Below are 72,089 nucleotides of genomic sequence, written 5' to 3' on the forward strand. Positions count from 1 at the left end.
GTCAGTTCTCTAAATGGTGCTGTAATGGACTGAACAATTAGTTGAAACAGTTGGCCATTTAAACTTCATTTTTTTCAGGATGAAACTACTTGCTGAGTTTCACCCCACTTTTCTGTCAGATCAAACATAACCATTGATTTTGGCAGTTTGCTTATTTGGTTGCCCACCAATTGACACAATTCATAAACCAGCAGGATTCTGCCTTTCTCAGTTTTTTTGGTTTTTTTGTTTTTTTAAATCCTGCCTGAGCTATACTTTAACATTTTGGATGCAGGTTTAGCAAGCCTGTGAAAGCTCTTTCCATGAAATGGGGATTTTCAGTTGTAAGTCCTAAGTGTCATAAAACCACAGCTAGCAAATAAAACAGGATAAGCAAATCATCCCTTCTCTAAGTCCCTGTGACATTGCTGGCACGTTTTTCTTATCTGTCTGTTCTTGTAACCTTTGTCCTTCTAAACTTTATACTACAAATTTCTTAAATCACTGGAAAAACCCACCTGCAATAAAACATATGGGAAAATTTGCTATTTCCTAAAGGACATGGAGCTAAATAAGAACATTTTCCTCCTTACCCTGCCAAATGTCAATGTATTCCCTCCTCTGTAGATATGCTAGGCCACTGTCACCCCTCCTTCACTTGCTTCCTTATATCCAGTTTGATTCTCTCATACACAGAGATGCCTAAACCGGTCATACAGGTTCAAGCAATTTCAGTCACAGAATTCACTGCCAGTAAATCTAATTATTTCTAACTTGACCTTAATCAGAAGGCCACTCTGAACCCCTCCCAGCAATTCAGCATTATCAGCAACATGGCCTGTGAAAGTAGAAAATGTTCAGTCTGTTCCAGTGGCATACAAGGAGCACATGCTTCCTCCTGCTCCTCTGCGTCTCTCTCTCCCCTAAGGTGAAACTCCCACACCCCCTCCCCTGGTTTCAGGTGTAATCATAAACCAGCTCAAGGCAATTATGGGTAATGTAGTCCCGTGGTTCACGCCTGTCTGTTTGAGCAAGCAGTGCCAGGTTCCTGCCAGACTGCACATTCCAGCAGGCATTGCTCAGCACTCGGGAGAGGGAGGCTGGCCAGGTGAGCTCCAGCACCACCTGAACCCTGAGCACGCCAGTGCTCCAAAGCCAGAGCAAGAATGAGTGCTCCTTCAACACCACTGATGTCTTGAACAAAAACATAACTTGGATCTAGAGAAAAGCTCTTAGTTTCCAGAATGGTGAGTTGCCTTTTTTTTCTTTCAGGTATCTTTTGCTGATTATATTTAAAATGCATTGGAGGATCTGAAATATCAGAGTAGTTTTTTGCCTAGTACTATTGCATCAGTCCAATACTATCTTTTGGCCATTGCTAATTCCAGGTGCTACTGGAGAAGGTGCAGAACTTATGTACATTTTGAATTGCATGAGAGTACCCTAGGGTGATTTGGGATGTGCAGAGAAAGGTACTTGCTAAGTGCTGGTGATTGCCTTTGCTGAGATCATAAATAATGGTGAACTTCCTAAAATTTTTAATCAGTCTTAAGCTCGCCTTCTCTGTCTTTTACTTCTGTGAAATGAGCTGCTGTAGGTGTGTGTGTGTGTGTGCACATGCACCTCTGTGAGGTTTGGTTTTTTTGCTGGTTGATTGGTTGGTTAGGTTTTATTGAAGCACTGCATGAACTAAAACAGTCCACACATGCAGCTGTTGGGTTGGCCTCCGGCTTTGTGAGATCAGAATGGTGAACACCCTCTAACGATCCTCCCTGCAAACAAGGCAGCCATTAGAAGTCAGAAAAAGAGAGTTTAAAGAGCACATATACTTCTGAACGCTGAAATTTTCATTCTCCATTAAAAGAATCCTTGAAAGGTAATACTTCCAGGCTAAATGGAGGCAAGACCTATCATGCTGGCATACCTTGAACCAACTCCCTTTGTGGCTAAAAAATAACAAGTAGAGCTGGCCAGTCTGTTTAAAAATAGAAAGATTTAAGTGAAAGACAAAAAAAGAAACAGTTCTTGATCTTTTCCTACCTGTTATTACCACTCAACTAATACCTCTTTTTTTTTTCCAAGAAGATCAAAATTTTGACAGCTTGGGAATAGTTTTTGACTGGCATTATTATGAAAGGGAAAGAGGTGTCCTCCTGAGTAAGTGATATAGGGAGAGAAGACATGAAGGAATTATTTGTAGGCAGATCTTGGGAGGTGCAAATTGCCACACTAGCAGCACTTTCCCTGGCCCAAAACCATGCCTTTGATAGTAGTTGGTATAAAAGGCTCTGACACTGAGCTAATATACTGAAAACAGTCCCACGGTGTCTGTGGTGGGTGGGACATACACAAGGGATTAACAGCACAAGTTCAAGCTGGTTATTGACGTGTTAGAATCCAGAGAATGGAGTTTGCCTTGGGTACATTCAAAACAAGGAATACCTGCACTTGGATTCACTAAACTACATAGTACAATATCCTGTGGGAGTGTGTTCAACAGGCTAATTACACAGAGTCATAGAATCAAAGAATTGTTCAGGTTGGGAAAGACCCCTGAGAACACAAAGTCTGAGCATTACCCCATCACTGCCACGTCGGCCACTCAACCATGTCCCTGAGAGCCACACCTACACATCTTTTAAATTCCTCCAGGGATGGTGACTCCACCACTTCTCTGGACAGCCTGTTCCAAGGCTTGAGAACCCTTTCGGTGAAGAATTTTTTCATAATATCCAATCTCAAGCTTACCTGGCACAACTTGAGGCCATTTACTTTTGCCTTATTTCTCATTAGCTGGGGAAAGAGACTGACCCACGCCTCACTACATCCTGCTTTTCAGGCAGTTGTAGAGAGCAGTAAGGTCCCCCTTGAGCCTCCTTTTCTCCAGCCTAAACAACCTCAGCTCCCTCAGCTGTTCCCCAAAATACTTGTGTTGTACACCCTTCATCAACTTTCTTTCCCTTCTTTGGATTTGCCACAGCAAGAGGTTGTAATAGAATGTTTATTTAGCATTTAAATATTTTGGTTAAGTTCTTGTGCTGTCTTGCTTCCTTGACTTTCTCCTGTTATTATGAGAATGGCTAGTTGGGTTCAATTACAGACTTCTTTGTTATTTAATGTTTTTGTAACCCTTTATTGTAGAGATTTCCCCTTTTGGCCCAGGAATATTTGTGTTTGGTGGACTATCTGTGAGAGATATCTATGAATGGTATCCAAGGGAAAGAAAACACTTTGATGCTCACTGTCTCTGAATGGGGATGCCATACCTCTCTATTTTTCAAAATAGATAAACTCAAGATCCTTGAGAAATTACATATGTTTAGGCTACTGTAAACTTTGGCACAAGTACCTGCAGGGAAATCCATCCTTGAAATATGGATACAAATATGTGGAACAAACACCAAAAACCAATAGAGTGCAAAAATATAAATCACACTCCTACAAGGGTCAAAACACTGGATTTTTTTGGACAGAACAACCAATTAGTCAACCTAATCTGATGATCTCCAGAGGATGTCTTCCTGTCTGAAGGGCTGAACTCTGAAGTAGTGGCAGCTGTAGTTCATCATATTTCTACACCACAAACATGGTGCATACTTGCAATAAAATTTATAAACCAATAAGCATAATTCTGTCTGGAACTATAGGCTCTTCTATCACTTATCTTAGAATTGCATACAATTGTAATTTACTTCAAAGATCCCACAATGGGAAATAAAACATGATTTGGAAAGAAAAAAAGCTACTTGAATATCATCCCTTTCCTGGTGTCCCATATACTGCCGCTATCCCCAAATGTTTAGTCTGATTTTACTTTAGATCTTTTTAACTTCTGTGGAACCCTTCTCTTCTCATCTTTTGCCCTCTTTCTGGAATTATTTTCAGTTCATGTCTTTCAAGTCTGTAATTTCAGGAGAAAATAGGTAGGTTTTCTTCAGAAACTGAATTCCAGAGTAAAGGTTATATCATATACTAATGGAAAACATGTACTTCAATTAGCCCTGCAATATTTTATCATCTTTTAATCTGCTTCTCAGTACAGATGAATATCCCATTTGCATTTCTGCACATCCTTTTTAAACTACTGAAGGTTTTGCTTAAGCTTTTCCTAAGAAATTACAATTAGATTAGAAATCAATGTTTATGAGTAATTTCAAATTGCTCCTTTGAGACCATCTCTTCTTATCTACAACAAACCTAATCTCATGCTGTCTGATTTTTTAGGCTTTCCAGTAGTTCTTCATAGTCTACTCTGGTGTTAACAATCTCAGTAATTTTGGTTTGTGAGCAAACACAGTCAAATTACTCTCCATCCTCCAGAATTTCCTCAAAGTGCCTATTTGTGTACTTTGATATGTGGAGTCACTGCAGTACATTCCTACCAAGGAGCAGTGGTGAAATGAACCAGAGCTTTGAAACACTGAAAGCATCAGAAAGCTGAAACAATTGTAGAACTTGTGGAAAGGGAGGTTTTGAACTCTGGTTTGGTGTCCTTTTGGTGATGAGCAAAAATTTTTAGGTTTGGAGGTACATGAAATTTTACAGGAGGCACATACTGATTAATTACTGTAAGAGAAGGAGTCTTTTTCTTGTGCAGCTGAACTTCACCTTGTAAGCCAGTCTGATCAAGGAGAGGATGGCTGACTATTTAGCTGAAATTATATCATATGGTGCTTTTCCCTTGCTGAGTGAGTGACTCTTCAGGATGAAATACTCTGGAATCCCACAGCCCAGGAGAGAATAATTGAGGCCTTATGGTTGGGGTATGTATTTATAAAAGACTTTAGATTACAAGTATTTGAGTCCAAAATGTAAAGAATAGACTATGCTGCCATTTTCTTCAGCTCTCTCCATGGGGAAAAGATCTTTTTGAATTATTGGAGGAAGTCTGCCTTCACTGGACACTCAAAGTACTTACTAATCTTTGTGTTCTTTGCTGCACACCTGTGAGATTGAAAGCTGCCACTTTACTTTGGGCAACTCCTTGAGCTCATTTAAGCTCGGTAATGGCTGTGTGCTGTAGGATGGGCTGGCCCCTTTCTCAAACCCAGCCATTGCTTCCTGCAGGCCAGCACAGGAGGACACTGAGTCATTGTGCCTGGACCAGCTCCTGCAGAGACCAGATAAGCACCAGTGTTGATGCAAAGGAGATGCAGGACTGCTGTTTTCTGGAGCAGCCAGACAGCCAGCCACCAGTCAGATGGCATCCCCAAGACCAGGCATAGCCTCAAGCACAATGCCACATGATCTCATTTCTTTTCTAATACTTTGAAGACTTGACCCTTCTTCCATTCCAGGCTTGCTCTGAACTAATTCTTTAATCTCTTTCTCTCTCTCCATGGAGGCATATAGTACTTCCCTGCATTAAATGGGGGTTCACAAGTATTTACATTGATTCAAATGATTCTAAAGCATGTTGGTTTATACTTTAATCTGCACTGACCTCTAGTTAGATATAATGATATTATTTAAGGTTTCATCTTTGCCTACTAATAACTGCCAACAGCCTTGCTTGTCCATTGTGCCAGTCATCCTGTGATCATGCCAAAGGAAGCAACTCCTTTCCCCTGGCTGAATAAGCTGTATCACAAAACATTCATGTAAGAACTTGACAAGGAGTTGTTCAAGCTCTCATCTGAGTCTATGTCTGTAAAAAATCACAAAAGTTTCACAAGTGCATGTAAACCTTGTGACCCATCAATAGCAAATCCTAAAGCCTAATTTCTGTCCTATGATCCTAAATGGGACCAAGGTTTGGATATGTATTTACATTGAGAACAAACTGTTTTTCTGCGTGCACTAAGCTACGTAATTAAAAGGAAATGACATTGTCTGAAATGATTTGGAAGAGGGACAACTGATGAGACTTTGAAGTGGTTTGTTTGTATTCATACATGATCTCACAAAAGACCTCTGTGCCCTAGAGATGGCTCTGATGTGATGATAACCTTCTTGGGTTCATTCTGAACCACTTTAGCAGGATCTGATCCACTTTCTGATCAGCTTTAGCAGGATCTTTGTAAAGGTGGGAGGGGTGGGGAACTGCAGAGAGACAAGAAACAGGACTTTTTATTCATAGGACTGCCCTAATTCCTGTAGCACTAATTGTTACCTGTTGCTCTGTGTGAAATTATAGTGTCTCAAACATGAGTAATGACAGATTGTTCTGCTCAGAGACTCCTTTTCTTTTTTCTCTTTTCTTTTCTTTTCTTTTCTTTTCTTTTCTTTTCTTTTCTTTTCTTTTCTTTTTTCTTTTCTTTTCTTTTCTTTTCTTTTCTTTTCTTTTCTTTTCTTTTCTTTTCTTTTCTTTTCTTTTCTTTTCTTTTCTTTTCTTTTCTTTTTTCTCTTCTCTTCTCTTCTCTTCTCTTCTCTTCTCTTCTCTTCTCTTCTCTTCTCTTCTCTTCTCTTCTCTTCTCTTCTCTTCTCTTCTCTTCTCTTCTCTTCTCTTCTCTTCTCTTCTCTTCTCTTTTCTTGCACTAAACAGTGGATACTAACATGGCAGAGCAGGAAAATAAGTGGGAGAGTCCTTTGCACCTTGGAATTCCCTGGTGTGTTTTAATCAGTAATTGTACTGTAGTCACAAAACACACAGCAGAAGGTATTGTGTGCACTACTCACGTGCTCCCCACATAAATAAGAACTTCCCTAGACACTTCCTCATCTCATGTAATAAATGATAGCAGAAACAGAAGGACAATGTCTTGGGAGTCTTAGCTTAATGGAAGTTGCATTTTCCACCACTGCATTTTTTTTTTTTTTCAATAAGTAATATCCGACTTCTAAGTTTGGCTACTATTAAGTTTTTTCAACAGGAAAATGAAGACCTGGGAGAGAGAAACACTGTTAGGTGTGTGTGTGTGTTTGTATCAATAATTTTCAGCTACAGTTTACTTGTATCTGATTTCTGCTCATAGATGGAAAGGGAAGACAAAGATAACAGTGTCAAAGGCTGCCGGGAGGTATTATGAATACCTGCCTTGCTCCAGTTAATTGCCTTTCCAGCGTGTGAGCACTTGAGAGAAGTGCTCTTGTGATATTTCTACAATTATTTTTACCCCTTTGGTCTTAGTGACAGTTCCCTTCCCATGGAACTTTTGAGTCCTGTTCCCATTCACTGATTTTCTGAGTTGTTTGGAGATGGATTTTCAAGGAATTATCACATGCTTACACAATTCTTACAGTAGGGGTGGAAGACACTGGAATATGGTTATCAGTATCTTTGTGGCTTAGTCTTCCCATCTTGGTTTGGAGTTTGGACTAGTTAACCTTCAAAGGTTACTTTCAAAGGTAACCTTCCAACCCTAACTATTCTATGACTTTATGATAAGTAAATTTTTCTATCTCCATTTCCCCCCACCCCCATCCCTACCCTTCCTTATCTTGTGCATTAAACAATCAGTTTGTTAGTATGAGGCTCTGCTTTTTTTGGACAGGACAGCCAATGCCATCAAGAACAGACAATCCCATCCTTAGCAGAGGGATGCTATTCCAGTTAGTTCTGCCAGAATATCAATGAAAAAGTAAAAGAAAATCCTGATTTGAGTCCCAACACGATATAAACAAAAGCTTTGGGGCTCAGTACTGGATTTTTTTTTAACATTTTCAGTTCCATAAAAAGTGTTACAATCATGAAATTTGTCCACAATAGTAGCTAGGTAAAATTCTATGGCCTTGATTTTGCATAAGAAGAAAAAAGATAATTGGTTTTTGGTGGTTTTTTTTTTTTTTAATTTGAAATCTATTAATAAATAAAATTTAGTGATTCTGAAACTATCAACCATAGGGTTTGCCAGATTTTTATGCTTGTGGTGCCAAAAAACTGTGTCTTGGCACAGATAAGTCTGTGAGGCTGAAAAACCTAAATGTTTCCTAGGTGGCAAATCACATCTCTACTAGTATGGAGAAAGTGCAACAAAAGCTCACTCTGTTTCCTTGTAGGCAGAAAGTTCACTTATGGATTATGGGTTAAGCCTCAAGTTTTTTTAAATGCTAATCTCTGAAGAACTTTAAAATGAAGTTACTTAGGTGGATGCTGGTGATTCAACATACTGAATGATGATGATAGACAGTGACTTTCCATTTTAAAATATTGCTAGAATCAGCAATTTGAGATGAATCTACACTGTACAATAAGATCTGAACCACTTTTCACAGCACAGCAAACTGTTTAGTTACATTTATCAAGACTTTTGGGGCATAACATCACTTCTTGGTGTGCAGTGAAATCTTCTGAAGTTCTGAAGATTAGAACTTGCACCACGTTAGGCAAATATCTTCTTATGCTCTCGTTCATGACCTTCTGTGATACTTTTCACATCTGGTGGATGCAACATAGCTGTATAATAGCTAACAGAAAACCACTACATTATAGAAGGTGCTTGGATCTTAATGATTCAAGTTTTGAGCAAAAGTGTACATACTTCTACTTCTTACAGATGGGGGAACCTATACAGCTTCTGGTGCTGATCTGTCAGGAGCTGACCTAAACTAACTTCATGCTGGCCAACATTTGGACCATGCACCTCCAAGAATATTTGCCAAATTAAAGTTTAGATGAGGTTTTGGAAGAAGAATACATTTAATCTGAGTATCTATTGACACACTTCATGCTTTCCTTTCCCTTTCTGTATTAGACAATACTTTGTTGGAGAATCTTGTGTTCTGCAAATATCTGCTTGTCCTCACCAGTGACCTGAAATATAGATGAATAATTTCCATTAAAGGGAGGCTGAAAAACACGTTCAATAAATTGCACAATCAGGATTACATGTGTCTGTAGGATAGAGATAAAGCAAATAACAGGAGTCTCCTGTCTCATTACAGCCAAGGAAAATGCCTTAAGCAAAGTTACTTGGTGTCATGCATCAAGGTGCACATCAAGGTGTGTGTTTGATTTGCTATTTGTAAGCTAAATGTTAAAAGGATGTTTATGATATTTAGGCCATCATGACACTTGTATACTTTAATCAAGGAACCACTGACAGTGATAACAAGATATAGGTGCAATGGTAGGAGTGAGCTGATTGACCTAAGCAGTTTTTCAACTGCACTGTAAATGTATTGTATATATTAATCTCTACAGAAAAAAAAAAAAATCCAACACAAAATAACAAATTTGGTTAGGAAAAACTAAACAGTGGAATTTTGCATATATGCTCTGCAGTATTTCACATAACAAAATACACATTTTGAATCTTATTATCTTGAGGTGTAGGAGCTAGTTAAAGGTGTAAAACTCAAGACTAGCTGCCAAGGAGGTGAGATGGGTAAGGGAATGCTTTGATCATCAAAGTCAGTGACCTTATGGAAGGGCTGTGAATTCTTCCTCCCACGTTGTGGTACAAATGGGGCAAGGACAGTAAACTTCTGAAGGTGAGATCAGAAAAATCTTTTCTTTAGGACTGGCACTTGGAAGGTGTTCCTGAATAGGCTGAAATCTCTGACCTAACACATGGCACATCCCTTCAGGTTCCTAACTGGCAAAATCAAAGCACTAAAAAGCTATTGTAAATGAGATCTGGATTTTAATTTATTTCACTTTTAACCTTGCATTTAGTTCATTTCTGTCTAAAGCAGAACTGATCAGACTGAAACAGGCATGCTAGAAAAAGTCTATCTTCCCAGAAATGTAGATCCCAAAAGAAATGACCTGTGCTGGCACCTGTAGGGACTTTGTATCCTGGGCTGTTTAGTCGTATTTGAGGTGGATATCTGTTCCTTCCAATCTGCAGTAGCCAATGTATGGGCCACTATTGGTAGTTTCCTCCAGCAAGGAGAGATTATCCTCCTCTCCTGCAAACCAGGCTTTCAAAAAACAACCAGTCACAAAAATCAACTCCAGACACCACATGAAAATTTCATTTCCAAGTAGTAGTTGCAAAACTAATGTGGTTTTGCATGATGTTTAAATATCCTAGTGGTCTCAAATCAATTTTCTGTAATTTCTGTAGTCTGACAATAGTCTATAGAGCAGTTTCACTTTGTACACCAGATGATTATTCTTTCTAGTGAGTGGAGCATCACATGGATACAGAGGTGGGTTTAGATGATAAATGCCACCCAAGAGTTTCAATTTTTCAAAGAATAAATAGTATAAAATATTAAACTTGCTTAGTCTTTATGAAATTGAAAGGCAAGCATGCTCAGTGTCTGTGAATGATGAGGCAAAACAAAGGACTGACACTGGGATTGTGAAAAGGCTTAAGAGTTGCCAGTTCTTTTACCATTTTTCTTGGTGAAAATTATTGTGAAAATTATTGGAAAAATGCAAGAGGAGTTGTAGTTGTGGGTTTGTTTTGGTTTAGGTTTTCTGTTTGGTTTTTTGGGGTTTTTTTTGGTTTTTTTGTTTTGTTTTTTTTTTTTTTTGTTTTGTTTTGTTTGCTTGTTTTTTTAATTGGAAGGGGGTATGGGGGCAGAGACTGACCAAGGGAGAAGCTGGACATAATATACTGTATAAATTCTGTGATTATATATAACAGTTACTGATCTACAGCCTTTCACTTCTGCTGGAAAAGAAAGAACTTCAACTGTGGATGAAACACAGTAAAGCTTGCTGAGACAGAAAAATTCAAATAAAATCTAGGCAGATATTTTTAATTGATGGAGTATAATCAGCAGCATTTCTGAATTATTGTCCTGAAGATTTTCTGTAGGGGTGTCTGAGAAGCTCACTTTAGGAATTTGATAAGTTTACTTTCATTCCAACTATTTTTTTGTGGCTACATCTCTTCAGCCATTGCTTTTATTTTAGTACATCAGCAAGATTTTTTAGGGCAAATGAAAAATTTTCTGCTACTTAATTGACTATTTTTGTTATGCAAAAGAATGAAAAAATTTATGATAATTTAAGGGTTGGTTTGATTTTTTTTTTTTAATTTTTTATTTTTTTTTACCTTTAGACATGTGACTGGAGTGGAGAGTCTTTTCTGCTATAGACCTTGAGCAACTAGCATCCTCATTTTCTGTCCTATGCTCATTCCTTCAAGATCTCTAACAGTGTCATAACCAGTGAACCTGTGTGGAGATAGGGAAGAAAATAAGAAAGAAGGAAGCAACAGCTTTATGCCTTCTTTCTCTTTCCACCTCTGCCATATTAAATGCAGAGAGAAACAACACTGAGTTATTATTAACATTAAGCTTTCTTCATGCAAATGGTATGGAAAGCTGTTATAGAGCTGTGTGGGATAGATTTCTTGCATCATTGGGCACCCATCAATGTATAGTGCCAGTTCACACTATTCCTGAGCAATTACAACTCTCTCAGCTGCTTCAACAAATTTTGCCCTCAGTGATGTTGGCTCAGAAGGAAGAGCAGGAGCCAGTGGGGAAGGTAGGATGCCTGTAGCAACCTGATGGACAGGGATGTCAGATAAAGCAGTTGGAGTTCTGCTGTTGGTTTTGGGGGAAATAGAGACAATGTGAGATAAAAGTCAGCACAGGAATGCCTGGGCTGATGTGGCATCCAATTTGTTGTACAAACTTTGCACTTATTGATTTTGGAGATCAGCCAGCTCTCTGGGGAGAACCTCAGGAATGGCTTCTGTGTCTGGGCTGTTCAGGGAACCAGGACAAGAGAATGCACAGCCTTAAGATGCCTCCAGTGGTTTACACTATCAGTTGCAATATAATAGTGTGGCTTTCCTGGATGGGAAAACTGGTTTCCCATGAGATACTGCATCTAGAATAATGGTGTGCATCAGCAGGAGAACTGCTGCTGAAAACACTGTTGGATACTGTGGTGCAGTGAAGAGAATGAAGGTGGTTAAAGATTATAGGGATGGGAGGAAGAAGAGACCTGGAACAATTATCTTTTACACATATTGCTTTCACTTCTGTAAAGAGAAATCTGTTGAAGAATGGCCATAACTGCTGCATAAAAGTGGATGTTATTCTGCTTATTGTACCAAACATTAACAACCAGAAGTATAGATGCCCTCCTCTAAGCAGGTAGGAATAGACAGTTCAATGAATGAGCCTGTAAAGCAGCTGGATTTAAAAACTAAATTTAGACACATAAAGGAGTACAATTTATTGGAAACTTGCTGCCTCAAATCTTCCTGAACTTGATTGTTCCTTTATAAGAAGACCCTCAGGGACAATGAACACTGTATTTAGTTTTGTCTTGTTTTGGTTTGGTTTGGTTTTTTTTCCAAATAGAATCTCATTTTGGTTCTAAAACTACCAGCAATACTGGAAGTAGCAGTTCCTCATTTTCATAGTTAGGACTTCTTCCTTTTTCCTCTGAAATTTGCAGTCTTCTGTAATTAGAGATGGATCATTAAGTGGGACCTGATATTGCATGGCAGTTTATCTTTCTCTGACTTCATTTTTGCTACTGGATCTTTACCATTGTATAGTCGATCTGGCAGTCATATTATTTCAGTGAAAGTATTTAGTTAACACTACTATTAAAGAATAGCAGGTGAGAGTACAGTTCAGAGGTTCAAATATCCTTCATTAGCAGAGAAACTATTAATTTAAACATGTACCCTAGTTGATAGAAATACTTGGGCCTTTTCTTGTCAAGAGCATGATTGTTATGTAAAGGGAGAATCTGCAGTATAAAAAGAGGTGCTGTTTTTGGCTTTTAGAGAACAAAATGCATTTTTATGAACTCCCCTCCCTTCTTCCCTTCAAAATTACGTTGTCAAAAATAACTTTAAAATATTGGCAGGTGTAACTTAATGGACAGCTCAGACTATTATTAACAACACAGGCAAAAATGTTTTAAATGCAATGATGTCTCACTTCTGGAGAAAAGATCCAACCAAACTTTGGGAACTGTAATTGCCATAAAAAGCAACAAAGGAAAACTTAACTTTCTGCAGTATATCTTGGAAGTTCTCTCTGTGATTAAGACTCCCTCTCTGATGCTCTTTTTGCCATCTTCTTAAAGTATTAGTATTATTAAACAAGTCCTTCAGTCAAAACAGATCAATACACAAAAAATAGGTAACAGTCCTTCCTTGTGAGAATTATTGCAATCCATCAAATATACTATTTGTGCTGGTACATGTTCCCATTGTCTGTTATGTGGTCATTCAAGTAGAGCAAAATGTAATTTGTGGATGCATTGAAGAATGATTATGCTTGCAGTTACTAACTCTCTGAACTAACCTCTAATTATAACCAGAGGAATCCTTGCCAAATGGGTTTACTGTCTTCTACTATATTTAATATAATTATTTTTCCCAAACAGGTAGTTGCCTGTTTTATAATTTTTTTCCATGTTGAGCTGATCATGTGTCACACATTGTCCATTGTTTCTGCATCTCAGTATTTATCTTTCTTTATATTTTCCAATAGAAATGGAACAAGTGATTGACATATTTCCCCCCCCTCTTCACCATGCCATTCTTGCCCTAAACAATTGGGGTACTTTTTTTTGCTAGTTTATATATTCTGAAAGCTTGCCCGAAATAGCTTAAACCTTGCAAAGCAAATTTTTCATGTGTGTTACTGTGATAATTCATTTTTCGGTTGCTATGTGTGTTGGGGTATTTTTGTCCCCACTCCAAGTTAACCAACATCAAAGCAAAGTGATTCTGTGTGGAAAGGTCCTCCTGACAGTACAGACTTCATGACATGTTTTTCCTTTGTGTTGGGGCAGAATTCTGTCATGTCATGGAAAGGAGCTTTTCTAGTACCTTATCTCATCAAAGGCACAGCACATTGTTGTGTCCCCCTGTATCCTTCCCTGGGCACTCACTCAATTTGCTGGAACTAAGGCACCAGAAGCCTAAAGGCACCTTTTATATATCTGGATTTCAGGTTCAGTTTCCTGCAAGGCTCTCATTGAGTGTTTGTTCATGCATCTTTCATCTACACCTGTCCCAAATAAAGTGTTGCTACCCAGGCAGCACACTGACAGGCAATTTAATTCCACAGTTGGATGTTCAAGAGTGGATCCTGACACAGTGTCAGCCATGTCACTTTGTCATATCATTCTTAGACTGAAATAGCAGAAAAACCCTCCTACATGCTTGCAGTATATCCAGATGATTTGGGTGCTCAGAGTCTGTTGCTAATATTAATTACAACAATGATTTTAAGAGCATTAAGAGCTGTAAGCAACTAAAACACTGATCTTTCTCTGTGGGTGGTTTCCTTGATATATTCTGCTCTGCCCTGATGCTGTGAAGAGAGCACAGCTCTTGCAGGATTTTTATATCACATCACTGGGCCAGATGAGACATTTAAATGTTGAAAGTCAAGAGGGATTTTTTCCCTGCCTGTGCTCAGCCCTTTAATTTAAAAGTAATTATTTATATGAAACATGTAACTCAGAAGAACCTGATTGCCCATTTTTATGGAAGAACTGAAGAACTACTTCACTACTTGACCTGGGTTTGATTGTCTGGAAAGTGAATCCTTTGCTTGCTTTCTGGCTAGATAGTAGCTGTGCTGGTTTCTATATATAACTGGAAAAGATAGAAGAGTGTTGCCAGAATCAAGTCTTTGGGACAGAGGAAGTTTTTTTTCTGGTTTTTGGTCATGCCCCAGTGACTCAGGCATACAAAGGATTTCAGTTTGTGCTACCACTACTTCTGTCCCCCACCACTGCTTCCTGTCCTCAGAGACCTCAGCTCGTATCTATCCTGCTCAAAGCTGACTTGTGGCATTTACAGGCTCAGACATGAGCCCTTTCCCAGGGAAGGACATAATAAACACTGTGCAGGGCTGGGAGCCCTCTCTAAGCCATGCTTGTGGGCAGATGTCTCAGCCTTTATCTCCACTTGCCACTGACAGGCAAGCTGCTCAGTTAGAGACCCAGTGTCATTGCTGCAAGCAGCCTGGATGTGAGAAAAAGCCTAACTTAGTGGAAAGAGAAGAAGAAATCAGGGTAAAGAAATATAGAGTACTTTGGAGGTATCATGTACTTAAAAACCTGTGATCACAGCTATAGTTCACAGGGATATAAATAACTAACAGAGATTTTGAGAATCCTGGAAGCTCCCACTTCTCTGGGTTAATTAAAAATGTTGATAGCTGAGGTTTCTGTGTCATCCTAGCAAACATTAAAAGTGCTTAAAGAAAAGCAGCAGAGCTTTAGCTGACAGACAGAATGTGGTAGATACAGGCTTTGCCTTTCTCTGGAATGTATAATGCATTAATTATGGTGCCACTGAAACACTTGTAGCACCTAGAAATGGAAATTTTATTTTGTAATGAAACTTCAAAATTAAAGGTGTTCCTGACAGAGTACTTTCAATATCCACTTTGAAGGAAGAGCTGTTGGCTTCAGTCAGTAGTACAATATTACAATACTTGTAGTACTGCAATCTCTGTGAACCAAAAGTTGTTTCATAGAACCTCTAAAAGTGAAGAAACTAACTGTGCTTCCAAAGCATGTACAAGTATACACACTAAGTGTGAATCCAGTGTGATTTTTAACTACTGGTTTCACAGGTGTAAGGACACCCATAGAAGAATTAAGCTAATAAGCTTGCAATGCTCTCTCTGTTCATAAAAAAAAGAAATATTGCAATTTCATAGCGCAAAGTTGGATCCTTTAATTAATTTGTTAGTGAGATCTTTACTTGCCATATCCTGTTCTTGAAGAAGTAAAGGAAGTAGCAGGCAACAAGTTTCTTTTTTCCTGAGGCCTAAGTGAAACAGTGGAGTATTTCAGAGTGGTAGCTAAAATCTAAAAGACAACATCAAAACTTAACTACACATTCCTGAGGCTTTTGGAAAGCAATATTCCCAGATGTGAAGTTTATAATTGAAAATAAACACTCCATCACTTATGCTTGTAACAAGCAGTTTTAGAAGTGTAGATGTGTGGAAGGGAAGGAAGGATACAAAGGATACTTGCTTTGTGGATGGAGGTTTATGGTATAGCTATTTTAATTTGCACAGTGGTCCCCAAACAGGCTGAAAAGCAGTCATTTCTGGGTTGTGCAGACCTGAGCAGAAGCTATAAAAACCCACCTGGAAAATAGTGGAAATTACTGAGAGGAGGACCCACTTCAATTCCCATTTTTGTTGTGCTGAGAGTACCAGCTCTACCCTTTAGCTCCAGCTTGGGTGAAGTATTATGAGCAGTGACTGTGTCAGTTCCAAGCAGCTGTGCAGACAAATGTTGGGTCTGCAGAAAGTCTAAGCCCTTGGTTCAGTGTGAAAACTCTTCTGTTCCCACAGGGTGATAAATTTTCAGAACATTGAAAAAATAGGTACAAATCTTGGCAACTATTTAACAACAAAGTAAATTAGTAGATATATCTATTGAAAATCCCTTTCTATAATTACAGTCAAAATGGCAAGGTATTGGGTCATACTAAATCATTAATGTTGCTGCTGAATATTAATAATAGGGGTTGAGTACTTTCAATGGTCTTTTACATTAGGAGCCAATTTTGTCTCTGTTAGATGTGAGAAAAAGATGCTTTCCATGACTGTCTCACATGCACAGGTTAAAATAAGTCAAAGGCTTCCTCACTTCAGCTGAATGTTCCATTTGTTATGCTGTTCTTCCACTGCCTACAGTGCCACAGCACAGCTCTGTAATCAAAGATTAGTAACTTGGGTCCAAGAGCCTCTCATCAAACTCTGAGCTGCATAAAGCTATTCTAGGCCTCAAGAGCCAAGGGACAGTTAAAATATGGCTTACTACTGTAGCTAATGTTTACTCCAAAATATGTTAGTCAGCTAAGAATAAGCAGTGGTTTAAGTTTGTTGGTGATGTGCAGTCCCTCTGAAACAATCCCTCTTCTGTGTATTGCTGTCTCTTTAGAATTCCTTTTCTTCTCTCTATATAATAGAATTTAAATAATTCAGTATACTCAGTATTTTGTTAGATGAAGAACATTTTATTTAACATTGTCATGCATTTGTATTTCTCCTTTTTCAGAAAGAAACTTGAAAGTCTAACAGCACAACACATATATGTAGGAAGTAATTTTCCCCCAAGCAACCTAAAAATGAGCCTGAGGAATGAGACACATCACCATCACCTGTGTCTGTTTCTTACTCTGTTACAGCTAATACATAAACTTCATCCTCAGGATACAAAGACCATGAATCTTTTTTAATAAAGGTAGCATTGTCTGTGTGGGGAACATGCAGAAATCTATGGGGAGACATGGCCACAGGAGAGCTCTGTTCTTAACAAAACCTGCTTTTGAAGAAGGGTTAAGGTGAAGTGGAATACAAATTGCTGATGTTCTGCTCTGGGATGTTGGTACTTAAAAAACAACAGAATGTGTTCTCTCTTATTTCTGAAGGCAAAGGAAGTGGGAAAGGGTTTTCCTTTGGGCTTTTCCTATTTTCTTCATTACCAGTTTTAGACTCAGAAAAATATGGTGGGGTTTTTTGGTAGTGAAACTGGAAAAAAAACCAAAAAAAACAAACCAAGGTGCACTTGAATTTTGAAAGACCTGGAAGAAGTTTCTGGAGGCATTTTATACAGCAAAAATGCCATCTACAGCAAATGCAGAGAAGTCTTCTGACTTCTGTGAAACTGAACTTTCTACCCAAGACTTTCTTCTTCCTCTAGGGCATCTAGTGCATTTTTCTTCCTCAGAGAAACAGACTGCCAGCAGTGTTCTGGGTCCTGAGTTACATGCCTTTATGGGTCAAGCAATCCCCAGCAGGAAGCACCAGGCTAAGGTTGCTTGGTCTCATATAAAAAGTGCCACATCTCTCAGCAGTCACTCAGGTTCACTCACTGGTCACCTCCACAGCTGATCTCTTTCCAACCTTTTCTTCACTTCTTCATTCCCTCCTGACTTCCCACTGTGACTTGACATGCCATCAGTCAGATAATTCCTTGCACCATTAAGCACTTGTCATTTTGCATCTTTCTTATTCAGTTGCTGCACAAACAAAAAGCTAGGTCTCTGGCTCTTCCTATACATAGTTCCCTCTTTTTACAGCAGATATCAATATCATACGTATCATACAGATATCATACTTATCAATGTTGATAAGTATGGCTGTATATCCCACATTATTCTGAAGAATTTTTTCAGGTAAGTTCCTAGTTAATATCAAAAGTTTAATTTTGATGCTATTTTATCACTGAATGTATCCATGGAAAAAGGGTAAGCATTTGGCTTTCTTATTTTCTTAGTCTCATAGAAAGAAACAGGGGCTTTAGCCATTCCCAGCACTCAGGCTGGAGTAGAGAAGAGGTGGAACCCAACCCTAGTGTCAGCTCATGTAACCCTGTGCAGGAGGAACATTGCCCAGTCCCCAGGGGTGTGTGTACAGCTTGTCCCCAGCATTTCCCACATCCCTTGACATGCTGGCCAAATGTGGTCATCTTTTACCCAGGAATGTTTATGTATTCCCCCCTCCCTTCTCTCATCCTCTGCTTGGCTGGCCTGAAGATGTGCCTGAATCACAAGGGATCCCTCATCATCCTGTCATACCAAGAAATGCTTTCATGGGGGTGGAGGATTATTTTTGAAAGTGGTTTTCCTTTTCAGTATCTGCCTTTTGTATCTCTATGCCAGGCTAGTTACGAACATTTTGATGAATTCTCAGAGGGGACTTTTAGGAAATGGTTTATTCTATTTGCAGAAGTCCTTACTGTTTAAAAAACTTCCACATGCAATCTTTTTGTCCGGTTTCCTTCAATATAATCCCCCTGTGTAAAGAGATTGTTTTTCTTTCTCTCTTCCTCTTCTCCCTTCTCCATGAGTTTCCTATTTTAGCCCCTGTACATTTGCACTCTTTTGCCCTTCTTCATCTTTCTTTACTGCCTCTCACTTTATGCTGAAATGTGACATAGTGAAATAATCGTAGGTGTTTTAAAGAACTGTTCTTAAATTCACTTGTGAATTAACAGCAAATTGTCAGTCAGAGATTAGTGCTGGCAACAAGTACATTGGTACTGTAAGATGTAGACTTACTTTTTGTGCATTTATTAAGATTTTAGACTATGGATACCTTATGCTGGCATTAAACCAGTGTGTATGTGGAAACTAGGGCAAAAAATCTTGAGTGTTTATACAATGTGTTCAGTTTTTCAGCATTTTGAGATGCAGCAGAAAAAGCAAAATTTATTTCCTTTGAAGGAGTCTGTATATGATGCCAAACATTCTCACTTATCAGAGACAGAAGAAACAATGATGTCTTTATACAGATGTGGAATGCCAGATCTTGGAATCAATGCTGTTTGGATTAAGGAGGCATTTTAATTCACAGTTTTGTTCTGGTGGGGTAGTAGTAGCAGAAGCTAGAATGTATTGGCACTGGAGCTAAGATCAGGACTCCAAAGGCCAAATAAAAGAGAATTCTGGTAACAAAGGAACCTGAAAGTCCATACAGCCCTTGGAGGTGCTGGGTGACTGTTGAGCTTGGCCTGACCTCAGCCTTGCACCATCCTTGTGTACAAAACAGCTCCTGAACAGATTGCTGCTAGCTGAAGGTGCCTATTGTGGTAAAGCAAAAGGCACCAATTTACATTTGCAGGGAAAAAAAGAGATGTCTTAAACCATGGCATTGTGCAATGGAAGCAAACAGCTGGCTTCAGCTTTCTGTGCAGTAATGCTTGGATATAAAGTTTGCTTCCTTTTCCCATAACTCACCTACTAGACTGGAACTGAAAATTCCTTTTTTTTACAGCCACAGTAAAAACTGGCTCGATCATATTTTTCTTGATTTTAAACACAATAAAGGTAAAAAGATATCTACTTACACTGCAATGTTTGCTGCAGGAGTAACAGGCTGCAATATTTCAGACTCCCAAAGAAAGTTGACTATTGCATCCCATGTATGGACCTAAAAAACTTCTGGATTTTTTCCTTCTCTCTTCCTCCCCCTTCTTGGTTTCTTTGTTCATCTCATTTTTTTTCTCCAGATATTGTCATGTATCTGTGGGTGATCAGTATTCATATCTCACGAGATATAGGATGCATGAGAGGATTCTGGGAAAGTGATGTCTTGGTTTTTAGCATTAGCTTGAAGAGCTTTTCTGCACAAAATGTCTCATGTTTTATTTCCTCTAGCTTCTCTTTCTGGGGTACAGTAATTTCAGCACGTAGGAAAAAAACTCACTTTGAACTTCTGTAACTCCTCTTTCTTTAGGAGACACAACAATTCCTGCTTTCTTCAGCATTAGGCAATGTACCTTGAGAGGCTCATCCTTCTGTTTTCTGCCTCAAAGGGACTGCACCAAAATGAAATAGAACTTCTTGTAGCAGAACAAGGAAGAAGAGACACCCAAATATCCTCTCTTAGGCTGTAGTTGTGGTCTCTAAGGAAGGATACTTTAAGTCATTCTTGGGCTGACTAAAAGGAAAGCTGACCTGATCTTCTTTCAGCAAGAAGAAGCAATAAAGCAGAAAGGGATGAAAATACTTTCTATTAATTGGCATGGAAAGTAACAGATACAGATCTTCCCCTTTAATAATTCTACTCAAATTTACCTGAAAACAGGAGGTAGGATGTCTTTATTTATTTTAAAAATATTTCATTCAAGACCTGAGTGAAAGTTATTGTATAATTGTCTCAGTTCCAATGGCAAGACACTTAATTTTGTGAGTTACTGAACTTCTCCATGGGCTGGGATATCATATTGTACTGCAGCTGTAGCATCTGCAGGGTTTGATGCAGATACAATTGTAAGACTCAGGAGTGTGACACTCTTGGGCAGAGTTCATAAATTTACTCGTGATCTCTACATTCACTTTTTTATTTTTCATGTCACACTGCAGGAACAAAGCTCAATCATTCTTCAACAGTTTCTCCTTTTCAAATGGCATACTTGCTGATCTTTTATATGCTTACCTGTCTTGCAGGAGGAAAATTCTTCCAGTAGTGGAACAGATTCCCTAAGCAGTGGAGAGATTCCACGAAGTCGGTCAGAGGGAACTTTGATTGATGTGGATGACCAGACACCTGCAGACAGCTACAGTATGGCTCTTCTGCTATTTTCTGTACTAAGTCTCTAAGTCTTTATTTCTGCAAAACTCTTGAGTCAGGCAGGTTAGGAGGAAGAGTTGAAGTCCTTAATATTACATTAACAAATGCTACTTAGAGTAAGTTTGCTGGGGCTCAAGGTGGGGAGGAGAAGAGAAAGTCCTTAGCCAAACTAGATTAATTTAGGGTTTTAAGAAAATGAAGGCAGAGTAATTTTGAAGTTAGCTCAATTTAAAAACTGGAGTCTTGGCAAAGTTGATTAATCTACTTGCTATTTTAGCCCCAAGGCTGAGAAAACTTTGCCCTCCACAAGGTAGGAATTCTCTTAGCTTCTTGTCTCTAGCAGATATTACAGCAAGCCTGACACTTGTGTAAGTTGTGGAGCAGGAATTTTTTCTTTGCTGACATGCTGCACCCCAGTAATTGTGCTGTTGCCTTGGCATGAGAAAGCATCTATCCTAGTGACTCAGGCTCTGACAGTTTTCTGCTCATATTTTTCCTGTAGAAACATGCCTTTAGGATGGGGAAAAAAACCCAAACAAAACACTTATGTTTATTTTGAGTCTAATTAATAAATATTTTTAATATGCCATACTGATCTGACTTTAATAACACCACAACACAAGGAAAGATTTTGGCCTTTGAGCAGAGACAAAAGTACTTTTCAGTAGGTTCTTGAACAGTTTATCTTCCTCTGGTGACCCTGGTCAAGACAAGATGTTTGAGGAAAAGGGGCTGCCCCAGGCTCAATCCCCCTGGCAGCTCCCCTGGAAGGCTCTTGGCAAGGCAGTGTTAGAGCTTTGTAGATAGACAGCTAGCAAACAGGTAAATTCCACCTTGGTTCTTCCAAACTGGGAATTTTCTGGAACCATGGAAAGACTTAATGGTTTTAGCTTTTTTGTTATAATTTGAAAAAGAAAACAAAAAGAGAAGTGCTAGCATTTAAAATTATTTTTTGTTGTTGTTGCTGTTGTATGCACTGCTGTGCTTCCATTCGAGTAATACAGAATAACCTTGGAAATGGAAACTACTATGGAAATAGTACTGTAATAATATAAGCCATAGATATGGTGAAAAAAAATAAAAATAATGACTTTTCCCTCCAGAATTTAAACTCTTTTCAAGAATGTATAAAGAAGGGATGATATAGCCTCTGTATGTAGGAAAAAAAAAAGGCAAAATGAAGTAATAGAAACCTTTAACATAAAAAGTTGCAGATATTCCATTGCCAGAAGGGTGAGTCACAATCCTGTAAACCAGTTTCTCTGAACAATTGTTAATATAAAATGTAAGGATGTCTCTTCTTCAGAAAAAAAATAGATGTTTCTGTTAATAATGAGTATTTTTATTAGAAAACATATGTAAATATCATGTATACACCCATATTTGTCTATTTAAATGCAATCTCAGAAAATTAGTAGTCACACAAACATTTTTCTCAAAACTTCAGGTTGTACAGGTCTCATAAATTATAATAAGGATTGTTTTCTAATGGAAAGGTAGTATAACAAATTCCATACACATGGAAATAAATTGTAAGAGTGCTGTTATCAATTAAATGCACATACACTAGCATTAAAAGAAATCTGGAATGATCCATTTATCTGTACAGTCTGCAGTGTTTAAAAAATGAAACTGTAGTTGTTTAATCTTTACTAAGAGACAGATACAGAGGTAAGAAATCCACAGCATTTTGTAAGAGGCCAAAGATTCATGGATTATAATTATTTGAACCTTATGGAACTTAATCATACTCAATGCCAATTAATAATTATGTGAGTTGATAATGATCAACTCCTCAAAGAAGATGCTTTACGTCCTCCAACACAGTTTGTTATTCAGCACTAATTTGTTAGCACTCTTTCTATTAAGAAAGATTCTTAATTAAATCAACATTGATTCTGTTTAAAAACCTGAGGGGGAAATACAGAACTTATCTATGTGTATTTGAGGAGGAAAATGTAGTAATCTCTTAATTTTACAGGCTGTCAGTTGGACATGAATAGAATGTCTCAAGTCTCTGTGCTTTAGGAAATGCTTCTTTATCTTTTTTAAACAGATGTCAATGAAAGTAAACTGGATTTGGATATTGACTGGCCCAGTGTATTCAAACAAGCCCAAACGGTTTCCAAGACTAATCCTTTCTGGAACGAACTTTCAGGATCCAACCCTTTCGTACATGACATAGCTGCTTCCAATAGAAATGAAAATAATAAACATCTCTCTATCTTAAAGGAAAAACCTTATTTGTTCTCTAAAATTTCTAGCAACAGGGACTCTTTGGATTCCTCAGGTGATGAGCTAGATATTGATTGTCTCCTAAGAAGGACTTCAACAAGAAGATCTGGACGATCCAAGAGCGTCTCTGACTTCCTGGATATAGTTGATAACCGAAGATTGAATCCTCACAAGGCAGTGCCTCAAAGCACTGCAGCCTCTGATATGACATGGCTTCAGAGTGACCGTGAAGCCTACAAGATGGCTTGGCTGAGCCACCGGCAGCTCACCCGGTCCTGCCTGGATTTGGAGGCCATGAGCCACAGCCCGGGCTGGGCACAAACACAAGCTACAGACATTCATGTCGTTTGTAGACTGGATCATGAAGGGGGGTCAGTGCAGCTGCCTGACTCAGATATCAACATTCATGTCCCTGTGGGTCATGTGTTACCAGGAGAATTCCAAGAAGTTGGCTTAAAGGCTATCCTTAATCCCCCATTGTCCTGCAACAATGAGCTGTCCAGCACAGTAAGTCCTCTGATAGAACTTACACTGAGCAACCTCAACACGAGTGAAGCAATTTTCCTAGAAGTGAAAGTTGCAGCTAAAGTGAAGAATGATCCACTCAGCCAAGTTATGAGTGATATTGTCTGTTTTTTCAGTCTCAACAAAGAAGGACCTTTTAAGAAGCTAGAGAATTGCTATATTTATCAAGATACCATACAAGTGAAGCTAACGGACCTAAGTCATGTGATGTATGCAGTGATTGCTGTACAAGCAAGCAAAATCCAGCCTCCAGCAACCAATGTGTGGGATTACATCCATAGAACAGTCTCAGTTGGAATTTATGGTCCCAAATATATTCATCCATCTTTTACAGCAGTTTTTACAGTCTTTGGTCATAACTACATTCCAGGAAAACTCACGATTTGTGATATAAAAAAAGGAGGGAAAAGTATGCCTCCTGTGGTGTTTCAGCTGTGGGGAAAGCATACATTTCTGCTTGAAAAACCGCAGGATCTAAACATTTCTTTGGTATCCTGTGATCCAGACTTTCAAGTGAAAATGGAAGATCAATGCAGAAATATTAAAAAGGAGGAGTTGAAAACTGGTGAAATGGTCCGCCAACAATTCCTGTTTTCCATGCTGGGATGCAGGGAGATGCATTTCTTTGTTTTCCTTGTTCAGATTAAAATCTTGAAAAGTAGCCAAGTAACGGAGTTCCATGTTACGACTCCTGATCCAGCTCCAAAATTAAGTAGAATTATTAATAGGCCAAAGCGCCTACAAAGCCGCAAAGAAATCAAGTCTGCACCGTGGCTTTTGATACCAACAATAAAATATCCAAAGTTTCAAGACAAAGCTTTGAGTGTCAATACTTATGGAGTGGCTTTGAAAACTGTGTTACGTCAAAATAAGATTGACTATTTGCTGGAATATTTTAAAGGAGACACAATAGCACTGCTTGGTGAAGATAAAGTTAAAGCCATTGGACAAACTAAAATGAAAGAGTGGTATGTGGGAGTTATCAGAAGAAAGATTGGTCTTGTACATTGCAAAAACGTAAAAGTGATTTCCAAAGAACAAGCTATGGACACTGCTGATAGTGAGCTAACAACCAGGAATCTTGTTGAACAAATTGCATTGCCATTCAAGAAATTGACTTATATCTACTCAGTAGTTCTGTCTACAGTATCAGAGAGTGTTTATGACTGGAGAGCTTTAGCTGAGGTGTTGGGATATTCACATATGTCTTTGGATGATTTTAATGAGGCACATGTTGATAAAGAATCAGAGAGAGTTGCACATGTTGTGAAGAAGATGAAGCAAGACTGCCACGCTAACAAAAAAAAAAGACTATTTCTTTATGAACTCATTGTTGTAAGTATTGCATGAACTAACTGGCTTATTGGGAATGTATTGCTAAGAAACAACTCAGTAGTAGTGTATGAACAAGAAAACATGATTCTGTATCCTTACAGTATCTTTATAAATATTCATATATTGCTAGAAGTTGTAGACACCAATAGGTGGAAAATACTTCCAAACTATCATGAAAAATAATACTTTGATAAATTAATTCTGAACAGTCTTGTCTTAATGTTCCAGGAACTGTTTCATTTAGTAGGTAGACTAAGATGACTTTTTTTATTTTTAAATAGCCACGGTTGAAATTGTTTTGTCTTGTAAATTGCTTTCCTGAGAAATTCACATTCCTGTTGTGAAGTATTAAGTAACATTATAATACAGTGGGAATTCCACTATATTAACACAGGTATAGATAAATATCTATATCAATATCTATCTATATCTACATCCATATATCTGTGTTTATATGAGTATATTGATACCTGTATATATATATACATAGATATTTGTCTGTGTTAAGTTGCATGAAGCTTAGTTTCATATACTTAAAAGGGACAACCTGATCCAAATGTTTAGGGTAATATTTTCTATCCACATGTCACAACTACATAGTCAATGTTGGAGGGGTCAAAGGAGGATACTGCAAGTATTTCAGTATTTTCATGGACCTCATTTGTAAACCATTGGACAAATTCTATGTGACTAAATACTGCCAAATGCTAATCAAAAGTTTATTCTAATTACTTCCAGGTAATAACTTGCACTATTAACAATCCTAATTTACTTACTGCTCAGTGTGCAAATTAATTCAAAATTAATGGTCACTTCATACTCTCCTTGGCTCTGACACTGAAGTTAACCAGCCTATTAAGAATTATATTTCTGATTTTAAAATAACAACCTTAAGTATTACAAAAGTAATACTTACTAAAATACTAACTAAAGTATTGCAAAAATGGATGTTTAAAAACTCACGTTGTAGCTATTCATCTAAAGATTTTTGACTATCCTGGACTGTAAACCTCAACTGAGCTCTCATAACTAGTCTATGCCCTTTGAAGTGTTGACAGAAATTTCAACAGGATTCAGAACATTTTGGTAGCAGTGGTCACTTAAAATTCTTAAGAGCACATCAAACTTTGTGGAATAAAGCTGAGCCAGTATGAAGTACAGCAAAGTCTGTCATGTCTCTTTACAATAATGAAAGGGAGATCTAAAGGTGAAAGTTTTCCAAACTTTTAACTGAACACAGTGAAACAGAGTTTATTGCAAAACAGGCAAAAAGTGGGACAATATTATAGAATTACAGAATGGCTTGGGTTGAAAGAGACTTTAAAGTTCATTTAATTCCATAATTTAATTCCCGTGATGGGCAAGACACTTTTCACTAGACCAGGTTGCTCAATGTCCTGTTTTGTTAGATCTATGTATTTTTGCTAAGAAGTGCCAATGCAGGTTCTTGTCTTTGTGTGTTTTATAGGGTTCTTGCTTATCAGAGCAAACACAAATGGAACAACTTAGCCTCCAATTTAGGGGAATTTTGAACAACATGCTATAGTCAGCTTACTACTCTGTCTACCAAAATTTTATTGTTTTCCTATTGTTTTTATTGGCTAATACTTCAAAATTAAAACACAAATATGTCTGATTTCTGAAGAAATTCTTGATATTTCAGTAAAATTCAGTATCTAAAAAACAAGGAAAATTTCTGTAACTTTGCTCTTGATCTTTCCCTGAAAACCTCAACAGTTTCAGTAGAATATTTTGGTGTTAATTTGAGGAGAAGGAAAAGAACCCCAACATTTATTTTTTTCTATTAGCTCTTGCCCAAACAAATAAAGAAAGAAGAATGCAACATATCTGCATTTCAAGGTTCTACTCCTTCAACCATTTTAATTTATTAATTAAATCCTCATTTTGCAAGGAGGAGGGAAAGGTTTCATGTTTGCATTTCTCCTTAATGGTCAAAAAATTATTAGTTCTGTGGGAGGAGTAAATCAAAAGGTGTGGGACAATGTGCTTAGTGATTTTCCATATAAAGCCCTAGATGAAGGACCACACCCTAGTATAATAGTGCTCTGACTTAATTTTCAATTTTCATGTCATACTTCTAAGAAACTAATTTTTTTTTTTGGTCCCAAATATTTTTGTTGGAGAAGTATGTTTTTCTTTCAGGATCTGTAAGCTTGGCAGGACCCATTTGAAACTGGAATGCTGAAGCAGCTGAATGCCAGCTTGATATTTTTCTTAAGCTTGTGTGCAGTTTTCCTCTGAAAGCATTGGCAACACCATTTTGTAGGAAAAAACCCCACATATTTGCAAGAACACAAAAGTAAAAAAAAAAACTCTTCCTGATTGTGTAGAAATTCAGAATAGTGCTAAAAAATTAAATTAAAATGTTGGTAATTTCTGGTGAAGGATCACTAATGAAAACCATTGTTGCAGGCCCTTTTGAAGATAGATTGCCAGGGATTAGTGGCACGCCTTACCCAGGACACCATCATCTTGACCTCGGCTGTCAAGCTTGGCAAGAGCTGGCGGGAGCTGGCGGAGAAGCTGGCCCGGCTCACCAGGCAGCAGATCGAGGCTTACGAAGTGCCCCACCAAGGGAAGAGTGGGGCAGTGGCTCTGGAGGTAACACTGCACACACCTCTCCTCTGCACAAACACAGCCAGCCACCTTCCTTCTTCCTTGTCTTGCAGGCTTCTTTCCTTTTGAACTTTCCAGTGGAGGTCTCTGTCCCTGTCTTTGGCTTCGGGGCTAGGTTCAATCCCTTTTTATGGTCCTGTCCATTTGTTAACCTTACTCACACCTCTGCTGTCATTTCAGACATGATCCCTGCAGGAGCCACTTCTAATCACACTCTGTACTGCTTTTGGGATTTCCACAGAAATTAAACTGATTTCTGCATTAATTCTTTTCTGTGCCAGTGTAACTGTTGCTATCATTTAGTAGAATGAGAAAAGGTTGGAAGCCCTGACATAAATTTTATTTCTAATGTATGAATGTGGCAAATCCATGCTTTAAATTTACAGTTTTTCAGGTAGATCATGATATTTTTTTTCCTTCATAAAACATTTTTCTTATGAAAAAGTTTGAGCTTTGTATAGAAGTCAATTTGTCCTCTCAGATGTATTTTAGTGCATTCACATCTAAGGAGCAATTTAGGTGCCCAATTAGATCTCCAGTGGCATTTGAAGTGACCAGAGATACTCATGGCATCCATGCCATGTCGGATTTGCCACAAGACTTGTTGGGGGTCCCTTGTCCACACTGCTGATCTGAGGTGCAGCCTCTGTTCCTGGCATACCTTTGCCTGGGCAACCAGGTTATTTCCTGCCTTTCTCTAAAATCAAAGTATGCAGCAGGTCCATTCTTTCCCCAGAGTTATGGGCCAATGACTTCTAGGTTCCACACTGTTTTTTACTCTGAAAATCCCTTTTTTATGAGCATTGCTGAATGATCTTTCTGTCTTGGGAGCTTGCATTCAGGCTTGACTCACCCTCTGCCTATACCATCATCTGCTGACTATTGCAGGTGATATACATGATCCAGACTGCATTCCCTCCCTCTCCTCTTAGTGCCAAAGGAGTTGCTATTTCCCATTCGCAGGTTTACAACTACTCAAGATAATTTTTCCTTCATTTTTTATTTCCCTGTAGCTGATTCTTCTTATTCCCAGAGAAACATATTCTCCTTTCCACTGTCTGAACCCAATGAATCTGTCATCTCATTTTCATCTGCTTGGTGATAACTATCAAGATATTTCTGCTCTAATTATGAACTACTACCTCTTATTCCTTTTGAATGCTCTGCTCTCCCTCCCCAATCAATATTTGATCAAAATTCTATGTCTGCTCACATGCTTCTGCACTTTTCAACAAAATTGTCTTCATAATTGTTGTTTGCAATCACTGCCTATTTCTGAGATCCAGTTTCCCTATTTGATTTTTTCACTTTGGGGTACTTAAGTCTGGAATCACCTTCCTATAATTTTTTCTCATAAAATTATCAGCCTTTCAAATCCCATGTCTACTCTCTCAGCTTTTGTCTTTTTTATTGTTAGGCAATGGTTTGTCTTATTTCCTAACTTTTATTCTAGTTATTAAGTTTCCTGTGTTTGGCTAACAAACCCCCAGCTTTCTATAGAAGGAATTATTGACATGAACAACATACAACTCTGCTGGTCTCCATGTTATTTTGGAATGTTTCCCCTTTGCTAATAGACAGTAGAAATAAAACAATCATTTAACTTTTTTTTTTTTTTCCCAGCATCATAACTACTTATTTTTATATATTAGGAAAATTTATTAATAAATATTTACTTTGCTTTAAATGGGTTTTGGTTTTCCATTAAGCCTCTACCTCATACACCCTAGTCATTTGTTTTCAAGAGTTTTTTGCATTATTTTTGTGGCAAACCACCCAGAAAATTCTCTGCCTTTCAATAACAATATCTGCTGACAAAACATATTGCAGTTAAATTCATTGTCATTAAAAGCCCATAATACAGTACACTCTATTTTTTCAGAGAACATTCAACAAGCAATCAAAGATCATAATTTTTCTGTATTTCTGTGTAATTTCTCAAGGATTATATTTGGCCTATGGAGAATTTATTGGTTTTGGGTGAGCTTTTTAATTGTGCTTGTCCACCTGGGTGTGAATTCAAAGCACAAACATTGGTGTCTCATGTGATCATTCAGTACCCTCAATGTCCTCTGAATCTAACTTAAATTTCAGTACTTTCTTGCAAATATCAGTGCTTTCTTCTGATCTCTAAACTTTTCTATTGACAGTAGTTGTTGGCCTTAAAGCCTGAAACCCAGGAAGGTTGGGGGAGGTTAAAAAATTTTGACTAGTTATCGAGGATTATATGAAAATATTAACTAGTTCATTCCCCACCAATGATTGTCCCATCATCAGGAGGATTGTTTGGTTTGAAAAATGTTTCTGCATTTAAACTTCATCTTTTTCTTGTTGGGAGAAATCTTGCAGATGATCGCAGAGGGCAGTTTGAGGTACATGCAATTGGTACATAAATTTTTATGAATAATTTTTCATAAGTAAATTCCAAATCACTTTGCAGTGGATGTAGGTATATTATTTACTCAGCAGAGAGAGTGGGAAAGAGGGGAAACTCATGCACAGCTGAGACTTGGCCAGAATGCTGTAGTGATTTAATATTTTTCCTGACATTCTGCTTTAGTACAATTCAAGAATTTTGAATGCAGTTCAGTTCACCCATTGCATTAGAGTACATGGATGTGGAGAAGAATCTGCCTTAGAACCAGTGCTGTGTTTGCACTTAATGTGATGAGTGTGTAGATTATTGCTGAGTTAATCATGCCTCAGTGATGACCAGTTTGTAAAGCTTTTGATCCCTACATTCTCCTTTTTGTACTTTTATTCTTTTCTTTTGTCTTAGGTTTAATAAAAAATAAAAAAATAAATTGTAATAGAATAGAGGAAACCAAGGTTTGTATTAAGGATATTTCAGACAATTGTCTTATTACAATGTCAGACTGACCTTCAGCATAAATCAAAGTACAACATCTTTTCTTATTCATTGTCTTTTCACATTCTAGTGAAGAGAGGACTGTACCTCATTCTTAAATATCCTAGTCTAACAGGAATGTGGGAAAAGGAAGAAAGAGACCCAGAAAAAAAGCATATCCAGTAACAGAATTTCAGGAGATAGCAGCTTTCCTTGTAGGAAATACCAGCTTCTGTTGTTGGCTATTTTGGCTATCAAGCTAAAAATAGTAATACAGAAACTTTATGGTCCTAGCATAAAAGTAACAGTGGTGACCTGCTTTAGTTCATTAAAATATATTGTAATACCTAATATTTATAGTAGTACATTAAACATTATTTTTAACTTAGCATCTCTAAAAAATCCAGAAAGAATCAATATCCTTCTTCCCACCTACCACCAATGTACTTTTCTCTTTCTGTAATCTTATGGTTATAACTTAAGATAGACTTGCTTAAAGGAGGCACCATTCATTTGGGTAAATGATGATACCTTTCTCTCCTGTAGACCTAAAATGAGAAAATTAATTGAAAGCACAGGAACTTTTTTATTACTTACACTCAAGGTAGAAACTGGCTCTAAGTTTAATGTTTTCCTTCCATTTGGGTATGGCAGCAGAATTTGAGGGAAATGTTTACAGAAAAAAATGACAGAATCGGTCCGGGGTAAGCTGAAAGATCTTAGCCCAAAAATGTGGAGAAAAGTTCAGAACTATGAGCAAAGAAACTCCTACTCAGTTCCTCCAGGGATCAAGTAAATAAGGCTTAAATCAAGGAAGTAAAGCTTTATGTTTATAAATAATATGATAATATTGAGGAAATAACCAATTTTCTTCAGAATTATCCTTCACAATAATAAAAACTGGGGTTTTTTGAGAGGAAAAGATGCTAAAAAAGAAATCTCAGCTTCCTGATCACTTTTGTGTGTATATATATGTATATAATAAATAAATGTGCAGTCATCAGTCCATATACATTTATTAATATGCATAAGTATGTTCCTGTTAAAACAGGGAATGACAAAACATTTTAGGAGAGATATGGGTTTCTTTGTGGATTTGTGCATCATCACTGCAATTGTTAATTGCTGTTTGCAAAACATTTATTGCCAATGAGGAGAGGAAACCAGAATTTTGATTGCCCAAGTAACATTTGGAAAAGCAGTAGCTGGGAAAATAATTATTTTGTTTGTTAACTGAGCAAATTTACTCAGCACTTTGAAAGATAAAAGTTCAGCTTGGTATCTGAATCATGCTGCTATAACTTAATTAATATCATTAGACCAATGACAAATTACACCTGCTAAGGATCTGCTCCATTTGTTTGGCATAAACCAAACAAATTGCAGTTTGAAAAACAAAAAAGCACTGGTAACCTATCTTTCAATTTCCTTTGTTTCTTGTGGGAAATTTTTTAAATTTTATGTCCTGATTAAAAAAAAAAAATAAAAGCTTTTCACTTGCCTGTTTTAGAGTGCTTGGGTGCTTTCTTCTTCTTTTAAAAAATAGATTTTACAGATAAATCATGTTATAATCATAGAATCGTTAATGTTGCAAAGGACCTCTAATATCAGCTATTGAGATTATTTAGACCAACCATTGACCCACACTGCCAAGTCCACCACTAAACCATGTCCCTATGTGTCTTGTAAATGCCACCAGGGATGGTGACTCAACCACATCCCTGAGCAGCTTGTTCCAATGCCTGACCTACCTTTCAGTGAAGAATTTTTTCCTAATATCCAATCTAAATCTGTTAAGGGGATTTCATTCTGTTCCACTTCCCTGTTTTCCAGCTCAGTGGAATGGATACACAAAGAACAACTGGTCTGGGTATTTAAGCCTGAGGCAAGGAAGGCATTAAGTACTTCAACCTTTCCCTCATCCTTTGTCACATGTTGCCCCCTGTATCCAATAATGGTTGGGATTCCCCTTAGCCTCCTGGTGGCGCTGACTTCTTTCTCAAAGCCTTTTTATTGTCTTTTATGGCAGTAGCTAGATTAAATTTCTGCTGCTGTTGTCAGGAAACATTTCTGAAATGTAAAAATCATGTTTAAAATTTCCAGGCTGAGTAGAGGGACAGTAGGGTGTTGATTAATGGGGCAGTGACCATCAAAAGCACAATGAAATAGGGAAAGTGTTGCAGGTGTATGCATTGCAAAAGAAAAGTATTTTCCTTCCACTCTTGTTCTTTGACTTATAGTTTCAGACAAGGAAACATTTTGACTTGGCGATAATGATCTGAATGAAGAATTTATCTATTATTTACCTCTCTGAGAATTTGAGAGTTTCATAGAAATAATATAAATAAGATTACTAGAGTTTTTGTATCAACATGCCTCTTTTTATAAAGCATTTCAGCATGCTTAGTGATTAAACACTTATTTTCTCTTTTCCAGGACTTTTCAACTATTTAGCTATTTTTTTCCTCAATAACTAAATTTCTGCCACTAAATCCATTTTTTCTCCTTTTATTTTCAGATGATGTGGAAACCTGCATATGACTTTCTCTATACTTGGGCTGCCCACTATGGAGATGGTTACAGGGATGTCTTGCAAGACCTGCAGTCAGCCTTGGATAAAATGAAAAACCCAGTAACAAAACAGTGGCGAGAGTTAACAGGAGCTCTGATTCTTGTGAATTGCATGGAGGTGTTAAGAGCAAGTGCCTTCTCCAAAATGGAGGAAGAGTAGATGTTTCAAAATATTTCCAAAAATATTTTGGAAAATCTGTTAGGACACTGTACTCCTGTGTAGAGTTTATTTGTGTACATTTGTGCTTCAGGGATACTTGTAGAGCATGACAGAATTAAGTTTGTTTTAACTGAGTTGATGTTGGGTCTAGACCTATATTCTCAACTACAGATTGCCAGAGCATGCTAGTGGCTTCTGAGTAAATAAGAAAAGAATGAGGAATTAAACTAATGAGGTCAACAAAAATGGCTTGTATCCTATGGCATATTTTCTAAAAGGAGCTGTTTCTGATTGCACTGACTTCTAGGCAGAGATCAGTTTTAAAAACAGAACTATTCATGGATAAGTTCAGCATGTGGAGCCTAGGTTTACATTGTTTTCAGTGAAGTATTAGAATCTAAATATTTAATACATTTAATATTTGGTGCTCAAACCCCTCAACTCTAATTCGGTGGGTGGAGGTTAGCCTACAGAAAAACCTTTAAGATTCTTTCATTCTCATCTGGGACAAAACTAATCTAATTGGCTCACAACACAGGAATTCAACAGTTCCTGGAAAAATAGGTGTGTGCTGCACACATTCAAAAATAGGTGTGTGCTGCACTTTTCCAAAACAGCTTCTGGTAACTATTTTAAAGAGTGGGAGAGAGACAGAAGATAAAATCTCAAAAGTGTTTGTTGTAATTTATTTGTTGCTTTAACTCAACAGGATTTTGTCTCTTTTTGTATTTTTATTAGTTTATATTTCTGCAATTTTTTTCTACATTCTGCTGAATGGAAATTGCAGAATGTTTCAGAAGCCTTTTTTATGTACACTGTCTATCCCTCTGATCATTTGTGTATTCCTTCTCTGTTTCTTTTTCATAACTACATAGGGAAAGGAGACATGTAGGGACAAGGGCTGGAAACAATTCATACCCACATCTGTTGATTTCTACCTCATTGGAAATGGGACTTGACTATTGTTTTCTTAAAAAAAATTTAAAGTGGGGTGCTTTTTAAATTAATTTATTTATGGAGCAACTAATTATAACTAGTAATATGTTCTAAAGATTGCCCTGTTTAGATGCCATCAGTAAAAATACCTCAGTTACTGAGTAGCTTATTATAAGTACAGAAAATACAGGTGGAATAATAGTCACAGGCTGATCAAATTTTTAATGTAATTTTTTAAACATATTAAATGTATTTTTAGTTAAGTGGTAGGTCAAAAAGGTTAAATCCATTTTGAGCTCCTTTGATCAACATTCATTCAGAAACATCAAATACTCATGACAACCAGCTGAAAAGAAAATTGGCATTCTGCCATCACTTGTGGTTGACAAGACAAAGCCAAATTCTTTCAGGAGTACCACAAAACAGCACTTCAGTCCAGAAACTGTGCTTCCTCTGTTGTCTTAGCTAGTTTTTACTAAGGGAGGTTTTGCCATTCTAAAATAAAACAACATTTAGACATTTTCCTTCCCCTCTCCTTTCCTCTAACCTTTCTATTTTCTACTTTCATTAAGCTTTCCCAAAGTTCCTCAGGAAGGAGGCTGAGGAAGGAGTACTCGCCCCAGTAAAAGGTAAATTTATTCACCAGAAGGTCCTCTAGAATCAGGGCTTTGGCTGAATTAGCATGCATGCAAGTTACCTGGCTTCAGTGAACTTGCCCTTAATTTGCAAGACAATGAGGAATTCAGTCCACAGAGCCTATCTGCTGTTGCTGATCCAGGAAAGGTGGGGAAAAAGGGGCCAGGTTATCAAAGCTCCCTGTTGTTTCAGGTGCCAGCACCGATTTTATTCTTTCCCCACACAGTTTTAAAAGAGATGGAGAGAAAATATTAATTTCTCTTGTGATCTGCACTTCACTGCAGAGTCAGCTTGTCCTGCTTCTGCAGGTAGTGAAGGCCCCCAAAAGGTGAGAAAGTAGATTATACCACATTTTTGTGCTGCTGGATAAGGAAAAGGTATAAAATATATTAATAGATGTCTTTAAACGTAAAAAGACACACTCAAATATTAAAACATAAAATATTAAAAACTGCTACAAACTCCCTGAAATTATTTTTTTAAAGTTTCCCAGACTGCTTCTGCTTTTACCTTAGACCCTGCTCATAACACACTGTGAAACCTGAACAGGATTTTGTAGTGGTGCAAGAGGCCAGACATCAGATCTACTCAAAACCTTAGGGAAATATATTTTTTGCTCCCTCAGAGCTGAAATACCAGAGGAGATCACAAAGCAAATCTTTCAGCTTAAGTAGGTTGTCTTACTATCTGCTTTTCATGCATTCCAGCAGGCCATGCTGCCTTGCTTAAAAAGCCCTGCTAAGTCCATTTTTAAAACTTTTTTTTCTTTCATTTCCCCCCTTTTTTGTTAACCTGACTGCAACAGCTAAGCAACTCAGCTTACATCTGTTTCTGAAGATGAGTCTGTGCTTGCATCCTTTTTTTTTTTTTTTGCACATCTTAATTTCTTATTGTTAGTAAATGCGTGTTCACTTTCTTTTTCATCAGGACATGGAGCAACTTCTTTGCTCAGTCCTGTATTTTTCTGTTTTGAATACTAGTCAAAAGAGTGGAAAAAGCTACCATAAGCACCAATTCCTAATGGCACAAGCCTACTGAATATCAAATATAAAGGGCAAGCTGCCCAAATTGTTTGAGGCTGAAGGAAAATCCATCCTGAGAGGATAGTCAGTGGTCATGGTCTCAGGAAGAGAAGGGCCCAGACACCAGAGGCTGTTGCTTGTAATTCTCATGGCCAGGCCCTTTCTCTGCTCTGAAAGTTTTTTCTGTCTTGAACAAGAGTTGAATTTGGCCCAGCAAATTTAGCAAATATTGACTCAGTGAGTCAGTGTTCTCCTTAGCTTGCAGAATTATGCAACTGGTCCTCCAAGTATATTTCTTTAAAAGGAAATTTATATCTGCCTGTAGTTTTGCTGTATTCCAGGGCCTTTGACTGCTGGCTTTGATTGCTAATTGCACTCCCATTTTTGCTTTAAGCTTCTGCTCATATGAATGAAATGTGCACTCGTGCAATATTCTGTTTACTTTAGCATCCCACACTGGATATATATATAAAAAAAAGGTATTAAATCCCCATATTTTATTTAGTGGTCTAGTATTCAAAACCACAAAATGCCAGCTCAGAGTGAAAGCAGCTGCACTCAACAGCAACACACAGCTTGGAGCACATGGCTTAGGTAAACATGCTCTGTTCTTGACCTTTTCTCTTTTCCTCCCACCCTGTCAAGAGACAGCAGCTTTCCCATGAGCCTGCACACATACTTTTTTGGGTTTCTTCAAAGTGAAATGAGATTAACAACTTCTTCAAGGAGACAAGGAAAAAAACCAGCCGCTGGTCCTTGCCTTAAATGACCCTCTGTTTCCAGGTTTCCTAATTTCTTTGTGTAGAAAACAGCTGTATCAGCCTGTTCCATTGCCCTTTGAAGTTGTAGGCAGGAAACTCCCTCACCTCCCTCCATCCTTCTCTCCTCTAAATAGGTGTTTCTTAAGCAAATTAAATTTGTGAGTGCTTTACAATTCCACCTACCCATGAAAGCTGGAATAATGATTCCTTTCCTTGAGCAAGCATCTGAGTGGGACAGACACCTTTCATGGCAGCCAGTGGCAAGGAAAATCTGTCACTCATGCTAAAAATGCTGGTTTTTTCAATGAAGTTAGAAGGCATTCATCTTGCAGTGCAGAGGCTTCATGCCATTTAATGACACAGTGCAGTGACATATTTCTGAATTATTAACAGTCAAGATTGGAGAGAAAAGGCAAATTCTCCCCCCTACCCCCCCAAGAGGTTCCATCCCTCCAGTTGGGTTTGGGGAAGGGTTCAGTTTCTTAGGTTTCACTTGCTTTTTTTGGAAAGCAGAGGTTTAGGCAAGGAAAAGGAAGTTTCTTTTAACATGTAAGTGAAGGGCTACACCCCAAGCCAGGCTCCAGGCAGTAGGCCAAACTACGTGTTTTCTGTGGAATTGTCTAGGGGAGAAAATAGGAGGAGGCACCAGCCATCTTTCTTCCTACTGAGAACAGAAAAATGTGGAGAAGCTGGCAAGTGTTTATTAGATTTTTTTTTTTCATGAAAAGGACTGTTTTTTTACAAATCCTTTCTATAAACCTAAGCTGTGGGGGAAACAAACACTAAGCAGCTCCAGAGGAGCAACTCAATTTTGTTGTGTTGAGCTGACTCTAAAGACCTACTCCTAAAACATCTCTGGGCTCAGTAAGTGATCCAGCTGACAATGACCTACTGCATAACAAAGGCAATTGTGTAGAACTGCAGATGGCAATGCTGTATTCTCATCTAAATCCAGGGATCTTGCTTTTTCATCATCCAAAGGCTTCTTCAGCTATGGACAGCTGTACCAAATAGGAATGTAAAGCTATGCTGTTTTGTTGTGTTTGTGTCACAGATAGGAAGATTTCCCTTGAAAAGCTGGGAATAAAATAGGGAGCAGAGAGTTGTATTTCCCACCATGCCCAGGAACAGAATGTAGCAAATTATATTCTTCACATTAGTGTGAGACACCAACCATTAAATTCTCTGGCAAGCCCCTAGAACAATTGTAGATATGTAAAGAAAATGTTAGTCTAGCGTTAGTGATAACTATTGTTCTTGACAGTTTTGTTGCCAATAAATATCTACAGACACTATGGGATATTCAAATAACTTGTGATTATTCTCTTAGTACAAAAAAGTGCAATTTTCTATTTCTTGCCAATGTGTATATATATATGTATATAATCTATTTTTTTAGTTTACAGTATATATTTTTAAACAAAATAAACAAAATTATATTGTCCGCTGTAATCACTTGTGAATTTTATTTTGGTTTTGTAAGACTAAGATGAGCAGAGTAAGAGGCCATGAGGTGAAAGATAATAGTACTGTAAATACCAGGAAATGAGCAATGTCTTTATCCACATTTCTCTTCATTTATAAACCCTGTGTTTTGAAAAGATGAATGCACACCCCTTTTTCTATGTTCTTAAGCAGAAGTGATTTGCTGATATTGCTACCAGAAACAGAATTATCTCACTCTTGAGAAGAGGGCAGTCTGTGGGCATTGAAGGGGAAACCAGGCCTTCTCACAAGAATAGGTTCTCATTTTTTTCCTTTTTTTGTTGGAGAATATTGAATGCAAGGTCAAAAAGATAAATCCTCATTTGAAAAGGACATTCAAATCTGATGCAGGCTTCTGAACCATCTATTGAAAGAAATACTGGTCCTGATTATTTTTTTAATTTTATTTTTATTTCTGTTTTCTCAAATCAAAATCTTATGGTCCTTTCAGTATAAATTGAACAGGAACACAGTCTATATCATAAATCCTAAATTTATGCTTAGGATTTAAATTTAACACTATGCATCAGGAGTTACTGTATGAACTGAAAGGCCAATTTACATATCCATTCTAAATCCCAGGTTTTAAAATGTAAATGATGTGGCCTGGCAGGAATAGGGATGGCATCACAATAGTCCCAGGAGAGCAGACAGAGATGAAGTGCTTTCAGCTCCACTCCACAACTTCAGAGCCTTAAACATTATGTTTGTGTTAAACTCAGTGCAAGATCTAAAATACAGCCTTGTCAAATACAATACCCTGAGAACAATGGGAATCTGGAGTGACAAGGGGAAGTGAATATTCAATGACTGCTCAGTCTGTCTCATAAGAATGAAGTTATCAGGCAATGGGTTTAAAAATAAAGAAAAGTACCCTTTCACACAGTGAGGAATTGGGGAATGTGTTGTTATGGGATATTGCTGAAGACAAAATCATGCATGAGTGCAAAAGAAAACTAGCCAAATTTACAAAGGAAAAAAAGTGCCTAGTGGATGTGATGGTAAGTCTACAGCCACGAGCTCCATAAAACACAAAACTGAATATTGAAAATGCAGCAGGGAAAAATGCTGTCCTCCACTTGTCCTGTTTCTCAGCGCTTCCTTGTGAGGCTGTGGGTCTAGAGTGGGCAGATGCCTGCTCTCAGCCAACCCTTCCTGCACTCTTTAACCATTGGACTCACATGTTCCTCACACATCCCAGCAGGCTCCTTTCCAGCACCTGCCTCTCTTCTGCCCCAGTTCAGGCCACAGCTCCTCAACTTATTTAGCAACCACCATGGCCCTTCTCCAGCTCTGTGGCCTTGAGTCAAGAGCAGCTGGGCTGAGCTGTGATCTCTGACGTGCTGCTCCTGGCAATGGGTCCCTGATAGGGGAGCACAACTCTCAACTCCAGGCAGGGACACATCAACCTAGCAGGACTCCTCAGGGCTGGCCCTGCTCCATGAACTTTCTTTTCTCTCAGGATCCAATGTAGCCTTATTTTATGCATCTGAGGGAAAATCATGAAGAGAAAGAAGGATGAGTGGGGGAAAGGAGTAGCAGATTTTGAACAAAATTTTAGACAAGAAAGCTCATTTCTTAGTTTTACTCACAAGAAGGAAAAGTTATTATTAGAGTCTGCAATGATTTAATATAATGCCACCCTCTGTTCTTCATACAAAAGGCTCTATTGCTATTAATAAAGGAATTTAAAAATACCAAACAGCCAATGGATGATTTAATAATGCTGCTCATAAAACTAATTGTGTGTAACTGAAAAGCTCTCCCTGGGGTCCTATTTGCAGGAAGGTTAAATAGGATTATCAAATCTAAAAGAATTAAAAAGATAAAAAACTCCCAAAGCCCTGAAGCCCCAGGAAGAAGGAGTTGGGACATTTTGCTGAATAAATTATAGACCTCAGTCATTAGTACCAGGGGATTATCTCATAGAAATAGAAATTTGAATAGGTTCCATATGCCAGCAAACGTCTATAAAGGTTTTAGGTCAGAGGCTGCATTTCATGCACTCGAACAAGTGTTTTTACCTGGGGACCTCCAGCCAGCAGGATGACTGCAGTGGCAAACCATTTGCTCTTCATGTCAGGATATCATAGCAAACTACTGTAGAAAAACTAAAGAGACCTTGTCTTTTCCTCGATTTTTGTTTGCTTATAGAAATACTGTATTGCTCCATAAAGCAAAAGTGGTGGTGTAGCTGAGATGAGAAGAATGAGGGCAGATCCATGTGGAGGCTGCCTGGTAGAATTTTCCACCCCAGGTCCTGGTTGGAAGTGCTCACATCAGTCCCACAGAGGCACAGACCTCTTTGCAGCCCATGCTCCAAGCCTGCCTTCCCAGCCTTTCTCATGCCCTCAAACCCTCTGTCCCCTGTCCCCAGGGGTGTCCTCTCCTCAGTCTGGCTGGCAGTCATGCATTAGAGACTTCCACAGCACCCCACACCTCAGCTGATCCCCCTCACCCACCTCTCTGGATCCTGGGAAATGTGATACACATTTCCTCTGACCCAGCACAGTCCTCTGTACTTTCTTCTTTCTATAAAGCTTCTCCTAAGATGGGTAACCACTTCCAACAGATTATCTCCCTAGGCTTTCCACCATCTGTATCACACATCTGTGAGCTTTTCTCAGCTCTTGCCTGCCCCATGCCCACCCCATCCCAGCTCTGCAGGTCCTTGCAGGGTTTTCACAAAACTTGTTGCTGGATTCCTGGTCAGTGGGTGCTGTGGTCCCCCAATAGCACCACAGTGGCTGAGCACAATCCTTTGTTTGGCTCTGTGCTCAGCAATAGACTTCAGGATCCAGCCCCTGATGAGACCAAAACCAATATGGACAAAGGCTGCCTCAGCCAAAAAATCTACCCACAGATGACTTGAGAGCTGAATATATCCAGGCAAAAATCAAAAGAAAACACAGAAACATGGTAGTAGTGTCCTTTAATAGACAGAAAAGATAAAATATGAATTTTGACCCTAGGCTGAAGACACTTTCTCACAGCTTTCTGGTTGCTTGTTATTTTATACATTTTCAATGAATGAAGTGAAGATATTTAGGAGAAACACAGTAGTTAGGGCTGGTATCTGTTAAAGACAAGGACTTTAACCTCAGATGGCTTTTGCCCTTTTGAAAGATTTCTAACAGGTGGGATTTTACTTTGGAGATTGAGTTGCATAAAGGTAAGCACTGCTGCCACAGAAACTCAGCATGTTATTATAAAAAAAGTGTTGATGGATTATTGCATTTCTACAGAAATTTGTGTCCGGTTACTTCACCAGAGAAGGAAAATATAACAAAATACAGGATATGGAAGGCACAATAATTAAAGCCACTACAAGATATTAACAGCCAATCAACACACTTCAAGCCCCACATATTTCAAGTCCTCTTCAGTTTATTTTTGCCTGCTTTAAAGTCCTCTCTTCTGGAGAAAGAGGAGAGAGAGGAAAAAGAGAGGTTATTGTTACTTGAATGATTGTGATTGTTAGGTATTTGCTATATCATATTTGTCATATCAATGACTGGTTTAAGCTGAAGATCTACTGGACAGTTATCTCCAATAATGAAAAGTGAGAAAAAGCACCAGGAGCAAAGTGAAGCTAGGAAAACCTTTTTTCAAGGTCACAAAAAAGATAACTCCAGGACCTTTCTAAATTCTTGCTCAGCCCTCATCCCTTGACCATTGCCACCTTAATAGTTATGTGGATTTTCATGAACCTGTACTTGTGGTTTTGCACAACCAGGTTCAGGTTCTTCCAGGAGAGTTTGCAGGCTATTCAGAGTGTGCAGGTTTTTGTCATCCAAACAGACACATATTCTTCACTTAGCCAAACTGTGGGCACCCCCTGCACATGAGATCTATCCATCTCACTGCACTGGAGAAAGTTCCCTCCACCTGACTGGTGCTCACTCCTGGGAGGGGTCATTGATACCTCACCACAGGCAGATGTGGGATGGAGCCTTAGGAGAGTGGAGCTAGCCTGGATTGCAGCTGTAGGCCAAAACCTGAGATGAACTGTGAGATCAGCTATGTGAGAGATGTTTTTATTCATTTACTAATGGACATCTAAGACAGGACATTTTTGTAGAAACCCTGACTGCTGTGCTTCTTTGATTTCAACCTTCTCAATGTAAGTGTGACCAGTAAAAATAAAAGGTGAGAACTACCTATAGCAAACAAAGACACTCATAAAGGAGTCCCCCTGTTTCTGTGTAATAGTCAGCTGCAAGTAACACCAGAAACTGTGCAACACCATATCAGTAATTTTATCTTGAGAAAAGACAACACTTCAATAATCCAGATGTCTTTTCCACATAATGTCAGGCACATCTCTAGAATGGGCAGCAGTGAGATTTTTGATCACTTTTTATCAATTGAAATATTATTTCATATTTCACTATTCCCAAAGTGAGCAGTTTTGCAACTATATTATTTCAGATGAGTTTTTTTCTAGCAGACTGCCTCTTTCAAACAAATATAATTGCTTATAGGAAAATAACATCCCAGGCTACTTAATCAAAATGAGAATCTGGACCCATCTACAAGTATCCAAATAAAGTACTGGCTTTGCATAAGTTTTTTCCTCTCAAATCCAATTATTTTTATCTTCAGGACTACCCAATAACTTAGAATAGTGCTGCTAGGTCTCTCTTTTTCTAATTAAATCAGAAGGGACATGTTAAAATATGTTTACAACTTAAAGATGGTTTGGATGGCTTTATGATGTGCAGCAATAATTGTTTTCACTGTATTATGAAAATACCTATATAAAAACAAAGTGACCTGTATTCTGATGGCTTTATGTCACCAAGCATTACAATTTCAGGACTGTTGTCTTGCAAGTGCTGACAAATTACCCCACAGAATTCCACACTATTTCTCTGTACCTACCGATATTAAATGGCCTATACCACAAATCATCAGGGACTTTGTTTCCTCTTTTCTAGAAAAGGTACTTAAAAATCTAAATTTTCTCTCCCCCCATTCTCCCTCCTTTTCTGTGCACCAGGATGCAGCACTTGGTACACAGTACAAAGAAACATTTTTGTGGGAGGTACTTATTGAAATGCTGGCAGCACATGACTAAGATTATAATGAGCACAAAAGTGCTTACACAAATGCTAAGAGGAAACCAGCACAGTACAGAGTAATAGGCAGAAAAATAATTGCTGAGGATAGTTAGAGAATTCCTGTATGTTGTTATTAGTTATGGCCCACCTAAATTTTGCAAAACAACTTGACAAAATGAAATGAATACTGGTGTCAGCCATTGTCTCAAGATATAGACTAACAAAAACCAGAATGATTCTTTGTAATTCTGGAGCTTTTTCTCTTTACTGTTTCATTTAGTGGAAAAGCCTCATAGTTTCCATGTATGGCTGTAATAATAGAAAAATATGGATTCCTTTTTCTAGCCTTGTTTGGTTCATCTACAGTTCTGGAAAATATTTCCCTGTAGCTGGTACTGTCCTCAAAAAAACCCCAATCACTTCTGAGCACAATACTTTATAACCATAGAGTAATCATACTCTAGCTTGCATTATTATGCCCATATTTTGCCTATATGCTCCTATTCATAATTAGCTTAATTGATGAAGGAGAATATCATAAGAAAGTTTCAAAATTTTAAGTCGCTGTGAAATACCTACTGAAATTAAAGTAATGGCATTCAAAATCTTAGTCTTCAGTGTTCTGATGTTTTTTTCCTTATTCTGATCATTGGGTTTATATTTTTGGCTTTTGATTGGTTTGCTTGGTTCTGTGTTGTTTACAGGCTGCTTTAATTTCCTCCACTTCACTGTCATATTAACATCAAGACTCATTAAGATTATTTTGATGGAAACATATAATACTATAACGCTGTGTTTCATTAGTCTTCTCTTATAACTAAACCTATTTCAGCTTCTGACACATCTTGGCTATTGATGTAAACATTGAAAAAGCCTGTGGAGAATTGTAGTCTGATGCTGATAGGACACAGCTGAAGGTCAGGAGGTAATTTAGACCAATGTATTTAAAAGATTTTATTACTGTGCTATTTGTAGTAACTGATCCAGAAGCAGGCAGGATCAGTACTGTTATGCTAAGCACTGCATAAAGTCAGAGCAAAAAGCAGTTGTCAAGATCTCCTTGAAGCAACCACAGAATTCAACTGTAAAGGGCACAGAGATGCTTTTCATCTGTGCTGAAAGGTCACAGATGTCCACGAGTTTACAGCTGCCATAGTCCCTTTGATCATGACTGTTATTTTAGTACCATCAACCATCTGATTCTGCAACAGCAGTTTGAAAAACATGGACTTTCTCTTGCAAACAAGGACTATACACATGAATATTCATGACTGAGTGCACAGGACACGTGAAGGTGATTGACATGAAATAAAGAACTGAAAATCACATGTTATAACCACTGTAGCAGCCATTACTTGCATAGGCTCCCCCTGTGATATTTAATAGACAGCAGTCACTTGAAAATTCAGACTGATCCAAATACATTGGTTTGAGCACTGCCAGTGCCTAGTCTCATTATTCTCTTGTCCAAATTCACAGAATAGGCAGAAAAATGATCAGGAGTAACAATCTGGCTCAGTCATCTGACTAAATCAGCTTCCAGAGCTGCCTACTTCACTGACTTCTGTGAGTTTCTGCTGCAGAAAAACTGAAGTCCAAACATGCATCTCACTATCTTGCTTCAAAATGAATAGTTTTTATGGTGATCACCTTCTGCTGGGAAAAGAACTTCTTTCAGGCATCTGTGGTGCCAGATCTTTAACTGTCTCGTGCAGCTGGAATAGTGCTCTCATTTTACAGATCCTCTGGAGGGATCCAGGGTGCTCCAGCACTGTTATGTAAGGAATGTTCTCCTGCTATTTTATTACCATGAAGTTTCACTTCATTCAAGGCAATTCAAGGTCAAATTCAAATGAAAGCACACATTCATGTAGCTCCAAAGTAGACAACGCTATTATTTATACAAGACAGCTGCAAATTTGGAAAAAAAAAAAGCAAAAAAAGCAGCAAACCCAGTGGACTTAACAACACTTAAGAACTTAGAATTATCACTCTTTCTACACCTCTTATAAATATGGCCTGCTGTCACATCCCTCCAAGGTGCTGTGTGCCCCAAATTTCTGCTGTTAGAGTCAATGATTAGACAGATCTCATCAGAGAGCACACTGTGTCAATGTGGAATGCTGAGTTTTACAGCCAGTCTCCTCTGCAATTGTATAGCCTAATACACACATCCACACAACTTCTAAAATAATTTTTAAAGTTTTGCTGGAAGTGTGCTTCAATTACAACAGTGACAAAAAAGAGCTAGCTACCCTCTTTGCCATCCAAGTGAGAAGCAGGCTCTGAAGTTCTTTGGGTGCTGTGGCAACTGGCACCTGAATTTTAACTGCAAAAGCCAGCAAGTGTTTGGAGACACTTTTTAAATGACTTGATGGTTTTGCCAAGCTCCTTTTATGTAGTTACCTTCTCCTGGGATGTGTACATCCATGAGACAACCTAGGTACCAGCTATAAAATTATCCATTTGATGTCAGCAGCAGGATGCCAAGAGCAGAGTAAACTGGATAAGGTTTAAAAGCAATGCCCCTAAGGGAAAATCACTCCAATTAATTTTCAGTGACACTATTTGTTTGACTGTGAGCCTTTTTCTTTTGAAAATGTTCACTGATCATAGACTTCAAGTGCTGGGTTCTTTTTCACTCCACTTACATCTATATTGTTAAATTAGATAAAAATATGTCTAAAATAGGAATGAAAAAATACAATGTTTACTTAGCTGCCTGAAGTATATAGATTATGGTTCTTATGATAGATAAAACCAAGTCCCTTGCAGAGACTGAGCAGAAAATAATGGCTCCACTTTTGCTCTTGATATCTGGGCCTCAAACTGAGTCCTTTCCACAGTTTTCTTACACCTTGGATGCTGACCATCTTTAGGAGTTTAAATCACTCTCTGTGATGGCATTTGCCAAATACTGAATAAGAAGAAAAAATACTCTTTCTCTCTTCAAACACATGCCTTTGTGGAGAGAGAAAAAACATAAAAATACAAAACAATTTTCAGAAATGTCCAGTCCGGCATAATTTTAATATCCTGTTTAAAGACTTTGAATAGTGGTTTAATTTTACATCATAAAGTACTATTGCAGTCAGCTGAGGGATGCCTAACTGTACACAAGCTATTGGATCCCTGTAAGACTTCCCAGCCTAATTCAAATGGAAAGCAAGGGTTAACATATTGTTTGTATGCTGTTTGTTCTAAATAGGGTTGTAAAGTTGTTTAGACACGCATCAGATATTTTCTAAGTACTGGAAATTTTGTTGCTTTATGTTTTACCTATGCCAAGTGGCCTCACTAAAGTTTCCAGTGTTCATATCTGCACTAAAATCTACTCTCTTGGACAAGTATCTTTTTCTCATCTTTTAATGAAAACCACAAGTAATTTAAGTCAGATGACCGAGCCAGACTCTAACTCTTAGAGTATTGTTTTACCATTTAGTAATGTTAATTGAGCAAGACAAGTGCTGTAAGCTCTTAGCATTTGTATTTTATTCCCATAGACTGATGTAAAAGTTTTAAGATATCCTAAATTACACGTGATTGACCTGTGCTGGTTGAATATTATAGCTAACTCCTCTTAAGTACTCCCTGATTAGCAGCTCAGCCCAACACCAGCCCTGAAGTTAGAAGTGTCCCTGCAAAGAAGCAAATCATCCTAACTAAACTACCATGAACTTATTTGGAGAAGGGAGGGACTAAAAGTCTTTCAAGACTTCATCCAAGTTCCATGGAATGCCGGGAAGAACTGCCTAGACAACCCCCTGGGCTCCCCATCTAGTGCATACCATGGCATGGCATGACAAAGCAAGCAGGGACAGACTTGCATCCTAACACTAAATGGGGAAAGGAAAATATGTGTGTGATTTGGAAGGGTTTTCCATAGGCACTGCAATGGTGACCTAATACTTATAGTAGTGTTTTTTTGATATACTGTAGTTAAGAGAACTAGTAGTTTCTTGGTAGTGTGTTAATTAATAAACACCACAACAAACCTAAATCTCTTACCTCTTAAGTCTCCATTCTAAAGGTTGACAGTCAGATCTTGGTAGTAAGAGTCCTTTTCCATATTAACCGGCAAGACCCTAAGGCACTGTTATCAACTCTTACAGTCTTAATCTTCTTTAAACCTCCAGATTCTAGAAGCTTATTTTTCAGAAAATCCCAGTTTGCATTTTCTTTCAGGAACCAAATGGTTGTAAAGGAAAGGGTGAAAAATATATCTGAAGAACATATCTTAAAGTAAAACCACAGGGTAAGTATAAAGCATACATAATATATTTTACTTCATCTTTTCCAAGGTTTGTCTTGCAATTATGAAACTCATGAAACTCTTCTGACAGACAAGTGTTTTTACAGGAAACACTTGGCACTCTTGATATCCTCTTAAATATCCTGTATTTCTGCTGCATACTGAGAACAGATTATGAAGAAGCCACATAATTGTTAAATTATTTTTGTGAACTTTCAGCTTCATTTTTAGAATAGGTGAGATTTGCCTAAAGCTATTGAAATTAATTTCTCAAGCAGAAACAATTAATCCCCATGAGCAATAAAAAAAAAAATTAGTGTGAATGTTCTCTGATAAATCAGAATATAATTGCAAACGAGAAATTTGTTTCTAACAAAAAGCCAGTCACTGTGGCAGCTATAAAGAAAAATAGATTTTACTTCAGCATGGACTTACTGGAGTGTAGCAGCTCAAACAGCAGAAGTGAATGTGTAAGCAGAGAGATGAAGAGTTTTAATAAACTAATGCTTATAATAACAGGCAAATTTTCTTTAATAAGATTAAAGACAGAAGAGAATCTCTGTGCAAAAATAGAAACTTAATTTTAGAATTCAAAACCCATATTGTAGGTGCCGACTTGTGGAATTAACAAAAGTGGTAACAAATTACAGAGGTTTTAAATATGAATCCTTAATGTTTATGAGTACTGCTTTATTAGATCACTGCATTTCTGTAATGATATTTAAAATATTTGAGTACATTATATTGAGTTTTTAGTAACCTTTAGAAAAATAATTCTGACAGGGCAAATTGGAAATCAGTATGATGATTTGCATACTTATCAGAGCTGAACTCTGATTCAAATCTTCAAAATCATGGATCATCTTGTTATAGTTTCATAATGACAATTAAATTATCAGGTTGTCATGCAATACATCCCTATATTGAAATGAAATGAAATGAAATGGAAAATAACACTGCAGGCCCGTGTGACAAAAGAAAAAGCTCTTCTTCCATCATCCTCCCTAGTCTTGTTCTGATGAGCAAAGCTTTACAGATAAGAAATTATCCATTTCAGATGCCTAATTAGCCCCACAGTCCATTCAGCCTTTGAGCTGCTCAGCAAGACTGCCAACAATGGGATCAGTTTTGACAGTGATTTCTTGCTTAATAGTGGTATTAAGCTGATTATAATTCTAAAGACTGGACTGAATATGCACACAAATTTTAAATAGACCATTGAATACAGATAGGCACATCTTTAAGTCAGGCAATTTATTTAGCAAATTCTCTTTGACAGAGAAATCTTCCCCTCTCCAATTTATTAAACTTTTTTATAAGATTAGAAAAATTCAGGAGGACTTCAGGAAAAACGAGGAAAAACAAAAAACCTCCTGAAATATCAGAATATTTTTTTGCATTTTCTAAACAGAAACAAATTGGTTAATTTTTCATAAAAGAAAAATACTTTTAAAAGATGGAAAATAAGGAACAGGAGGTGAATGATTTTGGCTTTGAGTTTTTTGGGTTTTTGTAAGGTTATTAATTCTATCTAGAAAAAATTATTTTGAGTCCACCTAATAATTTTGTTTGATCAGTAACTGAATCACAATAAACTAAACCACAGAATTATTTGTAAAACTGCTGGAAAAATTTTGGGATCCCATGGCCAAAAGGCAGTCTATTGCATTCTGCATCAAATGTGAAAGTCTGGTCCTACTCTTGAGCTTCTAAACTTGTCAAAAAATTGAAAAAGATGAGAGTTTTACCAGTACAGTGTCAAAATACAGCTGGCATAGCTAACACAAGATGTCTTTCTCACTGAGTGCATTTAGAAGGAAAGGATAAGATCTTTCTCTGATATCTCTGACATCCTCCCTTTCCAAAAGTGAGACCCAAGTTAATCACTGCACCTCATTTCTATTTTAAATCATTTCCTGTGGTGGTAAAGGATGCACAGAATGCACTGCAGCATGCAGTAAGTGGGGCTGCTCAGGAAGGGGGTCTGTATTACACTATTGATTGAATTGCACAAGGTTGACACTGAGCCAGCCCTTCTATTCTGTACTCATTTTTCAGATCTTTAACTGTACCAGAATTTGTGTCTAAGCTGAAACCTATCCCCAGGACTTATGCTGTAGAAATTGCTTACATTAACTATCACATCCCACACTTCTGAAGGAGAGTTTATAAGGAGCTCTTTCAATGGATTCATCAAAATATGATGATCTTCTCTTAAGCCAAGTCTGAGATTTTCAAGATACACTCATGACTTGAACTTGTTGGTTTTTGAATCACCAATTTGAAACAATTTTAAAGGATTATGTTTCAGAAAGTGTTATTTAAAATTTGGCAATTTAAGTGTTAATTCTAGTCTGCTAAAAGCATGATCATAATCTGTGTTTTGGGCCACTCTGATAACATTATATTGGTGCCATGAAGTCATTTACTCTTCTCCAGTGGGTTAAATTACAATGCAAATCTAATTACTGCTCCTTCAATTTTTGATATATTCTTTCCCTAAAAGATGCAACTGGCAATAAGCCTTCAGAATGTCTTCAGATAAGTTAAACTTTCACCAAGTATTAAGCTTCTAAAAGGCATTATACTGAACATTTTTGAAACCTTTCAGATTACCCATATAGTCATTTTAGAGCATCTGATGCATACATCTTTTCCCAACACTTGAAAAATGGGGAGTTAGGGTTTTTTTTACAATTAATTTTATTTTACAATTGGGAAACTGATGTACCTGAGGCCAGGTAGGAAGCCTGATCAGAGGAGTGCCTTGGAGTTGTTTCCCCAATTTCCCTTCCAGACTAAGGCCTGGGAAAGCAATTGTTTGCCCATTCTGGCAAGAGGACAGCACTGTGTTTTCTCATCTCTGCAGGTTCCAGACATACTGAATGCCACACATTTGACAGTTCAAATGTTGTGGATTTTTTCCCCTTCAGCAGCTTTTTCTCTTATTCTATAGAAGTAGCATCATAATGCTAGAAAGGGGCAGCAACCAAACTATTTACCTTTGCTCTTGATAAGGTGAGTCAAGCTAAATTTCAAATTTAATTTTCCTCACTGCAAAACGGGTATTAAACAAATTGCAAGTGTGTTAAGAAAATTCAGTTCAGTGTAGCTTCCACTGAAATCAAACATTTTTGTGCTCACACTTAAAATGTTTGGTAAATTGGCCCTTTACCATTAGATCTGTAGAATTCATTACAATGAAGTATTCTTAGAGCACTGTGCATCAATCTTAAATTTTTGTGTTTCTAATAATTTATTTAATAAAAATTAATTTTTAACACCAAAGTGAATGTGTGAAAAATCAACCTTGCAGAAGTATTTACAATGGCTTCAGAAAAATAATCACAGATAAAATATTTGAGTATTATATAAAAGCCATTTTGCCAGATAAAAATCACTAGCTATCAAACTAGTATTTTCCATAGTGTTTTTCAGCTTTCACTCTGCAAAAAAAATTATGGAAAGCTGTTAAAAACTACAAAAAACCTTCTGTCTAGTTTGATTTAATGTGATTCTAATTGGGTTTGTACATATCAGATATACTGTTTTAAGGGAAGATACCACTATCATCAACCAATAACAATTATTTGAAAAACTGAAATTCTTCTTGGTTACTTAAAAAATGCAACAGACTACTGCAATTATCTCAGCTATCACATTACCAGCAGAAACCAATAAGTGCTACATTTACTTTTTCCCTGATCAATTTTTCAGTTGTACCTTAATTTAAAAAAAAATGTTAATTTAAAGGATACTGTCAATCTCCTCACTTTCTATCTACACCAGTTCCCACCAGCAAAAAAAATGAACTGTATTAAAAGAGAACATAATTTAAAAATTGATGCATTTCCTACTGATCATAGCTCAGTTTTATTGTAATACAGTGTGCTGGAATATATTATTGAGGCAGGAGCAGTCAGAACACCTGGATGAGCTTGTCTTGTAGGAGAAAACATGGGGGTTCATTATCAGAAATAACCTACCAGTGAAGAAGAACCCATTGCTAAGGGTATGAGATATCCACTTTTAAAATGCCACACACCTGGCTGACCCCACCCTAAAGCAAAGGAATGGGGTTTAAGCTGCCTTCCAAACCTATTTTTCCATAATCCTATCATTTCATGACATATGAATCTTCAAAATTTATTGACTGGCCTTTTAGATTACTTAAAATGGGCAAAGAAACTCTGGAGTGAACATCCACTTGCCTCTAAGCCAAGAACTAAATTTTTTTTCCCCCCAGAGCTGTACTCATTATATAAGCAGGCAATTTGAGTGGTTAGGAAAAGACTTTCCAAAAGCACTTTCCCAGCTAACTTGAAAGAGAAGCTATAGTTTAGGCAAGGAAAGGGAAGAATTATTTCTGTAACATAATTTCAAAAGCACATTAGAGCAGGTTGTTCTTCTGATTTTCCAGATGTGATATTAAGAAAAAGGAATCAAGGCTCACGATAAGGGTTTTTTGTAAGCTCATTGGCTGGTATTTTTGAAGATTGGGAGGTTAAACATAATTATTCCTGTGGACTGCTCTCTCTATATTCGTACCTCTGCTGTCTCTTAGATGCCCAACTACTACATTTTTAGTTCCTCTGTGATGAGAATATATTCCTATTATAAGTATCATATATCTGATATGGATGGATTTATAGCTGGATTTCCTAGATGTCACAGAGAGCAGCAACCATAAGATACAAGGAAGACTAGTTCCTCAGTAATGCAGGAATTAAATGAAGCTTTCAAATTTTAAGCAAGTTTCCTAATCTCTGCCTGATTTTCATATTCAGTATCTTCTTTGATCACATTGCATTGTATTACAAACCGTTTTTATAGCTCAGATCATCTCTATGCAGAGAAACTCCTTTAGCAGTGCTGGCATGTCATGGTACAGTTATGGGGTGGGTAGTCTCCAGAGCTGGCATTAACACACAAAGAACTTTAAAAGCTCTGTTGCATACCTTATGGACACTTTGATTTCATGTAATATTTGTGATATATGTGGCTACCTGCCATTTCTGATCAGTTAGTTGGTTACATGTCACTGGGAGATGGTGAGTTAGTCTCAGTTACAGCTGTTTAAGTTAGCATTTTGTCCCACACAGGTATGAAATGAGTACAGAAAGTTGCATTGGAATGTATTCCTGACAGTTTATACTCATTCTCCATGCTGAACAGTCTAGCAGTGAGCTCTGGAAGCCAGATCAAATCTGAGGACTGGGAATCACAAAAACCAGCTTATTTCTCCAATATGATGGGCATCTATACAATAATGTAAGAGTCTAGTTGTGCAAGAGACACTTTTATCTTTTCCAGAGTGCCTATGCATAAAAAGACCAAAAATAAAATAAAACCTGAATCTAAAAAAAACCCCTAAAGTCACTCCCTCAACCCCCTTAGAAAAAGTACAGAAAAAAAAAATCTGTCAAACTTCAGCTCTATATTATTCAAGCCTTATGCAGGGACAATGAAGCTGCAGAACAAGCTGCAGTTATTATGTTACTGATATATAACTCTTCAGATATCACTCAGCAATTTTCATTAGCAAGGATTTCTCAAGTTGCAGAAAACTTTTTTGAGTCAAAACTACTGAGTTATCACAGATACTGTTTTTCTTGTACTTTGGACATTCAGGTGAGAAGTTAGAAATTTAGGGTTCAAAGCCAGAGGTGTCATAATTCAGACCAGGAAATCTGACTTGTATTTCCTGTTCCATGCTTTTGTGATTCACATACAGCCCGAGCTTCCCTACAACAGAAGCCCTGGGTATTCTGGTTTAGAGATGATAATCCAGTATTTCAGAAATGGGAGGAAAACCTTAAGAAGGTTTGGCTTTGATCCTGTTGCTGATCAGTAAATTTTCTGGAACTGTCATGTAATTCTATAAGGCAGAAATAGCATTATGCCAGTAGCAGCAGGAAAAGTGAATGTGGGAACATTTAGCAGTGCAAGATCCAGATCTGGCTGGTGTCCCTGCCCCCCACTCTGTGATGCTGAATAGCTTGGACAAGAGTTTTTAATGAAAACCCCAACTGCAGCACTTGCATACTCTGCAAGCCAAGTGATGGCCTTGGGCATACCAGATAATAAGAACAATTCTCCTCTGTTTTTGTGCAAAATGCCAGATACATCTGTGTTTTGCAGGTTTGTTGTCTATGGTAGATAATTTTTCCAGACAGATTATCAAAGACACTGCATAACACAGTATGTTATTTTAATAGATTCTGCACCACTTTAATATTCTTCATTATGCAGTTCTTCAGCTGCATAGAGATTGTTCTGTGCCAATTAAATTTTTCATTTTATAGCCACAGTAAGCCACAAAGGCATACTTCAAATTATTTTCTTTCTTTTTTTTTTTTTTTTTTTCAGGTGGTCAAAGTAAAATTTACCACTCTACCTGGAGTAAATAGTTTCCAGTGTGCATTTCTGCAGTGCTGAAATTAAAGCTTTCATCGTTTTCAACATGTTTGTCGTTTTCTGAGAGTACTAGCAAAGAATGCAGACTGTAGATCAAAGAATTCAGTAGTTTGATGTCATGTTGCTATGTTGCATCTCATACTTGAAAATAAATTGAATGCTTTGAAGCCAATATTTTGACCCTGAAATCTCAGTGATACAACCTATATCAAATTTTTATGGTTTCCTAGCCATTAGATTAAAAAAGAAAATTGATACAGAGAAAGTAATTCCCCCTTCAGTGTTAGAAAATAAGCCCATAATTGTAGGTCACTTAGCAGATAAAATCAATATAGCCCTAACTAAGAAAAATTTGAACACCTAAACTCTGGAAAAAAAAAAAAAAGGCAGAATAAACTATCTTTTTCTAAGCACCCTAACATCATTGAATCTGTGGGAAATCAAGAATATCTTTGTGCTTAAAAATCAATGATGTGGGTACTTGAGCTTGAACTTAGCACAGAATCATCTTTAAAGAAACGTCATTAATATAAAAAGAAAGCTATTCATTATTTCTACAAGTTAGATGAAAAATCTTACCAAATTCCTCTGGTGGAGTGTGCAACAATATATATTGCTGTGATAAAAGATAGGACACTGATCTCAAGTGGCTCTAAGGGTGCAATGTGAAGAAATGGGTAATTTTACTTTGTTTCTTTAGCTTTTTCAGTAAAGCTGGGAAAGTCTCTTCTGGAATGATGAGAAACCAGCTACAAACCAAGGTGACCCTGTTTGAACACCCCTTTCATCTACTCAGTGCTACAATGAAGGACATCCTTTAACAGGATGGAGTCTCTCAGTCAATATCCAGGACCTGACTCAAAGCCCAACAAACACTTCTCAGACTTCTAAACAGATAAAAGGCTACACTGCACTTCTTGAAAAAGAAATTATCTTTCATAATTAAGTGGATCATTTTGGTACTGATTTAAAGAAAAAAAAAAAACATGTTCATATTAATGAAAAATTAGTTCTCCCAAAAGAGTGAAGACTTTTCTACAGGAAATTATGTTCCCTACAAGCCCTAGACCTATCACTGGCTTCAGGTATTTAAAATCCTGTAATTTAATGAAGTAACAACATCTAAAAGAAACTTTACAAAAGGAAGGTAGATGTAAAAAACCCCTCTAAAAAACCCATTCATTTAACTCTTTTAAAAAAGACTGCATGGAAATATAAAGGCTTAAAATGAGAATTTGGAAGAGTTGGGGTTATTAAAAATTTTATATAGCTGTTAGCTCTAGCATCTAAAACCAAGTCTAAAAGATGTACATGCAACTTGAGTTGATGTTAATATTTTTTCCTATAGCAAGTGAACACTGTAGTAACTTTAATTTAGCCATAAATTTGATCTGTTAACCATGTTACATTGATCTTAACTTTAAATAGCATATCTTGCCATGCATCTCAGAAAGTTACCATTGTAGATAAAAAGACATCTTATAATTTAATCATTCCCATCAGAAATTTTTTTAAGGGATATCCTCTTTGTACCTGCTGTTCTGTTTGAACTGGACCATCTTTATCAGTACAGCTCTACTCATTAGTGTAACATGAAAACAATAACAAGTGCCCTTTACTAGGATAGAAAATAAACAATGTCAAATCTTCATTTTCTTTCCCTGCCTTTTGATATACTTTTTTTTTTTATTACCATTTAATAATTTTTTTTTATGTTAAAGAAATGTAATAAAATCTCCTCAAAGCATCACCATCAGGCTTGTTACTGGTATATGAAGAAGAGAAACTGAACCTCCTCTATATTACATTCTGCCTCCAAATACCATAATGAAACTCCAAAATTACTAACAGTATATTTCTATCACTGCTTTTAATCTTTCAGTTAGAGACGGTGACTTCTGCTTACACAAGACCTTGAGACTAAGGGAAGAAAGACTGTGCTCAAAGCCTGTTTTTCCCCCATGAAAAGCATGCCTGAAAATAGCAAAGCATTTTGCAGCTGGTAAAACAAGTAATTCCTGGATTAATCTCAATTTGTTTTGAGCACTGCCACTTCTTGCTGTGTGTTCTGAGAGTCAGACTGTTAACTGAATACCATAATTTCCTTACTTTCAAAATGAGGAGAATATAACCTGCCTGATGGGAATATCTCAAGGTTACTACAGTGGTCCCAAGTTACAAGGCACTGTAGAACTACAGGTCTGTGTTATGCAGGAGGCCAAAATAATTTCTCTTGACTTACAAGTAATTCCATGAATCAAAGTGCTTTGTGCAATCCTGAAATGAAAAATGCTACATAAAAAAAGTTATTATTATGAGGTTTTGCCTCAAAGCTGTTAAAAGCTCATATTTCTTTTGGATGGAGGTGGTTATGAGATTTTAGCTGTAATGCAAAAGAAAATGCCTTGCACTCTGTTGAGCTTAATATCAGCTGGTTGGAATTGGCATAGCTTCCTCATAAACCACAGTGACCTCCAGAAAAATTATTTGCTCAGTGATAAGTTTGGAAGATCTGTACAATGACACAAGTGGGCCCATACATACCACACTGGGACTTCAGCAATATTTACTGACATTTTCCATAGAAAACAAGAGGGAATGGGGACATATAAGAATTTGACCTTTACCAATATTTCTGAAGTATTTTTTCAAACACTGGTCATAAATCATATGTATTTTTATAATAATGAATTACTGAATAGACTCCAAACCCATGGAACTTCAAATGGGCTCCACATTCCATAAATGTTTGCCAGAGTATAGACACAAACAGAAACAAGTGAACATCACACTAATATTAAGGACACATTGATTCTGTCATGTTATTTTAGCCTAATTAATTTTAGACAGAAGGTTTATTAGAACAGATTTGTTTGGTTTAGACAAAACAATAATGTTCACATTTTCCTTCTGGGACGATTGATATATGAAGTTTCTGAAAAGCTGCTGAGCAAAGTAAAGGTATATTTTCTAGGCTGCTATAAAACTGTCAGTTCTGGCTGAGATGTTTCTGATAATCTCACTACCAAATGTTAACCTTTCAGATGCCATCCTGTTATTCTGCATGATCTGACTTGCTTTAATTATCAAAATCTGCAGTGTTTTGGTAAACATTACTGATAAAGAAGGTCTAAATAGTCAATTTGCTTTTTAATGCAGCACATCCACATACATCTATACTTCATCTAGAAAATTTCTGGAAAACTTTATGCGATTTATGGTGATTAACTTAGTAGCTGAAGTTTTCAGTTTCAGTTTCAAGAAAACCCATAGTGGTGCACCCTGGCTCTGAAGGATTTGTGCCTGGGCATGGGCTGGAGTCCAGGTGCCCATGGAGTTGGGGCAGGGAGCCCTTGCTGTGCTGTCACACCAGCCTCCCATCCCAGCTGCTGCAGGGTCACAGGGCTTGTGACCCACTGTGCTCTCCCTCTTCTGTCAGGGTGAATACAAACCCCAAAAAAAAAAAAAAAAAAAAAATCCAAGCATGCCATGTCACGCATTTTCCTTCTAGCAACTATGTGCAAGCCCAGCCATTCTGCAAAGGGATTTCACAGCCGGAAGGAGTCATGGAGTTCTGGAAAACAAGCTGTGTATTCATATTGCACCTTTCTCACTCTAAATTTACTTCATGGCCCAGGAGCTGTTTCTACATACATTGCTTTCAAATACTGCTTGCAAAAATAGTAGTAGAGACTGCATGCTATGTTAATATCTTAGCATAGCAGAGTGAGGGAAAAGCTCCATGTGTCAAGGGATGTAGAAAATGTTTCCCATTTCTCAGGTGCTGCCTCACTGTTAAATGAGCAACCTGCATGCTCCAGCATTAAACATTTGGGAAAAACTGGAGGCAGAAGCAGGAATCTGGAAGTCCTGCAGAAAAAGGATTTCTTGTTGTGAGAGGTTAAAAATAAGCAAATGTATCAACTAGGAAAAAACAGCACCAGTTAAAAGCCTGTCCTAGAGCAGCAATTAGTGTGTAAATGTTCCTTTCTGAGGGGAGCTGCAGGTGATGTGGTGCTGGTGTAGCCCATGCCAGGTGGTCCTGGGCAGCAGTGGAGTGGGCAGTGGGGAGCACCAGCCCAAGAACCAATCCAAGCTGAGACTCCCCACACCAAACCACCCTCCAGACATTTTTATGATCATTTTTAGTTAGATCATCTAAAAAAATGGGATGGAAATTATGTTCCCAAAACCAGTAACACAACTGTCACTGTAACCAGAAGATTTTTAAAGTATTTTTGTGCAAGGTACCTGCATTATTCATGCCATGTTAGGGCACTATAAGCTATATAAAATTTATAAACTATAAGCTGTAAACTACTCTGATCCTCTGCTCCCCACTGCCTCCGCCATAAGTTAGGCTTTCTGAGGACTGAATTTAAATACAAGGTAAGGTAGCAGCTGAGACTGAAACTTGACTTATGCTTTATTATTTAAAAGAATTCCATAATTGATCTCTTAGGGGATTGGGAAAGCACAGATTCCCTATTTTTGAGGCAATGCCTACTGTGCTGAGGTCCTAGTGATCTGTCTCTGCCATAGTTTTGTTTTGCTACTTCTTCATAAGGTGTTGTGAGGCTTTTGAGTAGTAACCCCTGCATAATGATCTCCCCAGTGGCTCTGTCTCTCCTGGGCTACAAAGGCAGTGCTGGCATTGCTGCAGGGTCCTCTGCGAGCTGCTCACTGTTCCTCTCCCCGTGAGAACTTTGTACTTTAGTCACCTTTGCTCCTCAGTTCCACCAGGAGTTTTTAAAAATATCCCTCCTAAAGTTCTACACTGATTCAGCGTCAGGTCTGTAAGTAACAAGTACCTGTCTTTGCAAAAAAAAGCCCAAAAACCAGCACCTTTCAGCACCAACTTTTTTTTTGCAGATGTTAGAATCAGTGGCTGCTTTCTACAGAGTTTACAATTTATGACTTATGTTGGAAAACCACTTTGCTTTTCTGCAGCTTTCATATCTATTTATGCAGAGTGCACTTTTTTGAAAATAAAAGAGCAAATAAGCCAAACATAGTTATATCACACTAAAAATTCTATTTTCTGGTTATAACACATGGATAAATTGAGGCAAAGTTGGGCAAAAGGATCAGCTGAGACAAAGATATTGGGAGTTTGACTAAAGCCCCTCTTGTTTATTCAAATGGTGAAACATGACTTGTATGTGTTGCAGGATTAGCAGCATACTTTAAAGGTAGGTGTAGACTAATACATAGCAGACCCTTTCTAGCTGTAAAAGTGACTTTAGAGAAATAGTTGTTTTAAATCAGCCTGTTGGCCACCATTCATTAACAGTAAGGAATGCTGATCTTACTATTTCACTTGTCTCTTTGTAAATCAGTTGCTTTTATATCCTGAGCTCCTTCCTTCTTTTCCTCCCTCATAATTCTCCATTGAATTTCTGGTGAACTGGTTATTCTGGCATGGTGAGCCCAATCTGTTTCTTATTTCTTCACAATGCTATATCCAGACTGAGCAACAAAAAGGTGACTGGGAAAGAGGATGAAAGTTCAGTGCTGGTGAGATGTCCCAGGTACAGACTCTCTCCAGAGGGACGTGATATTTTTTCATGAAACATGACATTGTTCTTTTCTTTACATTTCCACCAATACACTCTTTAGATTTGCTGTTTAACAAAATGTTTCCTTTCCCATGGCCAATATTTCTTGAATGTTAATGTTTCAACATTTTCTTCTCAGCAGTGCAATGAGAGTTTTCCTTAGAAAACTTTCCTTATCCCACCTGCAAGAACACCCTGGAGTGTTCTGTCTCCAGATTTACATAATCATTTCAATTATTTTCTGGTCACAGGTAGTATAGATGCTTCCTGGCCATTTTCTGAGAAATAAGCAAACATTTTTCTCCAATTACAGCTTAAGTCCATTGTAATAACAAGTCTGATTAGATAATCAAAACTTGAATTACACAGCAAAGGGGGATGAAAAAGAGGGAAGTGAACAGAAGGAGGGGAAAACCACACAGGAAACATGAGGAAAAACTTTCAAAATTAAGAGGTACAAGCAATTATGAAACGGGGAGAAGAAAAACCTCCAACATATTTTGATTTTTCATGGAATAAAAGCTTAGGTCTGACCTACAAAACTGCTGACCCACCTTATGCAAATGCTAAACCCTCTGCACTCCAAGACAGAAAGCTTATGGAAAGAACATTTCTAAGTGATTTTCTAGTTCATGACAAACACTGTTACAGTTAGGCTATAAAATCTGCATTTACTTCTGCTGCTTCAACAAACAGCCTGCTGAGTTCAAATGTGTAGTTATTGAGTTGTTGGCGAAGATTTAAACTTTATGAGGAAGAAATGCTTAGATTAAATTGTATTGCACCATACACTTAATGATTGTTTGATCCTTAATGATTGCTCTAGAAAGAATGAAAAAATGTCTGCAAGATGAAGGAGAAAGTCATGAACTGTTAAGTCTATGTCTTTCCTGCATTGCCATGGCTTGGTTACTGTCCAGCTACCAGCTAGCAGTAATTTAATACTGAAATGGGGCTGTTTGTACTTGTTGAATATTCTGTTTGAAAACCCTCCTGGTATTATGAAGTGGCAGCCAGCTACTGGTGAGGCTGAGAAACCCTGCTGCTCTTGGAGTCTGCAGGAAGGCAAAGAAATTCAGGGAAAGCTTAGAACGACAGTGGTTGAAACAGAATAATCCCCTTGCTACCCTTTAGCAGCATGGACTCGTTGCCAATACAAGGTAAGCTTTGCCATGACATGCTGCCTGGAGCTGGGACAAAGCACTGGAGGAGATAAAGCCTCAGCGTTGGTTTGAGAAAGAAAGAATATAACTCAAATGTAAACTTCTAACCCCTCCAAAAATCTGTGCTGTATTCTAAAATTTTGTGGTTAGAGGGCTAAAATGATATCAGAGATTAAGTATCCCAGCCTTGTAACCTAGGAGGTAAGGAATGGATATGAAAATGCAAAACCTACTTTTATCTGGTTTGGTGTTTATAAATATAACAATTATTTTTAAAATTCAGGGGTGTCATAATGCATTCACATATACTCATGCATCTTAAACAGTCTTTTCTCTATCAATTAAGTGCCCTAAGTGTTAGCCTGCAGAGTCAAATGCACAGGCATTCTTCAATACTAATTTCATTCTGGTTTACAACTCTGATAGAAGAATTCCCCTCCAAACCTGGCATTCTCCCTCTTTGACCTTTTTAGGTCAAATTGGGTGCTTTCAGCCCCTTTCCCCACCCAGGAGACATCTCCCACCTACTCATGGCATTCAAAGTTTAGTGATTAGGATGAGGGAAGTAGTAGAAAATTATTACAGGGAGTCTGTCAAAAGGTACTGTAGTTGGAGAGTGTTTATATAGTGTGGTATTTTGCACTTCCCACTGCTTTATTTCTGTGAGGTAGTGAAACATCTCCAGCTAAAAAAATCTCTTGGAGCAGAAATTTATTTTATTGCAACATGGCAGCCTCTCTTTGCCTTGTGTCAGCAACAAGAGTTCTGACTTTGTGTTAATCCATTCTGATATTGATACTGCTGAAGAGAGCTACTTGGATTTTCTCAGACCTCCTCTCCTTCCAACACCTTACTGGTTTTTATTCTGTCAGACATCTGTACCCTAGGTTTTTATATGTATTTTAAAAATACGTACATTGTTATAGATAAAGTATTTTTTGGCCAAGAGCAAAGAGCTAATCTGACAAACCTAACATGTTTTCATTTAATTCAGTTTCTGAAACATCTAGTGTCATTGATGTTCACAAAGGGACCCTGGGTTATCTGGTTAATCCATATTTTATGCTAACTCTTATAATTACAGCCTTATTAAGAAGTAATGATCTAAGAGATCTTCAAAGAAATCTTCAGCAGTTGCCACTGTTGTTTCCACTGACCACAGAATGATACAAAAATGACAGTAGAGGCAATGTGCTCTTTTGCCAAGTGCAAAAGGTCTGTGTTTAGAAAATATGCCACAATCCAAAATGAAAATATATCATCCAGTGCCTCAAAAGAGTCCAAAACTCCACCAAACAAAAATCAGTCTCATTAAGAAAAAAAACCATGCAGTCCTGAATCCTAAGTTACTTTTTAGTTTGAAGGTTTCTGGTTTTGTTTCTGAAAATGTAAAGTGAACTCAGAATAACTTTCAAACTTTGCCATGCAGTTAAAGGCCTAGAGCTTTCACCTAAATGAAAGTAGGCAGTCTTACAATCACCAATCTTCAAGAGACAGGTCATTTACTTAAACAGCAAAAGTCAGGAGACTTCATCTTAAAATCACGGAAGTGCAGAAAGGCACGTTCCCTGCAAATCAAACCTATAGAGTTCTGGCACATTTGGGTTCAATTGTCCTTATTTTTAGCACAAATCCATCTCAAGAAATGGCTTGAAGTGTATTGGAATAAAAGTCACATATCAAAAGGATGAGTGGTGTGGAGGCCCACAGCAAAGCTGAAAACTTCACTTGCCATCAGTGATGTGGAACAAAGGCACAGCTGTGCTGTTGGGGGGCAAGGTGGGAGCAACAGGGTGTCTCAATAGCACCCAGAGCTTTGGATACTGCTGGAGAAGTGATATATATTTTTGAAAAACTTTAAAATTATTGAAGGACTTTTCAAAAGCTGTAACTGTCTGAGACTGGAAATTCCCCAAAAGTGAGTTGAAGGTAGGCAGTACTGATCACGTAATTAATAACCTTGAGGATGACTGGGAGAATGTCAATGAACCTTGTGTTTGAAGGGAGATACTAAACCAAAAAGAGAAGAAAATAATATTAATGCTCAATCCTGTAATAAGTTCTCATCAGACATTAGATTGCCCTAAATCAAATTGTGTAGAAAATGACTACTATATTACTTCAGTTACAGTAGCCATTCTAGTTTGACAAGTGCATAAAACACAATAAAAGGCTATAGTCGTTTGTAAATTCCAGCCAAGTCCCTTGCATGAAATTTATAGTTGTGAGCACTGTGAGGAAATAAAAGAAATCTTTACAGAAGAAAAATCTATTCTCCCTTGAGAGAAAAGTGAACTTGTTAACTGACATCCAATATTTCTGCAAAAAAATCTCTACTTTTTCACTTTCTTATAGAATTCAGCAGATTCCTTTGTACTGCAGCTTCCAAATTTCCATAGTAGAGGGCAACAACCAACAACAGCAGTTTATGCTTCCATTACTCGTTGTCATATGTTACAACTTGTCTATGATTTGCATTAATTAAAATGCCAGAGCTTTGCCATGTTGTAGGCAAGCACTATGATCTGGACTCAAAGAAAACCTCATCAAATGCCAAAGCAACAGCTCCTAATGGCTTTCCTCATTAGAGCTTTTTATATCTGTGCCATAGATGCAAGTTGGTCTGTACATCTTAGGCAAGGTAATTTTGTTTTTTTCTTTTTTTCTTTTTTTTTTTTTTTTTTTTTTTTTTGGTACCTTGGAAGAGGTATATTTCCAATTTTTTTATTTTAAAGCAGGATTTACTGATACCAGCCAGTCATTTTGCTGTGAAGACTACATTTTAGAGAATAATAGCAAATTAACCCACAAGCCAATGAGTTCCTACCTGTGAAAGGAGTTATCCAGCTGACTTAATATAAGACAAATGTCCTTGTTCCATTGGCATGTAATCTCAGAACTACAACCACAAAATGAAGACAACAATAATCAACTGGATATTTTGCACATTTCCTTTAGAATGCTGCTGAGGACACTTTTCTCCAGATGAATGAACATGGGCATGTTTTATACCTCTAGTTTGATAACAACATATATTGTTCTAATTAGAATTTATTAGGCTTTGCTGTCTGTTTAGACTCCTTGATAAGTTTCTTACCAGAACTATTCAATATACTAGAGTCTCTTTTACCAGTTATATATGAGGAAATCATGCAGAATTTGGCAGACACAGCACTGATACATTCACTTGTATGTGGCAGAGGTGGGAGTTTATGTGGAGTATAAATCTTTTGCAAGTATCAGCTTTCCTTCAAAAAATGGTTAGACTACTTCTCTGGGCCACTGATTAGAAAAATGCAACCACTGTTTCTTCACTTGCTTTATTAGTTAGTCTGAAAAGGTTTTGCAGTGTTTTAAAGCCATCCACCATAAAGTATACTGGTTATATGTAGCAAGAAAAAAGAAACATAAGAAGCTTCATGCTTTTTGTCTGAATTATCTGCTGACTCCAAGCTGTCCAGATGCCCTTGTGTTCAAAACTCTTCATAAATCTTATACGGGTTATTTTACTGTTGATTGCCAATAATTTCTGTTTTTTCAACCATTTTCTGGGGTTTTTTTGCTGTGGTAGTGTCAGGATGCCCATTACAGCAAGTCCTGGATGAAATGGTGAGAGAGCCCAACAGGTCAGAGAGCACATGAAGTGCTGGGCCTGATGTTTCTAGCCATAGGATGACTTTCTTACCACAGGACACTAGTCAAAAGAATTAGACCTAGAGATGATTTTTGTCAGAGTCTGATGAAACCCCCTCATGGATCTTGAAATCTTAGTGTTTTAAAGAGCATTAATTCCCATCCTAATTAAGCTAGAAAATGTAGTAGTTCTCCATACAGTGAAATGCTTTGGGGTTCTGTGGAAAAGAAACGAAATAAAAAATCAAAAAATTAAATAGGTAATCAGCAGCAGCAGCAAAAACCCCCAAACCAAACTGCCAACCAAGTTTTCTTTGAAAGTTAGGATGTGAGGAAGACACAAACTGCCCCAGAATTTTTACTGCATAGTATGGCTCACAGGCTTTATTTTCTTCACGTTTGTAACACAATACTGAGCCTAGAATTCCAAAACTGTCAAGTCTAAAACCAAGGATTGCTTTGAAGCAGTGAGTGCACACTGACAGTACTCTGTGAAACCAGTGGAACTTTACTCTTCTCCCTGACTTTAAGACCCTATCACCATTTCATCCAGAGGTTTGTGCTAAAGTACTCCAATATTCCCAGCTCTCAAAAGGGCAAATGAAGATCTCCAAAGCTGGAGAAAACACAGCATGTTTTTGTGTGGATGGTGGGCATCTCCTGTGTGTCCTTTCCCACACATCTGCTCTCTGCAGGCAGGGAGGCTCTGCCAGGGGGTTAGCTCGCCCTGCTGAGCATCACTCCTGCCAGCCACACATGACTCATCAAGTGCCCTGGACGAGCCCCAGCCTGACATCTCCCTGCAGATGTCCCAGCCAGTGAACATCAGTGTTCTGCACTCTTTGCAGCCCTCAGATTTAACACTCAAACTAAAAAAGCACTCATGATCATGCTTTTCATTAACTGCACACGTACTGACTTTTCCTAATTAGAGGATGAATGAATGAAAAGTGACCCTTTTAGTCTCTCGAGGGCATTATTACAGTGAAAGCTATCTAAACCTATAAATCTATTTCTATTTTAAATATATATTATTTCTCTGATCCCTCCCACAATGCTTTCTAGATGAAACCAAAAAACCTCTTAACTGGTTTTACCTGATTTCCCTGAAAATAAAGGGTTAGATTTGATGTTACCTAGAGAAGGAATTTGAAGCTCGTTCCAATTCTGAGTAAGAAGATTTAAGTCATTGCAGACAAGGTAGATTATTGCTCATATCTTTTTATGAACAGGCAGAGCATGAAAAGACATTTCTATACAGCAAATCCACGTAATAAATTATTATTTTTGACAGCACACACTGCTCAGTTGCTTGGATTACTGGGCTTGTGTGACCTCAGCCACACACACACACACACACACACACTCATACACGACAGAGCCCAAAATAGAACCAGAAGATGAGTCATGATGTTCAGGAAGGATTTCAAAACAAATGGACCTATTTACTTGTGCAGCTGTCTCCCAAAGGTAGTACTGTTTTACAATGATATTATTGATTTGTTCTCATTATCTGCATCTGAGAGGTTAGTTTGTTTTTGTTTTTGACTTGGGGGGAATTTGCATAAGGTAATTAAAATAGCAGTTTAGTTCTTCAGAGAAAGCATTTCAGAAATAAATATGACACACACATTCTGGATAATCTAAAATAGGAGCATCATAACTAAGATAGCCTCAGCATTGTAGGGGCTGTGTTTCCTGCTTGCCAAATGCCATGCAATTGCACAGCAGTTTATTTCAGTATTGGGAAATATATGAAATAAAATGCTGCTTTTTTTTTTGTTATTGTATGAGGGATGCTCCACACTTTCACAGATTCACAAGGCTGATATGTGGTACACAAGCTAACAATGTGGTATTCATTATTCTATCTACTTAATATTGTAATTGCTGTATGACTTAAAAAAAGGTTCAGTCACAAACTGAAACTATAAAGGTTTGCATGAAAGTATTTTTCAAGTAGACAGAGATCTGTTTTAGCTCAAGCCCCAGTGCCTTCCAAAAGGTAAAAAAGAATTGTCAGCCAAATTCTCTACTCTTCCTTTTGACCTAGTACCATTTTACTTTGACTAACAATGATCTTGTGTATCTTATAAGCAGAATGCTTATTCTGAAATGGTTATTGCATTTGACTGCCAAACTCATAATGTTTTATCAAGCCTAATTATCTCTTTAATATGATACTACTTTAATACAAAAGCAATATGATGCTTTAATTTTTTATTATTATTTTTATTATTTTTTAATAAGTTCACCCCTAAAGGCTAACTGCTCTTGGCATGATAAAATGTGCATTAACTTCAGTGGAATCTGGATCAGGCCCTAAAAGCAAAACATAATTAATACATAAATCTCATTACCTTGTATATTTCCCATGTAGCTAATTTAAATGGCAACATCTCTGCTAGAACATTATTGATCTAATTATTTATTATGGATTTATGTTAGCATTGCCCCATATGAAAGACTCATCATTTATATGATAGAAAATGACAAAAAAACCTTTAGCTGACAAAGTAGTAAGAGTTAACATTTGCAGCTGAAATTATGATGTTTGTCACATGTGAGCCTTTGTGGAAATCAGTAGGTTGAAATGAAAAGAGAGCATAAATGATTTACTTGCTTCAGTTATGAAAGAAATATTGGAGGAAGGCTTATACCAGTACTGCTTGTACTGCCATGGACTTAAGGTCACCAGGAATTACCTGTTTGCCTCACAAAGGCTTGAGCCAAGGTCCAAAATTTCATAAGTCCTTTATTCAACAAGCTATGAATGAGAAGAATTTACCCTTAAAATATGTCAATGTCACAAAAGACACTGGCTGATTTCTATCAGATGTACAATTTAATGCACAGCCAGCAGGCAACAAAGGTGACTTCAGAAGGACTGTGATTCACTGAAATTAAACTGAGTTTTATTAATCACCTCCTACAGCTTTTGCTTGTGGAATTTAGCATTTGCATTTGGATTAATGCTGTTTAATTTGCTTAGAAGGTATTTAGATTTCTGAATGATGCTGACCAATAGCCAAGCTGATGTAGACCTCGTAAAAGATTTCATTCTGACTCCCTTAGGGTATTTCAGATTCTAGACAGGCAACAAAAAAGCCCAAATAAATAGTTTTGTTAATATATTCAAGCAGCAATTGTTTCCTTTACTAAAGATCACTTGTTTCTGCTCTGAAACTAACAACTCCTGAATTTTTTAACAAACCCAAATAACACCAGTATAAAATGATGATCAATAAAAAACATCATAAACCACTCAATTATATTTTCAGGCCAGGTAATGTTTTGATTTATCCAGTGAAGTCATAGAGAGCTTGTAGAATGCAGTGATCATTCTAAAAATGGTAAAGACAGCTTTGGTTCATTTAGGAGGCTGTGCCTGTTACTGAGAAAACTTATTAACAGGTATAGTTTTGAACCCTCCACATGCTACTTTTGCCTCTGGAAATTTATGCTGCTTATTTTTACAAGTGTAGAGTTAGAAGATTTCTATTGCAATTACTTGATATTTTTATAGCAGAGTAGTTGACTTTACAGTGTTTTAAAGAATATTTTACTACCTCAACTATAGATGAAGTGCTTACCTTTCCTTTTCCTTTGAGTAAATTTCCATGGAAACTGAACATATTATGTCCTCCTGCTGGCTGCAGATCTTGTCTACCTGAGACAGCACTTTGATTAAATGTGTTTTCATATTTAACTAGTCAAAACCATTATGAGGCTTCTCCAAAGTCTTTTCTAGTCTTTAAAAAAATGCTTTAGTGTTTTGAATTAAATTTAACATATGAGCAAGGAGAGGAAGAAATAGTGTTTTCTGACCTAGGTCAATGCTACTGGTGCTCAACTATTTTGTGTAATTACAGAACTCCAGCAATATGTGATGAGCTGAGGTCTATCATCAGCTCTTGATACAATCAGCTATGATGTTAGCTCCCTACTTCACTGATTGTGCCTTTTTTGGTGCCAGCTGTTCCCATAGCTTGTTTTCCCAATCCTCATTCTCTGAGCTATTGTCCTCTTACTTGTAGACATCACAAAAAAAAAAAAACAAACCCTCAAAAACCCAACAACAAAAAACAAGCAAACAAAAAAAAAGGAAAAAAAAGACAGTACACAATAATTCTTCCAAACCATAACAGGTTGTAGCATTTTCCTAGAAATTATCCATTTTAGAACTTACAGCTCCTGCTATGAAAGGAGCAACAGGTTCTGATGATGGCAGAAAGCATTTCATTATATCTACGCAGTCTAGGAAGGACAACACGATTTGGGAATGATATTTATGTTGTGGGATGTATAGATTTGTGATGCCACAACACTGAATTTAACGCTGACAACTTTTTTATTTTCTTTGCTAATGGAGCCAACCCCCCTCCTCCAGAAAGTTAAATTGATTATAATAAATAGTAGATTTTTAAAGAAGTCTGTGACAAGGACCTCTACACAATATATTTCTTCTTTTTCTTCCTAGTCCAACTCCTCACAGGCACAATTTTAATTTTAGATTTCTCTGAAGAATTTGGGCAGGGTGGCAGAGTGTCTGTGTGAGTGCTCTTGTGTGAGGATTGAGGAAGTAACAACTTTCCTTATGCATAAGGAATGACAATTAGAAGCCATACATTTTTAGAATTTAGGCAGTAATAAATTTATTTTTAAAATCTCAGAGTTTTCCACCGTAATCTTCTCCTTATGTCTTAAAACTGTAGTAAGGATTAGTCTCTTCCAGTCTGGTCATTGGTCATGTAATCATAAAATGTGTGGGTTGGAAGGGACCTTCCAGATCATCTGATACCAACCTCCCTGACATGAGATGTTTAGCAAGAGAGAATGACCTTCAAGATAAAAAAAAAAAAAATCTTCATTAGAAATGCTGGTGAGAAATTGGTATCTGTGCTACAGTGTGAGCTCACACCACACACCCCCAGCTTCCCTATCCAGGGCAGGAGCAGTGCCAGCAAGGAGCCTGGATCCCTTACCACCATAGGACAGCCTGGAGTCACAAATCTGCTGTTGGATTTGTCATGGAGAAGGCAGATGGTCTAACTTTTCATGCTACTCAGGAATAGCACCTGCATGACTTTCAGAGAGTCTGCTTCTGTAAATAAATGGTGTAGATTCCCATATGCTACATGCTACAGGAAACCCTCACTTATGTGAATGGGAAATCCTGATCTTACAGTTCTCTGCCACTCATTGTAGATGACTGACAGAGACTAAAGGCAACAAAGGCTAATAAATGATGTATGGACTTTCAAAGCCCAGGTGTCTCCCCTGGGTACACATGGACAGTTTTTCTTTCTAATAGTCAAGGGGCAGCAAGGGCAGGTACTGCTCCACAAGCAGAGGGAGCAGGGATTGAGGAACCAGCCCACAGTGTCTGAGCATAGAGAGCAGGTCTCAGATGATAGGCAAGATCATTCAACAGTACAGTCATCATCCATCTAGTGCACAGGGATGAGGCAGTTCTGAGGACAAGCCAGAAATTCATCAGTGAATCATGGTGTTGTGTTGGTTTTGTCTGGGGTATAGTTTATTTCCTTCATAGTAGTTATTCAGGGACAGCTGGGGCAGCTGACTCCAACTGACCAAGGGAATATTCCATACCAGATGGTGTTATGCTCCTAAAACAAATGTGGGGAAAGAAGAAGATGGGGGAAGATTTGTACTGATAGAGAGTTTGTTTTCCCCAGTAGCCATTATATGTGATGGAGACTTGCTTTTCTAGGGTTGGCAGAACACCTGCCTCCCCATGGCAAGCAGTGAAGTAATTCCTTGCTTTGCTTTGCCTATTAAATTGTCTTTATTTCAACCCACAAGTGATCTTACTTTTATCCTTCTGTTTCTCTTCCTCACCCCATTGGATGGGGCAGAGAGCAAGACTTTGCATGGTGTTAATTGCCAGCTGTCCACAAAAGAGGATCAGAGCAAGGGAGATAAAAAAGCATCCACAGAGAAGGCTGCACCATAGCTCAAGAGCAGTCTCTGAGCAAAGTAGGCAGGGGGAATAAAACAGGGAGAAAAAGCTCTCACAAAGTTCTTGGCAGAACATTCTCCAAGTGTTCAAGGCTTGACACTGGCACCTTTACCTCTGTGCATGCTAAGTGCAGGCAGCCAAACACAGGGGGAGGCAAGTGTGCTTAGTGCTCTGACACTTGTGACAGCCACTGATGGAGCAGGAATCCTGTATTTATTTTGAAGAAGGACAAGGACAGCCAGATGCTTAAGGATTATCATCTCAAAGATGTCTCAGATTCTGAAAGTTATCTACACCTGCCTCTGAATAAGAGCTTCTGTCCTAGAATTCATACTCTTCAGCTTTTGAAATCTGATCCAGAGTGATGTGCTGGTTCCTGGAAACCAGCCTGTATCTGCCTTGTTAGCTGTGCCCTCAAAGCCCAATAGTAAATCTTTCTGTAGCAAAGCTACATGTCCAGACCTTGTGCAAGAATATATCAGTTTGAGCACTGTCCCTACTAAATAATTAAATAATTTGTGCAGTGAAATAAGGATATGTGGAGAGGATTAAACAGGAGAAAAGCATGAAATCACTGGAGTTCACACAAACCTGAGAGTTCTGGTACTGACATAAAATACAGAGAGATGGAACTTCAAGAAGGACTAACTTCTTTGTGAGGTTTCTTCAGAAAAGGAGCTGTTTAGTTCATTTCTGGGTGAAGTCCAGGTATGCATTAACATTCACCAAGTGGATAGACTGTGTCCTAGAATGTCAATGCAAAAAAAGCATAGCTTGAATGAGCATACCCTCTATGATGGGTAGGCAATGTTCTGGCAGAGAATGAAAATGGCAAAAGAATAGAAATCTTAAATAGAAATAGTGCAGAATCAGATTATAATCTGTATTTAGCATGTTTTTATTACAAAATAGCATTTATTGCTTTTGGTTAAAAGAAATCTGGAATAAGAACCTGTGGGCTATTAAAAAAAACATAAAAGGCAAGACAAAGACTCTTTGGTATGATTTAATGTCATGGAAACATGAAACTGATGCTATTCTTCTTTGGAAATATAACCAAACTAATAAACAAACAGGAAAAAAACAAACTGAAAAGCCCCCCAAAAACCCAGATCTTGCAAACAGCAGTGAGTCACAATAGGTTGCCCCAGGGTGTCATAGGGCTGACACTCCAAACAAACAATGCTGTCAGAAACTTGTGACATCTTCCTCAAATCTGAAATGCCACAGAGTCTGCCACTTGAGAGACACTACTAACAACTGGCAGAGACACCAGACATGAGTAGAAATAAATGGCCTTGGGAGAGGCCCAAAGCTGTGTCAGGGGAGATTTAGGTAAGGTATTAGGAAAAGATTTTTTACCCAGAGTGTGGTTGAGCACTGGGACAGGGTCCCCAGGGAAGTGGTCACACACTACCAAGCTGTTAAATGTTTGTGCAATGCTCTCAGGCACAGGGTGTGACTCTTGGGATGTCCTGTGCAGGCCTAAAGAGTTGGACTTGATGATTCTTGTGGGTTCCTTCCAGCCCAGAGTATTCTATGATTCTGTGGCTTTTCATCTCCTGATAAGGTTGGAAATACTTGCAGATCAGATATTTTTAGTGAACTCTGCATGCCTAATGCCTGATCCCTTGGAAGATGACTGAATACTATAGATAAATTTGGTAAGAACTAAAATAAATTACAGATAACTCATAAATTTTGGGGCTTGAATATTAATACTGTACCCTCAAAGAAAATGCATGGCATCAGGTTGCCATATGGTAAGAACAGCTCTTGTACCAAATGTGATGCAGCACTTGTGCTTATGGATAATCAGGTAAAATACAAAGCAGCTTTTTAACACCCTGATATAACAAATGATCATTAGTCAATCCTCTTTAGGCTACATGACCCACTGTTCTTTCATTAATCATTAATTCTACGTGCTTAATTTACTTTTTATAAAAGTATAGCAGTAACTGCAATTATTTGAGGACACTTTAGAAAACTGGATCTGGATGATGGTTAGACAGACTT

The 72,089-nt window shown here is 37.7% G+C and overlaps 1 protein-coding gene across 1 annotated transcript; it reads left to right on the forward strand.

The window, feature by feature from the left end:
* The first annotated feature begins 1,111 nt into the window (after positions 1-1,111).
* MACC1 (MET transcriptional regulator MACC1) lies at positions 1,112-37,919 on the forward strand. The gene is made up of 5 exons (XM_079302276.1): positions 1,112-1,226; positions 20,727-20,841; positions 22,907-24,945; positions 27,379-27,567; positions 32,949-37,919. Exons 1-5 carry the CDS (start codon positions 1,224-1,226, stop codon positions 33,159-33,161), a joined length of 2,559 nt encoding a protein of 852 aa, XP_079158402.1. The 5' UTR covers positions 1,112-1,223; the 3' UTR covers positions 33,162-37,919.
* The last annotated feature ends 34,170 nt before the right edge of the window (positions 37,920-72,089 follow it).

Source organism: Erithacus rubecula (assembly GCF_903797595.1).
Source record: "Erithacus rubecula genome assembly, chromosome: 3".
In the NCBI taxonomy this organism is placed as follows: Eukaryota; Metazoa; Chordata; class Aves; order Passeriformes; family Muscicapidae; genus Erithacus; species Erithacus rubecula.

Bases quoted from the DNA above. Each gene is read 5' to 3' on its own strand.
- MACC1 (XM_079302276.1), top strand. The intron at 24,946-27,378 runs GTAAGTATTGCA...CCATTGTTGCAG, and splicing joins TTCTTTATGAACTCATTGTT to GCCCTTTTGAAGATAGATTG. The intron at 27,568-32,948 runs GTAACACTGCAC...TTTTATTTTCAG, and splicing joins GTGGGGCAGTGGCTCTGGAG to ATGATGTGGAAACCTGCATA.